This window comes from Alosa alosa, chromosome 20 (assembly GCF_017589495.1).
Source record: "Alosa alosa isolate M-15738 ecotype Scorff River chromosome 20, AALO_Geno_1.1, whole genome shotgun sequence".
In the NCBI taxonomy this organism is placed as follows: domain Eukaryota; kingdom Metazoa; phylum Chordata; class Actinopteri; order Clupeiformes; family Clupeidae; genus Alosa; species Alosa alosa.
Genome location: NC_063208.1, coordinates 14,959,062 through 15,030,038, shown reverse-complemented (window position 1 = coordinate 15,030,038; position 70,977 = coordinate 14,959,062). Strand labels below are relative to the sequence as shown.

General features: G+C 44.4%; 4 protein-coding genes and 1 long non-coding RNA gene across 7 annotated transcripts in view; 2 read left to right on the top strand and 3 right to left on the bottom strand.

The window, feature by feature from the left end:
• Nucleotides 1-2,174: 2,174 nt before the first annotated feature.
• Nucleotides 2,175-7,634, bottom strand: LOC125285391. The gene is made up of 3 exons (XM_048229816.1): nucleotides 7,521-7,634; nucleotides 7,009-7,116; nucleotides 2,175-3,928 (listed from the first exon to the last, which is right to left on the bottom strand). Exons 1-3 carry the CDS (start codon nucleotides 7,546-7,548, stop codon nucleotides 3,072-3,074), a joined length of 993 nt encoding a protein of 330 aa, XP_048085773.1. The 5' UTR covers nucleotides 7,549-7,634; the 3' UTR covers nucleotides 2,175-3,071.
• Nucleotides 7,635-7,699: 65 nt separating this feature from the next.
• On the top strand, nucleotides 7,700-8,406 carry LOC125285392. Its single transcript, XR_007192024.1, has 2 exons — nucleotides 7,700-7,778; nucleotides 7,993-8,406. It is a non-coding gene; the product is annotated as an uncharacterized LOC125285392 (long non-coding RNA).
• A 1,449-nt stretch (nucleotides 8,407-9,855) lies between these two features.
• On the bottom strand, nucleotides 9,856-25,796 carry galnt12 (UDP-N-acetyl-alpha-D-galactosamine:polypeptide N-acetylgalactosaminyltransferase 12). The gene is made up of 10 exons (XM_048229936.1): nucleotides 24,874-25,796; nucleotides 24,159-24,328; nucleotides 23,221-23,410; nucleotides 21,720-21,905; nucleotides 21,181-21,298; nucleotides 20,224-20,400; nucleotides 16,514-16,645; nucleotides 15,823-15,936; nucleotides 14,554-14,709; nucleotides 9,856-12,890 (listed from the first exon to the last, which is right to left on the bottom strand). The coding sequence occupies exons 1-10, from the start codon at nucleotides 25,230-25,232 to the stop codon at nucleotides 12,753-12,755; spliced, it is 1,740 nt and encodes a 579-aa protein (XP_048085893.1). The 5' UTR covers nucleotides 25,233-25,796; the 3' UTR covers nucleotides 9,856-12,752.
• Nucleotides 25,797-27,601: 1,805 nt separating this feature from the next.
• On the bottom strand, nucleotides 27,602-49,012 carry poc1bl (POC1 centriolar protein homolog B (Chlamydomonas), like). Of its 2 annotated transcripts, none has more exons than XM_048230096.1 (11): nucleotides 48,680-49,012; nucleotides 42,977-43,459; nucleotides 39,371-39,540; nucleotides 36,162-36,351; nucleotides 35,611-35,796; nucleotides 35,299-35,416; nucleotides 33,594-33,770; nucleotides 32,125-32,256; nucleotides 31,538-31,648; nucleotides 30,123-30,275; nucleotides 27,602-29,693 (listed from the first exon to the last, which is right to left on the bottom strand). In XM_048230096.1, exons 2-11 carry the CDS (start codon nucleotides 43,372-43,374, stop codon nucleotides 29,565-29,567), a joined length of 1,764 nt encoding a protein of 587 aa, XP_048086053.1. In that variant the 5' UTR covers nucleotides 43,375-43,459; nucleotides 48,680-49,012; the 3' UTR covers nucleotides 27,602-29,564. The 2 variants fall into 2 exon arrangements, with proteins under 2 accessions (XP_048086053.1, XP_048086052.1); XM_048230095.1 differs by lacking the exon at nucleotides 48,680-49,012 and adding an exon at nucleotides 47,574-47,896.
• A 16,803-nt stretch (nucleotides 49,013-65,815) lies between these two features.
• The window catches only part of c20h18orf21 (chromosome 20 C18orf21 homolog), a 19,558-nt gene continuing 14,396 nt past the window's right edge, over nucleotides 65,816-70,977 (top strand). The window contains exon 1 of one of the 2 annotated variants that reach the window (XM_048229628.1): nucleotides 65,816-65,834. Coding sequence is in view for 1 of the 2 variants with exons in the window: in XM_048229627.1 (XP_048085584.1) it covers nucleotides 66,812-66,888 (77 nt within the window). In the remaining variant the exon portion in view is untranslated. Of the gene's footprint in view, nucleotides 65,835-66,508; nucleotides 66,889-70,977 lie in introns of those variants that run through there. The other variant, XM_048229627.1, reaches the window with a different exon arrangement.

Genomic DNA, 70,977 nt, shown 5'->3' with positions numbered 1-70,977 from the left:
TCATGCAAGATAGATGAGAGAAATCGCAGCTTCATTCATATTTGATGGCCTGGCTTAAGATGCATTACCCGACAACAAAAACAAACAACCCGCAGGGAGACAGAACGAGGAAGAAATAATTAGTCTTCTTTCATTCACCTGCAAGACGTGTACCATGAAAACAAACTATACCTTTATATAGGACTCTCACGCCTTCCTCGCTGCGGATGTCTGCGCATCCATAACAAACTAAGAGACACATTTAAAGCCGCATTGATACACACAGAGAGAGAGAAAGAGCATTGTGGCATATTACAGAGAGTGTTTTTGTTTATTTATTTATTTACTCTTAGTCTCAGCATGTGGGCCCATCATCCTATTAAGAGCTGGAGCCACGCATCAGGTGATCGGGTCAATCGATAACGACGCAGTCTTCTCATTAGGGAGAGGAGCCCCACAGCCAGACAAGCTGCCACAGTTACCCTGCCTAACACACACACACACACACACACACACACACACATTCATATCTCCATTACTTACATTACTGTCTTTAAGTGGGCATACACCAGCACAACTTCATGGGCGGAAACACCAACAATCTCAACAAAGCGTCTGTAGCAATTTGCAACTCATCTCACGGGACATACATCAATTAATGTGCTTAGGCGCTGATGAAGTACATTTTTTGTGATGAAAAAATTTCAACACAAAAATGCCAAAAATGTTCAGATATAGTTGGGTGAAGATAAACGATTGTTTCCTTATGAGAATCACCTGCTAGTGAGCAATCACCTTTCATAATCAGCCTTTGCTCAGTAGTTGGATGAAGATCATGTTTATTGTTTATGTTTACTTTTTATTGCTGTGTACAGCCCCAGTGTTCCCATCCCCCCCTCCTTCCTCCTCCCACCACCCTTTCCGTCCCTGGGACGTGGGGGCCAGAAGGGGAGGAAGACCGGATACTCTTATCCACGGGGATGCCGGACAGAGCATCTCTCTCGCCAGTCAGCTGGCAAACCGCACCGGGAGCGCAGCATTCAGGAAGAGGCTCGCAGGTGATTACACCACTCCCGCGGGTCTGACAGGAAGCACTCAGAGAGAACACTGCAAGAGTTTATATCCATACTTGGCCTCACACTGTTTCATATTCATAGATAGATTGATAGCTTGATTAATTGATTGATTGACTGATTGATTGATATAAGTGATATAAGTATAGAAATAAATAAAAATGATGTATATAAAATGTACTGTAATCTGCAAGGAGACAAAATGGCAAAACAGTAGAAACAAAATGGAAGCTTACAACAGAGTACAGCAATATGAATTAAGCTTGATACCAATCTAACACATATTGGACATAATGAAATTCTGCCTTTGGTGTGCATAGATCTCGGTGCAACAATGGTGCCGCACTTTCAACCGACAAGGGTTGAAAATCCCCTCACTGATTGTGATCAGTGTTTAATACGCAAACGCCTCATTACCACTCTCATTGACTGGGGGTGAACAGAGGCCATTTCCATGGCAAAGTGGACCGAGGGGCATTGACGGGAAATCACAAAAGGGAGCATTATAAGAAGGCTTGCGGTGAGGCTTAATTTTTCAACTTAAATAGGGTTCTGTCAGGAATAAGGGGATAAAATCTTTATTGGACCTGCTTGGGTAGGGGCTTATGTTTGTTATGAGGACTATCAAATGTTACAGATTGTTCTTTCAGACAGAGATATTTTGTTGGTGAATCTGTGGGTTCTCGAGGTACATTTTAGAGTTTTGCTGTGACTATGCTCTGATCGAATAGATTGTAACTCAGAGAGACTACTAGAAGCAGGAACCAAACCAGCTGAGCCTCCAGCAATCTCGTGACAATTAGCACATCATGCAGGGTTTTTTTTTAAGTGTTCCCTGATATATCCTGTATCCCACAAGGTTCCGGAGCCCCCAGTGCTATGTTGTATCGACCGACCCTTTTAAAAGGTCGCTACCTTGGCAAGCAGCTGGAACCCCTGCACGATCCACTGTCAGGCCTTTACACACATGCACACACACACGCACACACACGCACACCCATGCACTCACATGCACACACACACACACACGCACACACACACACACACACACACACACACACACACACACACACACACACACACACACACACATGCACACACACACACACTCACATGCACACACACACACCTTCACACACACACACCTTCAGAAACTGAACCTTTTCTTTTCCAGGCCTTATTGTCCCTGCTATTGTTGGGCTGGTCCACTGGTCCAGGGTAATAGTGCTCCAAACTGTCTCAAAACTGCTGGCTCAAAAAGTCTGTTCTCTGGAAAGGTGATGTCCCAAAAACACTGCTGACAAAGTGTGTGCCTGTGTGACCGATGGAAAAAATACCACATCCTGACTTTGAAGGGACCAAGTGATATTTATACCATACTTTCATAAGCAGTTTTAATGCAAGAACAGCTGGCTAATTCCTAATATTTTCCTTACTCAGTGTAAAAAGGCACTAACACCAAGCACCATCTTCTCTTGCATATTGAAACGACTAAAACTGAACAGACTGATAGTCATTGATGTGTAAAACGCATTTCATATTCAATATTATGCGATGCAATTCATCTGGGAATTGCAATATTATTTGCAACATAGTGGCACATTACACATTTGAATACAAATCTTGCTCATTTCTATTACTCTCATCTGTGAGAAAATAAATTAATAGACTAGACGTTCTCCAATCATTAAATGTGAGACAACATTTTGCAACAAGTGCATTACTGTGACTATGTAAATGGGGTGCAATTAAGCAGGCAGCATTTTCAGTGGAGTGGAAGTCAACTAAACGCAGTCATGGGGAATATCAGCATGAGACAGTGCAAATTCTTCTGCACAATTTCACCTGACCACAGCCATCGCCAGTCCATTCAAAGTTTTTTTTTTTGTTTTGTTTCTTTTTTCTTTGTTTTAATAAATAGATATATAAGAAAGTAAAATTGCCAACCTGACTGTGTCAGATTAACTCTCAAATCAAGTGACTGATTCCTCTTTAAGAAATAGAAAATTAAGTGCTAGTTCATCTAGGTCTAGGACAAGGAGAGGGTGCAAGTTTTTTCTCTGCTGAAAGAGAAAGGTCTGTGTCCTTGTCACTGATGGACGTTTTTATGTTGGTAGTTTTTTTCGTGAGCGCCGCGGTGGGCTGCTCAATCTCCATCAGCCACTTGTGCACAGCACTCGTCCTCTGCACGGACTTCACCAGGTCCAGGGTCAGCACCTTGCCGTCCTCCTCCTTCTCCTTCCGCTTCTCCCTATCCCGCTCCCGCTCGGCCTCCAGCCCACTCTGGGCACCTCCCCTCAGGCGGGTCAGAGGTGCGTCCCAGCTCTCCCGGCGGGCCAGGATAGTCTTGGGTATGCTGACGGTGAGGTGACCCCTGCGCTTACCGGAGCCGGCCACCCTCCAGGCCTGACTGCTTCTAACCCCACCAGCAGCACCTCCGCCTCCATATCCACCTAAGCCGTAGGCGGAGCGCTGGTGCATCTCGCGCAGCTTGCGGTAGTAGACGCGGCAGCTGAAGCCGTCCATCCAGCTGAGGGCCACATGGCTCTGCAGCACCGCCAGGCTCGGGTAGCGCCACAGGCAGCTGGCGCAGCGGTACATCAGCTGCCCGTTCTGGTGCTCCAGTGCCGACGTCTGGTGCAGGAAGTTGAAGTCCAGTAGGTCCTCCTTTCGGGGCTCCACTGAGCATGTGCGGCCCCGGGGCTCCTGTGGATGCCGCTGCTTGTGGTAGTGGGGGGACTGGTGGTGGTGGCGGTCTTCAGGCATCGTCGGGAGGCGCTTCAGGGCTGGGTTTGGGGGGTATAGGGGGATGGCGGTGGTGGTGGCATGTTCTACCCACTTCACTGGAGGAATGGCGACAGAGCTTCGGACCACATCTGATAAAGGAGTAGAGAAAAAATATATATATATAAAAAAAAGAACATAAATAAAACGTTAATAATAATAATATATAAATAAACAACCCCGGTCATCACCGTCAGTGTCAGCAACACCATTATCATCATCTTGGTATAAAATTCAAAAGCTGGAAGAACTGCTGTAAGCCAACAGAATACACAATACATGGGGCTCTGTGTTCTTATGTCTAAATTCAGAATTTCATCTTGGCAGTGGAGGCCGGGTGAATTTGTAGTTCAATTGTACTCTCTACCCATTAAAATGTAATGTGGCATTTCAGCCGATATCGATGGATTTCAGGGTCCAGAGGGGTCCAAGTTGCAAAACTATTTTAACCTCTTTTCCGATTTAGAAAAAGCACACAAAGGCCCACATGTTGCATTAGTTGCATCACCTTCCAGACTTCACCTTAGGCTACGTGAACATCGGGCTTTCAGTAGAATTAGTAACATATGCCTCCTAGTTGAAACAGAGTGGAGCTGGAGTGGAGTATAGTCTATAATAAGGCTACAGCTGGAAAGTTAGGCTACGGTGCACAACTGTCTAAAAACACGCCAGAAGCAGGAACTGAAGAATTCATTCCACAAATCATAAGAAAATATGCATGATAGTAATAACAATCTCATTCTTAGAATATGCATTATCTGAGCTGTGCTGCAACAGTTTTTAAAGCAATTTTTAAATCCAGCCTTAAATCAACACTACATTTTTCCTTTATGTGTGATTTATAGTGTTTGCCTATGCATGTGCAGATAATTTTAGTTTAAAACAACAGGCTGTTATCAGCGTTCACCCTCCAAATGTGAGTGTTTCTGATCTGTCGACTAGAATTTCGCCCCTCGGAAAATGGAACATACTTGTTTTGACAGGATCTGCCAGAAACATTCGTTTTGGGACATTAAGACGAACGGACTCCATACTCCGCAGAGCAAGTGTGATATCTGTTCTGACTGTGCTCATTCCTCTATCACCATGGAGATTATTTTTGTCCTTCTTCTAGAAGATTCCTGCTGACAGTACAGTAAGGCCACAGATCCTTGTTCCAAAAGCAATGTAGTTCATTGTTATATTGTGAAGGGAATTGAAAAAGCTATGCAAATTAATCCACATAATAGCTCAATAATTCAAGCTGTTTTTGTTTTTCTAAAAAAAATATACCAAGAAGTGATCCAAGCAAATCCAAAATACACCAAGAATTGATTCAAGCAAATCTAATATACACCAAGTATTGATCCAAGGAAATCATCCTGATTTTGATCATTGTCCTTTTTTGCATTTTCGATTTTTGCATCACTGTTGCTTCATGACAGTTGGTACACAAAAATCCAAGTTCCGACCCATCCCAAAAAGAAAAGAGCTGAAAATAAGCAATACAGAGCAAGAAGTGTCATCATTCTGGTTACTTTTTATACTTATTTATTTATATTTTTGTGTTTTTGTTTTTTTTTAGTTGTTTTTTTACTGGGGCATCATGACAGACTTCTCAAGCCACTCATGAACCCTCTCCATCTTCTTTTCTTTGACTGTCTGGCTCTTGGCGCCTTCTGTTGCCATAGCAGCCGGAGTGGTGCTGGTGGTGGTGATGGTGCTCGGCTGCGGTGTGCACCCGGAGATCGTCATGGTGCTCGGGACACCGTTAGCAGCACCTGGACCGGCGCCAGCACTGGTGGCGACCCGACGGTCCCGCATGGCCTTGAGCTTGCGGTAGAAGACGCGGCAGCTGAAGCCATTTCGCCAGCCCTCCCTGATGTGCTGCACCAGTGGAGTCAGCCCGGGGTAGTAGTGCAGGCAGGCCGAGCACTTGTACATGCGCTCCCCGCACACCATCTCCACGGCGGTCACCGCCCGGATGAAGAGGGGGTCCACGTCCCCACCCAGGACCTCGGGGCTGGGAGGAGTGATGCTCGAACCTTGGAGGTTCATCTGGTGGCCCTGAGCGTGGAGGGGGACTTGGGAGAAGGCTGGCTTGGGCTGAATTGAAGTGCTGAGGTGCTTTGAGTGGCTCAGGCCACGTTCAGTCGTCCGCAGGAAGTTGTGGACCATCTCCTCCATCGGGGGTTCTGCAGGCTGGTTGGGTGGAGGTGGAGGGCCAAAGGGAGAGGTGCCCTGGCTCTGGCAGGTGAACGCCTTACAGGAAGTAGAGGCCAGCAGGGGGTTTGGAGTGGTCTTGGGTTGCACGCTTAAACAGTCAGAAAGGCTCCTGCACCCTAGAAAGGAATAAAAACAAGATTTTCACTCTGGCTTAACAGAGCTCTACATTCAATCATTTCTGTTTCTGAGAGGAAAATATTGATAGATAACTAAAAGACTGATCATATTCTTTGGAGCCTATTTTACCAAGAAAAGGTGTATTTAATTAGCTTTGACCTTTAAAATGTCATAAAATTCCAACTGGTCAATCCATCAAATGACCATGGTCAGTTTTTACACTGAGATTAATATCCTGTTGGCGTCTTTTGATTAATTACATAATATTCTCACAATATGTTGGTATTACATAGTAATAAATAACAAAAGGGCAACCACAGAATAGCGTCATGTAATGACCTACCTGATTTGTCAGGGGCATTCGCCTTTCGTTTCTTGGTCTTCCGTCCATGGTTATTGACGCTTATACATCGGCTCATTGTATTAAAAGGCTGGCTATGGGTTTATTGGCATGGCAAAATTCTGTGGAGCATCTATGCAGTCCTGCCATTAGGGGTTTTGTAACATCACTGATGAGGACAGTGATGTCACAAAAGAAGACCCTAGAATATGTCATGTCACTGTTGTGGACAAGGTGCTGTGTTTTTTAAAATATATTTTTTTAGAGATTGTAAGACTCTTTATTTTCTGTGAGTGTGTACTGTTTTATTTGCCATAAATCCATCTGTTCTATTTTGAATAAATGTGTGTGTGTGTGTGTTTGTTTGTGTGTGTTTGTGTGTGTGTGTGTGTGTGTGTGTGTGTGTGTGTGTGTGTGTGTGTTTGTATGAAGAAGGCCTTTCCTTTGTGCTGCCAGGTGTGACGGACTGTACCGGTGTGATTAGTGTTATCTCTGGCCGCAGCACAATACCTGCTTTTGGCTGCCTGATTTTTGCGAGCTTCTCGGGCCCCTCTGGGGTGGACAGGCTCAGCCTCCCACTCCGACTCCTCGACTGGCGCTTGGGGGAGAGGCCAAACTCTGAGATGAAAGAGACAACACATGAATAGCAAATGGCAGACTTTGGCTTTGACAAGAAATCACAGATTGGTATGGGGGTGGCAAGGAGAGGAAGAAAAAAAGACTGCAATTAGTGCAAAGATGGATAGAAAACACTCAAAGCAGCAGAGGGAGAAGGAGTGGAGGCAAGAAAACGTCGAAATGGAAGCCCGATAATGCTGTCAAGGGAATGGGGAGTGGATGGGATTAGAGCTAATGATGCTGCCTAAAAGCAATCTCCAGACCATTCGGTAAATGGCCTGATCTAAATATACAGGCTTGGCAGCATCCTTTAGGAAACAATCATTGTAAACCTTTGTACAAAGAACACACTGGGTTACAGTCTGAATAGTTCTCTCTCACACTGACCACTGGTGTTTGCCTACCTTGTGTTTTCCGTATGACAAATTCCATCGGGTGGAGATGAGGACAGAATTTTGCTGGGGATCTCAGTGTAAAACAGAGCTCACAGAAGCCTCTGTTGCTCTTTAAATACTTTGTTTCTGTGTCACCTAGGAGACAAGAATTCTTCTCAGATGAGAATTCTGAAGCAATTACTTTGGATCACTGATAAAAAAAATCACAATCTGGCGAAAAAATGACCTCACACAAGAGTGGAAATCTTTGTTTATGCCGTGATACATGTAGGTACAAATTGTGGTATTGCAATGCACTACTGTACACTAGTCAGTAAGTATTCATGTAATAGAGATTTCCAAAAAATTGTATTTAGACTCTGAGAGGCTAATTATCTATTCCACACTGAAATCGGGTTTGCTCAATGAGAATTTTTCTCTTTATTTTCCTTTGGTTGCGCTAACATTTCAGACAATAATCTTTTCTCCTGTTCAAAATAAGAAGCAAAAATAAGTAAACACAAACAACAACAACAACAGAAAACAAACAGAAGCTAGGATCAAAGAGCCTCCGGCTCGCAGGCAAGTAAAATGTGAAATGGATTATTATTATTATTACTATTCATTTATTTTTTAAAGCAAATCACCACCACTGCTTTGGTGCTTGATGAGTGAGGAATGAGCTTATTGTGTTGCTTTTTCTTTCCCTTGCTCTCTCTCTCTCTCTTTCTCTCTCTCTGTCTGTAATCCATTGGTCAGAGCGCCACCGTCTTTCTCGCCACCAGACAGGATGGTACAAAGCAAGCGGATCCAGAGCCACTCAGGCGGCCAGCACATGGGACGTGGGCGATCGAGGCCTGCTTCAATATTAAAGAGGCCAAATGCAAACCTACGTTTGTGGAGCCTCTCTTTCTGTCTGCCTCTCTCTGTCTTTTCATTCTTTTTCTTCATGATGAATAAATCATTTAATTCCTTTCCAGGTTTACTCCTGAAATTCATGATGTCGTTTCCAGTTTTTTTTCTCTTTTTCTTTTTTTTTCCTAATCTAAATCGGATTTAGACTTTAGTTAAGAAGCGTCATAGACACTCTCCTCTGATGTTAAGAAAAGACCATGAGTGTGTGTGCATGATGGTAAGGCGTAAAAACCTTCTAGGCCTGTGTTGGTGTGGTGAGTCGTCCTTTCTGGCATTAAACACTGGCAAAATCTGAAGGCTTCCAGTGAACTTCTAGAAATGCCACGATTTATTTTATTTTCTATTTCTTAGGGGAGGGTTTTTTTTTTTTCATTTAGGCTCTCCTCCGCCAACGACAGGTCCCCCCTTGTAAAAACCCTCTGTGTGTCTTTCCATGTGTGTGTATGATGTGTGTGTGTGTGTATGTTGTGTGTGTGAGTGAGTATTAGCTATGAGGGTCGCTAATCCCCTCCTGCCACCAGAGAGGGAGGCAGATGACACGAAACAAAGAAAGCCCACGCATGGTATGAAATATCAAACAGACGGGCATCATGAATGAGTAATTCAGAATGACTGCAGGGCACAGAGAGAGGGAAAGAGAGAGGGAGAGGGAAAGAGGGATAGAGAAAGAGAACTTGGCATGAGCTCCTCCATATACCCTGATCCACATGTTCAAACTAATCAACTAGTCCTGCAAATAAGGAGTCTTTCTTCTCTCTCTCTCTCCAGGGAAGAGAAGGATAAGGGAAGCGCAGAGCTCTGGATTTGTTCTTAAGAGACGGGGAGATGTGGTTTAGGTGTGAAGTCAAATCCAGATGCCACAGTGGCATTTGGTCTCTTGCATGCCTGCAGTAAGGGAGCCAAAGGTTAAATGTCAAATTTGAAAATCGATAAACTAGAGAGAATGGAAATTTGATGAATGGAAACAGTAGTAATCTTATCCTACAATCAATAAAGATGGATGGGTGAGTAGGAGAGATCGAAATGATGACAGGAATAGTCAGATAGTGATGCCATATAAGTAAGTAAGTATAGTAAGTATGTACTCTTTTGATCCCGTGAGGGAAATTTGGTCTCTGCATTTATCCCAATTCGTGAATTAGTGAAACATACACAGCACACAGTGAACACACAGTGAGGTGAAGCACACACTAACACAGACCAGTGAGCTGCCTGCTACAGCGGCGCTCAGGGAGCAGTGAGGGGTTAGGTGCCTTGCTCAAGGGCACTTCAGCCATGGATGTGGGCATGAGAAAGCAGTGCTCAACTACCTCCCCCGCCCACATTTTTCCTACTGGATCGGGGATCGAACCGGCAACCCTTCAGTTAAAAGCCCGAAGCCCTAACTAGTAGGTCACGGCTACCCCATCTGTCACCACGTCATATCTAAAATGAGACCAATTACCAGTAGTTCTTGAAATAATGTATTTATTTACCTTTATGTTAACTGTTGAAAACCGTTATTGCAACTTATGTACATTTAAAATACAGAGCTAGAAAAAACATGTACAGTAAATTTATGTAAGTGATTAAACAAAATATTACATTATTGCAAAAGTGCACAAAAAGGCTAAATCAATTCCTATGGTGTGTTAAGGGCACTTATGGAAGAACAGCAACATACTTCAGCAGAATTTCAGCATAGTGATTTTTCCTACACAGAAACATGAAACACATGTTTTTTTTTTACACTGCTGGACCTGAACATGGAGTTGTGATTGATCTACAAAATTCCCCAGCTGGTAGAAGAATTCAACACACCATAAACCAATGGAGAGGAGTGTAAATCTCCACTCTGCATAGAAGTGCATGTATACCTGGACTATGCTGATTGTAAAGTCGATATAGAGCATGCAACACGTCACTTGATCATAATAAATCAAAGGCTAGAAACATGTTTTCACATTACGACATCCAGCAAATTCATTACGGGTTGCATCTGCATCTCTGCGCAGACTTAAAAGTGCATATTCAACTGTTGGCAAAGAGCAATCCTTTTGCCAGTACAAGCAATACTGCATCCAGCTCTCATCAATCTCATCTTCGCTTTGCTAAGGGAAAATAACAACAGCAGAACAAATTGAGAAAACAAAAACCCCTTGCATAAACAAGCTTAATTGTATGTTTTCCACTTCCTATTTACTTCAGTTTTGCTTTGCTTTGTCTTTAGAGGACACCACTGATTTGTGTATCTTTAAGATTCTCCAAACAGATGCCCTTTTCCCTAGCCACTAATTAAGTCGTTAATCAAGACTCGTTTACACCAATTCGCTCGTTAACCCTCCAGTCTCAGACTCCAGCCTTTCCAGCTTGCCCTCAGATTCCCACAGTGCAATAGCAATGGTAGATGTATCTATGAACGGCGTCGGGTTCCTCCACATGGAAAATGGGCTGTTCTACTCGGGTCAGGCTCACAGCACTGTGGTTGTGTGCAGATAGGACTAGAAACATCTGTCCATTGTGGAGCCCTTTGGTCTCTAATTGGTGGTTGTCACAGCCTTTAAGACTCACAGTGTGTGGGGGATGTCTAGCTGTTAGACTCCTATACCCCCCTCCCCAACAACCTCTGTCAATAGCATATGTACTGTAACACACACACTGCATGCTACTCTACGTGAAAAAACTGAGGAGAGGGGAGGGGAAGGTGGTGTGTGTGTGTGTGGGAGGTGGGGTGGGGTGGGCGGCGATTCCTATGGAAAGCAGATGTGTGTGGAGTGATGGCATGTTATCACTGCATACATCCAGTCAGGCACTTGAGATGTCTTTCCTGTGAGCGGATCCCATTACGACTGCTCTAAGCTCCATGCTTCCTTCCTGTTTCCACTCCTAAATGCATAAATCCCAAATTAATCTCTTCATTCCTGTCTGTATACCTTCATTTCATGAAAATAAAAATAAAAAAACACTAACAAGACCTGTGCTCACCACAAAAGTAGTGATACATATTCTACAGTCATGAAGAAAACAGAAATAAAACAATAATTGATTGAGGATTGAAAATTAAGAACAAAAAAAAAAAAAAAGAGAAAAAGCACCAGCATCAACATTACATGAAACAGCACTGTGGCAGGTTCAGGAACCAGCCTGCGGTCAAGTCACTCAGGCTGCATGCTGAGATCTCTCCAGCTTTTTTGTAAGACCTACTCATGTCCTACCCAGTAGTTAGAGAAGGAGAGGTATCTGTAGCAGGGTAATAATGGAAAGGCTCTACAGACTCTGTGGAGGAATGGAGTTAGCACTTGTGAGTGAATAAATATACACCCAGCAATATGATACAGCATAGCTTCAGATGGACGTGGCCAAATGACAGCTAATGGTGAGAACATGGAGGATTCTAGATGTAAACAGGAGTCAAATGGAGGCACTGGCACCATCTAGAGGTATTTGTCTGGGAAGACAAGCTGACATCAGCTCCACTGACCGTCACTACTCGGCTTTTCTTCAGTGCACTGCCTGAAATACCCAGAACAGCCGTGCGACCTCCACCTGTGCTCCAGGAGAGACTAAAGCTAAAGATCTAACAATGCTGAACAGCAATCAGCAGGTCAAGGGAAAAGGCAGAGCCTGTGTTCAGAACATCTAATCATTCACAGAGTGTACAATATAGTAAATAACCATATGTTGGTTAGTCACTACGTACTGCACTAGTGAATGGGTGGACGTTCTTTGAACGCAAAGATGGAGCCTTCTACATGATGGAGTGTGGACGACAGACTCTTGAGCCTCTGCAGTAGTTGCAGCAGAGAATATTGACTTCCTGCTTTATGAAATATATTATATCCACATGAATAGGCTACTGTTTTAGCGATTGTTGCTCCTCCACGGAGAGACCTTTTCAAGAGGTATAAGGTGTAAATTATCCAGCCTATCACTGCCCATGTCATAGGGAAGATGACATGACACAAGTCACTGTACTGCGGTAAAAGACATTTGTTTAAAACGTACATAAATATATGTTGATTCTTATGTCATAAAAAGTGTCATTAAAAAAAATCACAATGATAAATTACCACAAAATAACAATCTTCTGCAGTCTGAAACTCTCAAAAATTGATAACTGTTTAACTTATTTTTGAAGCTGTATCCTTTGTGTGAATGTTGCTACCTATGGCAGGTGTTACTGCTAAGCTGTGTCTAGTGTCCCTGAACCACTCAGGGACTGAGATCCAGAACATACAGCCCTAAAGGTAAGAGAGGGCTCATGTGTTCCTCTTCGTCCTCAGCCTCAATGCCCTGGATGGTGTGGATCTTGAGTGGTTCGGTCCAGCCTGAGATGGACTCCACTCCGGCCTGGTCCACTTCACACCTCTACGACCGCTCCTCGAAGAACCACTTCTGGTGGGGCACGTTGGAGCAGGGTCTGAGGGCGGGCCCTGGGCCGCCGTTATCGATCTTGGCCACAGCCTGGACACACTTCTGAGACTGCACGTGGTACAGGCTTCCGTCCTGCCATTGAGAAAACACACATCACGCACTAGCCACATGACTGCACCCAGTAGGCACCCGCCAGTGGGGGTCGATTGAGGCATTGCACAACGGCCAGTCATAAATAAACCCAGAGCTTCCCCATATTTGAAATGCTAATGTTAAGCCGTTTGTGAATGATCCTAAACCTCTATACATAGGCCTACACACCCATTTACATTTAGATGGAATGGTCCAGCGATGGATATTAAAGTGAATGTGAGTGTCGATACCAGTATTTACGCAACTTCCCCCCCATAGACCTTTATGCGCTCTCTGGCTGTGAGGCTCATGTTTGTCAATAGTCTGCATGAGTCCTTGGGGTTATGTTTATTGACTTGAGACTTGTGCGGCCTGTCCATCCCAAAATGACAAGCCTTTGTTCTCTGTGTAAGTCTGTGTGTCTGTCTATGTAACAGTGTCCGTGTGTGTGTGTGTGTGTGTGTGTGTGTGTGTGTGTGTGTGTGTATGGAGTAAATACCCACTGGAGTTGGCTTTTGGAGAGATTTAGACAAAGAGGTAAATAAAAGATAGAAGAGGAGAAAGGGAAGAAAAAGCAAAGCAAGAGAAGTTAACCAAGAAGGAGCAGACAATAGAGTAGGAGGGTGTGTGTGTGTGTGTGTGTGTGTGTGTGTGTGTGTGTGGGGGGGGGCGAGAGCTTAGAGGGCCTTCCACCATCTCACCACTGCGCAGTCGAGAGGTTCAGTCGACCTGAGCTTGAACACCTTGCCGTGCCAAGCTGTGGCAGCCTGGGCCATGACAGCTCACCAAGTGCTTCAGGGAAGGATAAGGTTTAAGATGGAGGGAGCAAAGTATGAAGAAAAAGACAAAAAAAATAACCAGACAACTGCCAGGGCACTTTTTTTTCTCATTCTGTTCTAATAGGGAATTTCCAGAGAGCTCAAACTTCTCCATTTCAGGCACTCCTCTTCTGTTCTCTCTCTCTCTCCCTCCCTCCCCCTCTCTACTTTCTGTGTCACTAGTTTGTGCCTCTTCATTTCTCCCCTTTGCACTGGACGTTTCCACACTCCCCTCCCGTCTGTAACAGCTTCTGATCCCTCTCTCTCTAGCTGGTTAGTAATGTCATTTGTTCTGAGTGAAAAACTCTGCCGCATGAATAAATCTGTCTCTCCTCACTGTGCCACTGGTCTCTTCTCAGAGTCTGTATGTCTATGTTTCTGTCTGTCTGTTTCTGTCTGTCTGTCTATGTTTCTGTCTGTCTGTCTGTCTGTCTATGTTTCTGTCTGTCTGTCTGTCTGTCTATGTTTCTATGTTTCTGTCTGTCTGTCTGTCTATTTTCTGTCTGTCTGTCTGTCTGTCTGTCTATGTTTCTGTCTGTCTGTCTATGTGTCTGTCTGTCTGTCTATGTGTCTGTCTGTCTATGTTTCTGTCTGTCTATGTTTCTGTCTGTCTATGTTTCTGTCTGTCTATGTTTCTGTCTGTCTGTCTGTCTGCATTCTTCCAGGCCCTCTCTTCTTCCTACTTGACACCTTTTCTCACACTCTTTTGTCTTCATACTTCACATATCTTTTTGTCTGTTCCCCTCCCCTGCTTTTGTTCTGTGTCTGTGTCTGTGTGTGTGTGTGTGTGTGTGTGTGTGTGTGTGTGTGTGTGTGTGTGTGTGTGTGTGTGTGTGTGTTCTCACCTCTCTGAACACAAATTGCTGCTCCTGTGGAACGGGTTGCCGGGGTTTCCTGCACAGGTGCACCGTCAGGAAGGTGGAGACAGAATCAGCCACAGCGCACCCTGCTGGTTCCCGTGTGTTATAGCGGATTTCATGGTCCGTCGAGTACTCGAAGAACTAAACACACACACACACACACACACACAAAATAAAATATCATGGAATGGTATAATCCTCCTATGTGACATATCTCTTAGTTTAGCACGTCTCAGAGAAAAGCTACATGTAAATTGGGTAAAAACATCACATTACAGTTTCAGCAATAGGCCTGTTGGGACCATCAACGCACATAGAACTGTTTTACATGCAAATAGCCCAATTACATTATAGGACAACATCCACAACGGGCATTCTCCAATGGCCGCTGCTGTGGCTACCACTCCTCCCTCCGTCTGTTAGCTGGTGGGAACACAAAGCCGGCAAGTTACAATCGACAACGGCCACTCCCTTGACAGGCTCAATGCCATTTTAATAGCATGGGCAGTGATTAATGGCCCAGATTAGGATTATCTGTACGGGTAAGTGTGTGTGGATAGGGCAGGGTGGCTCGGTTTTGTTGGAGGTGGCACCAAGCATCGGGTCAGGGAATGGTGAGGTGAGTCAGAATCAGAGTGCGGACACAGGTCAGGTCAGGGCAGCGAGGCGAGGGAACGCAGAAAGGCCCAGAATACCAGAGGGCAAGCGAAGGGCTCCTTATATGGAATGCTCCAGGGCTCACGGTATTGACCACGAGCCACTGGAGGGAAAAGCGATGATGTATTGTTTTCAACGTAAACAATAAACAACCCTGCTCTCATGTGGGGGCAGGGCTTGCTTGCCAACAGAGTATATATTTACACACAGCCAAGGGAAACAACGCATGAATGTGAATGGTGTGCTGATTTACAGTTGCATGCTGGTTTCAGCATGTCATATGTTAGTAAACGACACCCATAATAACAGATAGCTTACAAGACAGAGGATCAAGTGAAACTAATACCAGAAGTCTGCAGTCCAAATAATACTTCCTTTCAACTAGTCAAGCCTTTTAAGAGCAGTGGAACAACACATTTGAAAAAGGACAACTAGGTCGTCTTAATATTAAATATAGCACAAATGACAGCCTTTCTTCCTACTTGTTTCAAGAGAGTGATGAAGCGGATTACTAATTCCTTTCATGCCCACAGTCAAAAGCGTATCCTGGCCTCAGGTAGCAGGTGTTTAGGTCTGGATGAGGTGTCTGAGGCCTACCTGGTTTTGGCCCATGCCATGGCAAGGGTAGAGGATGATGCGGTGGCCCACCACGTTGTGATCATCAGGTGGGTTGTAATCAAAGCAGTAGTTGGCCATGCCTTGATTCTTCAGCTAGAGACCAAACAAAGACCTTGGTTAAAGGAGAATTCCGGTGTGATATTGACCTAAAGTGTATTGAAACATGATACAGAGTGTGAACGTATGTCTCATAGCCCATCTCGGCTTGTCCCCTGCACTCCAAAATCTGGCGCTAGTTAGCCGATGCTACCAACAGCTTTTTCAATAGTGGTGCTTCGGCATCACGGGACAAGCCGAGATGGGCTATGAGACATACGTTCACACTCGGTATCATGTTTCAATACACTTTAGGTCAATATCACACCGGAATTCTCCTTTAATGTCGCTATAATCCTGTTATAGTTTTAATATAATCTCAGCAGGAATCTTTCATTTACAGTTTAAAGATAAGATTATCTTCTTATACCTATATAGGTAGGTATACCTTATACCTTCTACTTGGGTACAGTCCGATGACTTAAACTGACAGCTTACAGTGTGTTCAAGGCAAAGAGATGATTGCGCCAAAGAACAAAGCCTTATTGAGGGGAATTTTCCCAATGCAGTGGTTTAGTGTAGTATAAAGTTGACATCAACATAATTTAACATGACCACTGTCCATATGTCTCACCATTCCGAAAAATCCTTCTCGATCCTCCGGAACATGAATGTCCGGGTAGATGTTCTCCAGGAACCACCTGAAGTCCTTGCATCCCAGCTGCTCCCGCAGTTTCCTTCTGTCCGTCACGTCGCCGTATGCCTCCTGGACACAAAGACACAACCGACCAATGATGTGACAGCATAACACTACAGTACACTCACTGATGAAGGACACGCTGGGTTCACTTCCACCAAAGACCTTGTCAGAGCCAATGTGAGAATGAGAGAGAGAGAGAGAGAAAGATAGAGAGAGAGAGTGTCTGTGTGTGAGAGAAAGAGGGAGAAAGAAAGAGAGAGAGAGAAAATGAGGCAATAAACTGCCAAACTCATTAGGAGGGTAATTGTGTTAAGCGATATTGCAGCTGCCATGCCAATTCACTGCGTGTCTGAGAGGACAATAAGAATGATATGCTAATCTAATGATGGATGAATATGCTGGCGTTATTTAGCCGTGAGCCTAGCAGATGAGCACGTCCGTCCACAAAGCCAGCACCGGTCAGTCAGTCCCCTAGACAAAAGAACATACTGAAGAGATGGATCTGTTTAAACATTAGGCGGTCAGACATTGTCCCTTGACTCTGCCATTTCAGCAAAAGGTCTATTTTCTGATGATATGATTTGTTTTACACATGTTCTATCCCCCCAACCCCACCCTAAAGTTTAGACGCCATGGATGGCCTTGGTCCCAGAGGTGCTCACTACCTCGTAAAAATGACCTCCTGTTTCGACAGGCGTCCATACCACAAAACGACGTCACCACAGCTCTGCTACTGCGTGGAGAGTTATTTCCGCTATCTTAGGGGCCTAGTGTTGTTTACGTAAACACTGCAAAGAGGTAAACTGCAGCTGCCCCGGCCTATAAAATGACCCCCACCTTCCACTAGACCCAGTTGCTTTCTACTCCTGGTAGCTTTACCATTACTCACACACAAATACACAGACATTTGGGGAGAGGACACACACACACACACACACACACACACACACACACAGGTTGATATGTGTGTCAGGAAAGGTTTAGAGATCTCTGATTGGCTATAAGCAAGACAGAGGGTGGTGGTGGGTGGTGTGGGGGGTTGTTGGTCGTTACCGATGAGCTATAGGCCCACAAAGGGCTGCTGCAGATGGGGCTGTCTGCGTCCAACATCTGCTCAGAACAGCACCCAAACGGGCCAGCCCTGGCTGGAAGATGGATGTGGTGGAGCTTGTAAACTGCGCTCTAATTGGCCGATCAGATGTTTTGTTGGAGGGTAGGGGGGTTGAGAGCCCTAGACGCTAGTGTCTGGTTTGAAATTGATCCATCACAGAGGGAAAGGTGGAGGTCACTAGGTGAGGCAGAAAAGCACCACTAGGGTCTTGTTTCGAGGAGCTGTGCAATGGAGCTATTAATAGCATTAGCCTGCACACGCTCACATGTCTATTGTCACATGTCACATGTCGGCTCTATTGCAATTCCCAATTTAAATGAAAAAAATCATCATTCTCTAGAACAGTGTTTCCCAAACTTTTTTTCAGGGGACCCACTTTTTAAAAATTACAGACCATCGCGACCCATTTCACTTCAGTTCAGTTAATGTTCGTGCTGATTCATGTCCCTTGCATTTTGCAACTGCGAGGTCCATAGCAGGCGCCTCACAGTTTTGCGAGTGAGATGCACGCTGTCCCCTCTGCAACACGTTCGCCCCCATTTTCAGAGCTATTCTAGGGCCTTGACTGTGGTAAACAAACTATATCCTAATAGAAAACTGATAGCTTTCCTGGTTAAATGGTATAAGCTAGGCCTATTACACAACATAAATTGTGCTGGCGACCCAAATAAAATCCCCTGCGACCCACCCGTGGGTCACGACCCAGTCTTTGGGAACCAATGCACTAGAAGACACACACACATACAATCCCTTAGCCAAAGATATATGCTCCAATTTGATTCCACAAGTTTTGTGAGTATGAGCATAGACACACACACATATACAACCCCTTAGCCAAAGATATATGCTCCAATTTGCACACACACACACACACACACACTCTGAGAGAGCTGCATACTGTGAGAGGTCCTATGGCGTCCACATAAAGCAGAGGGCAGTTCAGTCGAGGGCCTACAGGTGTGCCAGAGGAGCTCTCCAGACAACCTAAATAATACATCACAGCTCAGGGGAGATCTTCTCACAAAGACGCCCGCTCACAGGAGGACAAAAATGAGGAGGAAGAAGAGGAGGCTGGAGGCCCATCTGAGTACACCACCATCGCTGCCGTTGACACACACTCACACTCAGAGGCGCCTGCCACTGGTGGCAAACTCAGGAGAGGGGAGAGTGAGTAAGACTGAGTGAGCAGAGATGAGTGTGTGTGTTTTTGTGTGTGTGTGTGTGTGTGTGTGTGTGTGTGTGTGTGTGTGTGAATGAGCAAGCAGAAGAGAGAGCGGGTAAGGGAAGGAGGGAGAGATAGATTTTTAAAAATGTCTTTTCATTTTTTTTTCTTGATACAATTCATTGTATTGTATTATATTACATACATATAATTTCACTTTGCCAATATTTTACAGTCATGCTCATTAAATTTGAATTTGAAGAAAGAAAGAAAGAAAGAAAGAAAGAAAGAAAGAAAGAAAGAAAGAAAGAGATTTTGTTTTGTCCAGCTCCATCATGTGGGTCTGAGGTGAAGAGGTGTGGTGGAACAGCGGGTGCTAGATAACACATGGACACTCCCTAGAGATGGCACATCTCACTAACACATGGACACTCCCTAGAGATGGCACATCTCACTAACACATGGACACTCCCTAGAGATGGCACATCTCACTACCACATGGACTCTCCCTAGAGATGGCACATCTCACTAACACATGGACACTCCCTAGAGATGGCGCATCTCACTAACACATGGACACTCCCTAGAGATGGCACATCTCACTCACACATTCCCTCCCCTCTCACACACTCTCTTGTGCTTTTTTAGCTTTAAGTTCAACTCCAACTCTCTTTGATTCTTTCTGTCTTTGTCTCTGTTGTTTTTTCCTCAGCAACCTCTTTTCCCTCTATCTATCTATCCCCTCTCCATCTACTCATCTCTCTCTTTTGCTCTCTCCTTTCTCTTCACTACTCTCTCCTCTCTCTCTCTTTTGCTATCTCTCCTCTCTTTCTCTCCCTCTCCCCCTCTCCCTGGTAATCTTACACTACTTGCAGTGTCACCTTGAGTGCTCTCACCCTGCACATCAACCAGAGAGTGTCACTCAATCAGAGGAGGCTTTACAGTGCACTGACACCAAGGCTTACCTCTCTGTGTGAAAGACAGAGAGAGTGAGAGAGTGTGTGTGTGTGTGTGTGTGTGTGTGTGTGTGTGTGTGTGCTGTGTGCTGTGTGCTGTGTGCTGGGAGAGAAAGACGATATGCTGTGTTGTCGTGTTTGTCCAGCGGGGGGTGAGGGAACACATGTAGACGGCAAAGAAATAAAGCTCGAGCCTGAAAAAAACAAAAACCACAAACAACAAAGGAGAGACAGGAAAACACACACAGCAACAGCACTATTGTTGCCTGACAGTGTAGGATTACCTTGTTGCAAGCCTGGTAAGCCAGGCGCAATATCTGGGCTTATGCTCCTGGTACGAATGCGTGTGTGTCTATATTAGTATGTGTGTGTGTGTGTGTCTGTGTGTGTCTCTGTGTGTGTCTCTTTGTCTTACCAGGCGAGCGTGGGGGTTCCTGTGGTAGTACAGGTCCTTGTAGGAGTCCATCCAGACCTCAGCGGCCCGCACACTGTTGGCCAGGGCCTTGCTGCGCGAGTAGGGGGCCTTTTTGGGGAAGACGTGGCCCACGTGAGAGCAGGGGTGGATCTCCAGCGAGCCTCCACACTGCCAGATCTGCCAGGGGACAGGCCGGGGAAACACACACACACACATATATATGACCATGAGGAGAGCGTTAGCCACGCAAACTGATCTAATCAAGGGCAGAGACAATGCGGGGGCCTGTGCTGCACCCCCGTGGGAAAGGAAGCAATGGCGCGTGCCAATAACAGCGGCGTGTCCTTATAATGAAAATATGTTTGGATGTTTCAGGAAAGACCTTTCTGGCAATTCCTCGGAAATGGAAAAGTGTGTGTGTATGCGTGTGTCTATGTCTTGTTTATCCCAGTTGGTGGGTGTTTTTTCTTAAAGTTAATTAAAATGGTTCCATTCCTGAGCTTCGGTCGAAATTCCGTCATGCGTCATGTTAACCACTTACTGACCTCGTCACGCTGTGTGAACTGGTCATATGTCACATAGAGTTGGCAAACCCATATCTCCAGAAAGGGAGAGAGTGAAAGAAAGAGTGACAGAAAGAAAGCAAGAAAGAAAGAAAGAAAGAAAGAAAGAAAGAAAGAAAGAAAGAGAGAGAGGGGATAGAGAGATGAGAGGGAGAGAAAGAAAGAAAAAGAAAGAAAGAAAGAAAGAAAGAAAGAAAGAGAGAGATAGAGAGGGGATAGAGAGGGAGGAGAGAAAGAAAGAAAGAAAGAAAGAAAGAAAGAAAGAAAGAAAGAAAGAAAGAAAGAAAGAAAGAGAGAAAGAAAGAGATAGAACGACCACACTGAGATTCCATCGGTGAAGGCGTGTGTGTGCAGGCAACCTGAGAGGTGTGTAGGCCGTAGAACTCGAACTCACCCTGAAGGAGAACTCCAGGTTCTCTCCACCCCACACCTCCATGCCGGTGTCATATGTACCCAGGTAGTGGAAGTAGCTCTTACTGACTGCAAACAGACCTCCAGCCATAGTAGGAGACCTAAGGAGGACACAGGAGAGTATGGTAGAGAAATAGAACAACTACACAGAGATTCATATACAAGACAGTGCTACATGATTGACAAAGCATGTGTGTGGGAGTGTGTGTGTGCATAGATTGGCACTCTATTCCTGCTACATTTCAAGGACACTTTGGCTGCTGATTGCATTGAAATGGAGTGTGGCGTATTGCACTTGTGACCTTAGGAGTTTTGGTGTACATGTAATAATGAGTGTGTGTGTATGTGTGTGAGCGCTCATGTTTGTGTTCAGATCCAGTGTAATTCTTCATAAATATGCATAAGCATATGTGTATTTGCATATGTATGCCCAGCTAATGTCTATGGAAGATTAAGTACATGTGTGGTGTATATGGATGTCATTGAGCCTGGCGTGTGTGTGTGTGTGTGTGTGTCACACACCTGATGACATCTGTCGGGGAGCTGCGTCGTTTCTGCTCATATTCCGGCACTGGGTGCCAGGTGAACACCAGCCGCCAATCAAACCCGCCGATCTGAGGCTCGCCAGGGTTGCCTAGATACTGGAAGGTGTTCCAGTCAATAACGTCGATGACCGGACACACGACTGCCGTAGGCTCCACCGTGATCCTATCAAGACAGGGAGGAGGGATACTGACTCACTCAGTAGAGAGATGAAGCTGAAGCACTATTTTATAGCTACGTATACAGGCAGTATTACATTTCCCACTTGCACAGAACATGAACAAACAAAAGATGTTGTTAAACAGCTACTGATAGTGACGAATAAAATATCATACAACTAAGAACAAAATAAAAACAAAGGAGCTTAAAGGAGAATTCCGGTGTGATATTGACCTAAAGTGTATTGAAACATGATCCGAGGTGTGAACGTATGTCTCATAGCCCATCTCGGCTTGTCCCCTGCACTCCAAAATCTGGCGCTAGTTAGCCGATGCTACCAACAGCTTTTTCAATAGTGGTGCCAGGCGTCCCATCGGGCTAGCCATGCAAATAAATCACTGTTTTACACCCATTTACGGGCTCAATGTATCTCCACACTTCATTGGTAGACTTCGAGGGCCCTGACATTTAAAGCGAGACATTGAGAACTTTGAAAAGCACTGGTAGTTTACTTACAAGACGAAATAACAAAAATAATTCCAGTTTCTTCCAGTAGCAGCAACTGGAATCCATGCATTTCCACTGAATTATTTTTGGAATCTGATCCCTTATCATACCTGTTCATTCTTACTTTCGTTGCTCTAAATTTATCGGTGACTAAATTCAAGATGGCTGCAAACGCTAAACTTACGTGGAAGATACTGTCTGTATAAATCGCCTTTGTAAGTAAACTACCAGTGCTTTTTCAAAGTTCTCAATGTCTCGTTTTAAATGTCAGGGCCCTCGGAAGTCTACCAATGAAGTGTGGAGATACATTGAGCCTCGTAAATGGGTGTAAAACAGTGATTTATTTGCATGGCTAGTCTTCGATGCCGGGCACCACTATTGAAAAAAGCTGTTGGTAGCATCGGGCTAACTAGCAGATTTTGGAGTGCAGGGGACAAGCCGAGATGGGCTATGAGACATACGTTCACACTCGGTATCATGTTTCAATACACTTTAGGTCAATATCCCACTGGAATTCTCCTTTAATAAGATGGTAAGTGAACCACTGTTTGACTAAAAAGACTGATAGAATGACTGAATAACAATGACTGTACAGAGGGCAGTCATTCTATCAGTCTTGAGCTACATGTTCAGACCAAGCTTAAACAAACACTCTCAAGATAGTTATGAACTCTCCCACAAGCATTCTTGACTAGTGGCCAATATCGCAACGCCCTGTCTACACAGTAACATAAAAGCACACACCATGGCAAACAACAGGTGGTTGCTGAGATGAGGGGTCTAGAATGTTCTATGAGTTTTTTGTGTCTCTTACCTGTGCAAGAGGGGCTCCAGCCAGCCATCATGGCACTCGCAGTGGCAGTCCAGGAAGGTGAGCACGTCGCCCGTCGCGATGGAGGCCCCCAGGAGCCGAGCGCGGACCAGGCCCTCGCGCTTGCGGGCGCGGACCAGCCGCACCTTACGCAGGTCTGACAAGTACTGCTCCAGGGGCTCCTTCAAATGTTCTGTAGCAACAGCAATACACACACATACACACACACACAATTATGCACTGGATAAGTACTGGAGTTTTAAAACAGACAAACTCAACACTTCCAGGTTGTGGAAAATCTTTTGACCACATTGTACTCAGTCATCACATACCATCTGCAGTTCCAGCAGTGCCGCTCTTCCACCACAGAGTGGTGCTAACAGGCGCTGCATCTCTGTTTACAAGTCTTTCATTCTCTCATTCATTCCCATGAACCCACTCAGGAGGGAGCAGTCAGTGGCATACTGCCATGTTTGATAGCTTTCAGAAAACCTCCATCCCTCATGACCCCAGAAGGTCACTAGGACAGTAATGGGCAGCACCCAGTGCCAGGTTGGCCAGCGAGCCCATATCTCACGGTCCGTTTACTCCACTGAAACACCGCCTGCTCTATTTGACCTCAGACTCATACAGCAATGCCAGTCTGGCACTAAAATGCTATGCAATGCTGCAGCAGTTCTTTGGCATGCTGATGATCTCCAGGATCCACGCGTCTGTCCACATGAGCCACATCTCAGCATTCAACTGTCCTTTCTGACCATTCACTCAAAATGTTCACCTTACATGCATGAGGGAATGCATGTACTGTATGTATACATGTTTATCAGTACATGTGGCATCTGAGAACTGAGCCTCAAGCATCCAGTTCCATTTGAACCCAACCCCATCACTAACCCTAACCCTAAAATCTGCCCCATACCAGAGTGACCTCTGGACCATACCTCGGTCACTGTAGTCGTCCACCAAGATGACCTCTTGCAGAAGCAGGTCAGGTGAGGTCTCCAGCACGCTGTGCACAGTGCGCAGCAGAGTGGACCACGCCTCATTGTAGAAGGCGATCACCACCGACGTCGAGGGCAAGGAGCGGTAGTCATACTTCAGGTCCTTACAGCTGGTATGGGGAAGAGATGGAGTTGAGTGTGAACAAGAGATGAAAAACCAGTCCTACTTAAATACCCTGCATTTTGTGTTGGTTACGGTCACCATAGGAATGCAATGGCTTGCATCTTCTACTCTGATGTTGATAATGCACCACACATTTTCAGTTGACTGATACTCAGTCTGGATGATCTTTGTGATATGCACACTGGTATTCACTATATCCTATTAATTCAGTTACCAATATAGTGTAGATAAACTAAAATGTAAATAAATACAATTTTGTATACTGTTTTGGACATGTTTATTCGATCATAAAACTGTAGCCTACTGTGATTGAGTGATGCGACACCAACTAAATAGGCCAACTTTGACTTTCAAATTAAGATATCATTAAAAACTTTTTGGACAGATATAGGCCTACATAACCAAATCGATAGCGCTATACGGTGCATTTCACTTCATCAACAAATGAAGCCGCTTAACTGTTCCCGTTAAATTTAAGATAGACTATATTGAAATGGTTGTCTCGAGTGCAGTTGGCTATATAGGACTTACAGTGGATTCCATCTCTCGGGCAGTCTTCGATGGAGGGATATTTTGTCGCTCACGTAGGTATTAATCTGATGTTTGCTGATACTCTCTTCTTCTTTCTTCTTCTCTTCTCCAGTCAAGTCTAACTTTACAGCTCGTCCCATCTCACCCAGTACACTCATATCCAATGGTGGTTTCTCGTAAACTGGGCTCTTTAACTTTTCGTATTCCGTGTCTTCTTGTCCATTGGTAGACACCCCACGTCGACTTGCCACCCCGACATCGTTTCCGTTGCGTTTCAGAAATACGAAATATCCAACTACAGAGACACAAAGGATGCCAACAATAACTTTTGACCGATTTCTTCGCCCGCAAAGTGCCATGGTCTGATGGGTATCAAGATCCTGAGTTAATGTTGCCTCTTAATTCAAGGTGTTGGTCCTTGATTGTCGTCGACACGTTTGCATTGCAAAACAGATTATTAGAAAACGGAGCCACAACCAACCATGTCGTTGATTAGGCTACAGTTTGCCACTTTAGATCATATTGAACACTTGTTGAACGCATTACTAGGTAGAGTTACAATGTATCTAGACAATAGAAACACCGGATACATTCGTGATTTATGAGCAGGAATTCTATGAGAAACTAAAGAATAAAATTGTTTGAAGTTTCTGAATCGAACCCCTTCTTCGATGAATCCTAGTGAAAAGTTTAAAAATGATAGGTATGACTGTCAATAAGCAGAATTTCTCCGATTAAGTTAGCAAATTGGCTAACTACAGTAGCACTTGGAGGAAAAATCCAGGTCAGATCACCAAGTCTCTTCAGGGTTACACGGTGACAGTGCTAATCCTAATCCAGTTAGCGTTCGCCCACTGTTCCACCGTCTCTCTTCTCGCCACGGTAAAAACATGTCAAGTCAGTGAAAGTGTCCACCACTGTTACATTCAAAGTCATTTGTGTGTGTGTGTTTCACTGTTCAGGATATCCAGGAAGTTGGTAAAGGGGGAGGAGGCTGTGCACCAAGGCTGTAGGCTAACTTTAAACTATTTGCAATTATTTGGAAAATTTGAGAAAGTTGTCCTTCATTACCTAAGCAAAAAATATATGATTTTATCCTCAAACCTAGCTATTTTAGATCATCAATGACACAACTGCATTGACAATGAATGTCTTCATTGTTAATTTTCACTTCACTTTTTGTATTTGTATTGCTGTAGGCCTACTCATTACATAAAACTTCCGGGGTTTTACACAAAATTAACGCGTTTGTAAACCCCATGATTATAGTTGCATTAACCTCCACCCACCCACCTACATTTCAGCATTCAAAATAAAAGGTAGGCAATGAACTCAATTAAGTCGCCAAGCCCTGGATATAAAGTATAGACAACTCAAAACTCACAGCACTTATGTAGGCTATTAATTCCTGAGATGTGAAAAGTATCTGATATTGATTCAGAACTTGTATTACATTTTCTAGAACTGTGAAATGTCAACAATCAGGCTAAAGAAAAAGCACCTGGTGAATTTACAGGTATAATCTTCGTGATCCCATAGATGTCACGTTTCATTGGACTACAGCATCTTGAAAACAAAATCTAGGTCTTCTTAAAATAATTAATTTAACAGCCTGACATCCTCCACCAAGAATGACCATTCCACATTTAAATTTGGCATCAGGGGAGAGATTATTTTGCTTAATTTAGATCATTAAATAACAATCTAGGCCAAGACTATTCAAATCACCTCTACACAATGGCAAAGTAGCCTATCACCTCAACCCAATACTATCTCCTGGTTCTCAACTTCATAACTTTGCACAAACCTATACTATCAACTTATGTATTTATTATTACTTTAATGTTCATCAAATGCCTCAAAGGGACAGGGATAATAATTGTGTTCACTGATTAATGAAACTGAAGAACAACATGAAACCTGAAGCAAAATTCATGTTATTCCAATTAAACATATTAATATTTCATCTATGTCTGGGGTGAGAAGGTAATTTGAGTGCCTCACAGCTTGATTAAGTAATGTTACTCTTGTAAAATGTACAGAGAGACAAGGCAACTAGAGTGTAATAATCTATGCTACACTGCCCACAATATTGAGCAGTCTCACCACAGGCTGTAATTTGTGTTGCAATGCACTGCAGGAAACCAGAAGGCAATATGAGCAGGAAGTGCAAATTTACTCTGATGTTTAGATAATTTGGCAACTGAAAGATCTTTGCCAAGATCTTCGCCATATACACAAATTTGTTGATAAAAAAAACATTTGTAAATGCAGGTATCACATAGGCTATGACACAAGTTTCGAAGGATTCAAACAAGCCCCCAATGTCAGTGTACTGACTTGACAAAGTTGTAATATTTATTCAGGAATCCGAAGAACATCCTTAATGTACAGCTTGTATGCTATGCCTTCAGTGACCTCTAGGAATTTCTTGAGTGCACGTCGATTTCTGGCCACTAGATGACACCAAATATGCTCTTTTTACACAAAATGAGGTCATTGGACACTACAGAAGCTTATTTTCTGTAGGACCATCTGAAAGAGCAGTTTTATAATTAATATGGCAACATTTGAGAAAAACAGATTTACAGTTTTAAAATTGATACAGATACTGCAAATCATATAAAACATCATTATATTCATTAATAGGCCTACATCTTGGCAATAGCTCCCCCAGACTCATCTACAGGCATCTATGGCAGAATTAAAATAAAACACACACACTAGGCCCATTTATTAGAATCAACTTTAATCACCATTTGGCCTCAATCACATAAGAACATATTATTTTAAAAATATAGATTTTTTTGCACAGTCCCACTTAGGTCCCTTTACAAATTGAGAATAATTTTCAGACACAGATATTAATGCACTAGACTGATAGACTTGGGGTGGGGGTGGGGGTGGGGGTAAGAAAAAACAAGGTTAAAGGTCACTTTCCAGATAAGGACGTGTCACTTCTGAGTCAAGCCATAGTGCAAATAAGCACAGAAGATGATGCGTGATGAGTCCATTCAGAAACATCTTCAGAGTTACAGCTGGCTACTGAATGAGTGCAAACAGTGACACTGCACATGATATTGTGTTAAAAAAGCTCACAAATGCAATAATCAGTGATTAAAACAGAGGCCGTTGGGAGAATTAACATATTAACATAAAAAGCTTTGACTCAGCATGTATTAAGGACAATTAAAAAAAACTTTGGTCAACACTCAAGCTGTCCCTAAGTGCTATGCAATACATATAAGGTCTGCATAGAACAGGTCATGTGTATGCACCTGTCAAAACAGACCAGTAATGCCAAATGACACAACAGTTGTAAACCACACTCAATCCATATTGGCAGATTGAAATGGATAGAACAGTCAAACACACGCATAGGATTTAAAGCATCTCTGACATGAAAGCCTCCTCTAACACTCTAAGTTGGACAAGCATGGCATCAGCGGCGTGAAAACTGGAATGGCCAACAATCAAGATAATGTACACAGTATCTATGAGGTCAAAAGAAGATACCTACGGTAGTTCTCTATATTAAGGCCAGCATATGATCAGTCTGCTCAGGCACAGTAGAAAACACAGAGGCACAGTGAGTTCCCATGGTCCCATCTGGAGTGTAAGCAAACCACATCCTCTCCCTCTCTCTCTCCTCTTCTATGAGCAATCTGAGCAGTCAAGTTTAATCTAATCCCAAAAAGACACCAGCTCTCCTCACCCCACTCTCCACCCCACACACACACACACACTCACACACACACACACACACATCTCCCAAATCCCCAAAATAGAAAAAGGCATCACAGATGGGAGATTATTTTAATTGGCTCCTCATTGGTTGGGAATCCCTCCAGCACTGGACGGAGGGTAAAACCCCAAACTAGCTGAGGGAACTGACACGGTATTAACACACCTCCCTGGCGTTGGGGTTTATCTCGGGCATGCCAATCTCTTCAATGCAACCGCTGACACACACAGACAATAAAAAAAACGACAACACATAAGACCCACGGTGGAGAGGCATTGATGTGTAAACAATATCAAAACAAGAGAAAAAAGGATAAGAAAATTAACAACAAAACACCCAATCAAAAAAATCCCATTGCGACACCGTTCTTTTGTAATGTGAATAAAATAAAAAGAAGGCTTCTATGACAATTGCATTCACCAAGCTGCGTAGTGTAATGGTGTTGGCACGAATCAAGCCCTCCAGCAGGACTGGGCTTAATTAGACTGCCTCGTATTGCTCTTGCAGTACTTCAGTCGTGGTCAGAATTCGCCAACATGGTCCTAGTTTCAATTCAAATTCAAATTTAAATGAAATTACACAGCCTTCTATTGCTCTTGCAGTCCTTCAATCCTGGCCTGAAGCAGCCAGAAATGGTCTGCTACACATCTCTTGGACGTCCCTTTTGAAAGAAGACAACGACAGAGGACTGACAAAAATAAACACAAATAATAAAGATATTGGCACTTTACTTCTGGGATCCCCTTTGATGCCCAAAGGCATATGGGCACAGATCAGTCTGATCTGCAGCATTCCAGAAGGCACAGCAGGGGCACTTCCCACTTACTCCTAAGCCTTGTATCAAAGTCCATTATGGTAATTGCACTTAGGTCTCACAGAGCTACAGCCCTCCTACACACACACACACACACACACACACACACACACACACACATTCCCTAATCCTTTATTCAAACTTCCATCGCTGGTTTTTGTCTCCAGGAGTACACTTCCTCATCTGGATGTCTGCGCGGCCCTCCGCTGTGCGGTAAGAGGTGACGCACATTCCCGAGTGAGGATGGTAGATGCTCCCGTCCTGCAGAGAGAGGGTCGTCAGGCACACACACACACACACACACAGACGCACGAGAGGAACGTGAGAAATCGTATTAGCAGTTTCATTAGAAATCAGGCGGGCCAACAAGAGCCTACAAAGAATCTACAAATCTCATGCAAGTTCCTAAGGCGATACAGCCAGGCAATGCCCCTGCTGGTGGCATGGCCACAAATCCCAAGTAGTCCAAGCATAAAGAAAGCTTGCCTTTCATAATACCCTGCATATACAGTATACAAATATCATGTATTGAATGACAAAATGTAAATCTACACTTGTGGCATGATTTTTATTTCCATGTCAACGTTTTAGAATGTATGTGCTAAGGAGTTTATGCAGAAAGACAGGGTCAAATGGTGTTGAGTGAAATGTTGAACAGGAGAGGGATGGGGGTTGGGGGGTTAGACTCACATCTCTGAACTCCCAGACGATGCCGGGAGGCACAGCAGTTCCATCCGGCGGGCAGTGCTTCATTCCAATGTAGTTCTGCCCATTCGGCACCTCCGCACACAGCTCCGTCACCGAGTTGAAGCGGATCTCCTTCTTGGACGTGTACTCAAAGTACTGCAGGTGAAGAGGATGTTTGCCAGTGAGTCATCACAAATAAGAGTACAACCGACATACTGGCAGATCATTCAGTGGAACTCACATGCAAATAACCATGAGTTAGGAGAGAATAGTCACAGTCTAGTCTAGCAAAACTCTACCTGCCATCAAAAACCACTTCATTCAATGAACGGTTCAATAATTGACCACACATTAGAGTTCGACTTAATATTTAATGGTGACTGCATGGGGCAGGACATTTAGGGCAGATGGCGAGACGGGAGGCTGAAGATCTCTGAACTAGGAAGCCTTTCTCTTAATCTGACAGCTAGGGTGTCTACACAGTGAGATTTGAGATCTTTGGTTTTGGTGAGACACGGCTGTCACGACAACAACATACCTTAAAGGGTATTATCCTCCTCGTTGCCGTGTCCGCTAATGACCTTAACTACATTACGGTGCGGTCACCATTATGGAAAGACATCAGAAGCCTGTCCATCTTCACGCCAGCGGAGCACAAAACAGGTAATCAATCTCCACGGTCCAAAGGGTTCTCGTCAGGTCTCATTCATCATTCACGCGGGCCAATCGACGGCTCTATTAAAAGGGCAGGTCCTGTCCCGACTCAAACTTATTTACTCGGTCCCCATCGCTCCGTCTTACCGGACCTCATTTATCTTTCGACGGGGGTTGGGGTGTGGTGGGGTCGGGCGGGGAAGAGCCCTCATGGTCAGGCTTTTGTCAGACGAAGGCTAAAGTTTCCCTCTCTCAAGCATGTTGGTGGAAACCTTGATTTTCGTCACGTAGCAACTTATAGATTTTTTTCTTTTTTGAGGGACATCCGATGCGCGACATCAATGAGTAATAGGTGGCGATATCAAGACCAAGGAGACACACAGACACTGGGACACATGACATTAGACTCCCTCCTAACATGCGCCATTCAAAATGAACCAGATGCCTCTGTAAAACTACAAGGTGAACCAAACACAAGGTGAAATACAGGCACAGGGTGTGACTTGAAGTGACTGATTGCCATATTAAGGTGATGTGCGGTTCAGTGCGTAAGCTATGATGATGCCCTGTCATCCCACCAGGACAGTCGAGAGGATAAGCCTGTCTGACATCTATACATTATATTGGACGTAACTCAATATAGATGACCTTTACAGATGCCCCCCTCCCCCCCTCCTTTTCTAAATGACTAAGGTAGCTGTTTGTCCTGAAGGGCTAGTGTGATAACAGAGAGATCAAGTTGGGGCACTGCATGGGTGCCATACCTGGTTGCCGCCCTGGCCGTGGCAACCAAACACGCCCAGGTGTGCACCTGTAGGGCTGTGCTCTGGGGCGTTGTAGTCCAGGCACTCCGAGCGGATCCCTGCACTATGGACCTGAGAAAGAGAGAGAGAGAGAGAGAGAGAGAGAGAGAGAGAGAGAGAGAGAGATAGAAAGAGAACAAGCGAAGCAAACGCCATGATCATATTAAAAGGCCTCTTATCTCAACACCCGCACAACTCCACACAAATTACTGTAGTCAGAATGAAGAACATAAATGTGGTAGAACTACTTTTGTGTTTGCTATGCTTTCAGGCGGTGTTCCTCTAAGTTTCCCCATGAGTGTGTGCTATGCAGATTTATTATGAGCTGTGCAGAGAGGACAACAGAAAGGCCCCTAGGGTGTCCTTCCTCTGCAGTTTTTAATTTTTCTCCAAAACAATTGAACATGTATCGACACTAAGCATGTGTGTGTGGTGTGTGAGACCGAGTGTGTGTGTGTGTGTGTGTGTGTGTGGCATGAGTGAGGACAGGGGCCGGCGATGGCAACGTCGCTCTGAGGAATGTGTGGGCGAGATGTGGGGGCGCTCACCGCTCCGTGCCAACCCTCCCTGTCTTCAGGCACATGGAGCTCTGGGTAAATATTCCTCAGATACCAGTCGAAGCTGTGGCACTTCAGTCGCTGCCTCAGAACAATCCTCTCCGAAATGTCCCCATACGACTCCTAACAAACAAGAAAAGACAAACTTCAAGCACACCATAAAAAGGACACGCTACACTATATACGTTGATATCATATTTATGTCCGACCGGCTTATGCAATTGTCTGCTTGAAGCATCCTCAAAGGAGCTCTCATGTGTGACCTCTTGGAGGTGGCCGGCCATTCTGAAACGTCTGAATGAGTAATAAAGAGCGATAATGAGATCTCCTTAAATGGCAGCAATGTGCTATTTATCTGATGTAAACTAACGATTGGCAGAATGGCCCTGTATCAGGTGTCGCCCCTCATCTTTGGTCTCTGGCGCTGGCAGCCGAGCGTGCCAGAAACTGGCACAGCATTTTTTCTCATTAGTTTGCCTTGTCCAACTTGGCACTTTTTCCGCACCTGCTTTTCACCAGGTAATTTATTGTTTGATCAAAGATCCCTGACGGTATGAATGAATAATGTAATTTTTTTGTTCAGGCGAGCAATATTGAGTTGCATGCATCTTTCTGCTTACACTAGCAACTGGAGACGGCTGGTACTTGCCCCACTTACCGTATCTCCATTCGACAGTCTTTCAAAAACAGCAAACAAAATCGGTAAGCGGAGGCCGAACATAAACTACCAGCTAAATTTGTTGTAAAACTGTATTCCACCCTTTTTTTCTGCTCGGAATACGATATTGCCCCAGATTGTGTAAAAACACAAAGGGCCTTTTCTGACGTTCAAGCGTCTCAAACCATCTTCCCAGGGTAACTATATCTCCTTGACAAGGCCAGGGGACACAAAGTACTCCTGTGTCCTGTGAGCTATCTTGGCAGTAGTTTTGCTATGGAGACAGTTGATCTTATCGAGCCATATTACTAACCGTTCGGTTTAAAGCAATGTCTACATAACAGGAGATTACTGCGTAATTACACTTACATAAAAAGGCTGCGGTTTTAGAGCACTTTGTTGTGTGTCAATCAGCGCGTGTCAACATAAAGTCAGTCTCACTTAGCGCTCCTTTCAACAGGCCGGGATTGGTGCCAAGAAGAAGACACGAAATAAGGTTTCAGTACTAGTCTGAACTAGTGTCTAGCTAGCAACTCCCGTGCAATAATGTCATGGTCTTTTAAAGCTCATTCATTCAAACTTATTTTGATGCCACACTCTGACTAACAATATCAAGAATGGAGACTCAGACATTACTGATGCGCACCTGAAACACCTGGTACACTATGTAACGTTGCAGCGGGTAGGAGCATGAACCCTCTCGTTTATAGACAACTGGGTATCCCCTCGGTGCAAAATGGGTAACCAGAGAGCATGCATCTGCCTGCTCTTGAACGCTTCCTATGTAAAAAACATGAAATACCTTGCGGGCCGGCGGGTTTCGTTTGTAGAAGTGGTGCTTGTAGGAGTCCATCCAGACTTCCGCGGCTCGGACAGTGTTCTGTAGGAAGTTGGGCCGGGCATAAGGGGCCTTCTTGGGGAAGACGTGGCCCACGTGGGAGCAGGGGTGGATCTCCAGCGAGCCTCCACACTGCCACACCTGTGGGTGAGCCGCCATACCAGAGTGCTTGTAAATCAGGCCTAGAAGTCACTAATAATGATCACAACTCAACATGTCAGTAGTACATGATGTATGATCCCAACATCACATATCGCTGTTACTGGAATAACAGCCAACCATGTAAGTTGAAATGCTTTGGCAACAAACACCCCATCACAGGGTTCTCTCTAAGACAGAAAAAAATTTAGAAATCAAATTTGAATCCACCCAGGATGGCAAAAGGGGCTCAATGAAGCAGTTTGTAAAGGGAATGACCTCTGCCTTCTTTCTTATAAACAATCACTTCTTCCTTGTTGCACAACAGTGAAATCAAGAATCAGATGACTGGATAACAATGACACAGACCCAGAACCCAGAGCCATAAACAATATAGCACTAAAGAAATGCAAATAAATAACATTTCATTTCTAAATTAATTAATTCCTACATTCTAGACAGAAAGATTAATTCATACTAACAGTTAATGAATATCCCCATCAAAACTACACTTATTATAGCCAAACCACATAATTACATATACATTGATGATGTACACTGAGAGAGAATTTATCCTCAGACTGCCACTTCCCTTATTGCAAATACTGTATCTGTTGGCATTCAGACAGTGCCATAAATCACTAACTAGTAATATCTAAGCATTAAAAGCCAAAGACATTAATCATAATGCAGCGATGACAAGCACTCACAATATACAGTATACACCATCAGGCACTGGTCATTCTGGCTGTTGTGTTATGATGGTATTGTTGTGATACCTTTAGCCGCTAGACATGTATAATTTCAGTGAAGAGGGAATATTTTCTTAAGAAATTCAATTTCATAAGGTATTAATTAACAGTAACACTAATTTGCTACTGGTGTCATTAGTAGCTTAGAAGTAATACATATAAAAGACCATTTAAATTAGAGAAATGATACACTTTATTCCTATATTTTCCAAAATCCCTCTTAACCACATTACTGATCTGAGGAATTAAGAAGGGCAAACCACATAAAGGCTGGGGAAAGGCAAGTTAATTGTCCTGTTCATTTTTTCTTCCGCTTTTTCATTCTTATTCTCATATACAGTTGTAAACCAATTCACACAGCATCAATTATGCATGCTAGTGTTGCAGCTCAGAGTGAGGTATTATATTGCTGTATGCATAAAAAATGGCCCAAAGGTATGCACCATCTGTCTTCAGTTTTACATTCGGACACGCACGGACGCATACGTGTACATACACACATCATACACACACACACACAAACACACGCAGATGTACACACCCCACAGACACGGAATCTGTCGTTCCCTGATTAATGGACACCTGTGGATGAAAGGAGACTCCCCATCCCCTATTTGCAGAGGGATTTCCCAGTTCCTCTCTGCATCTCTCACTCTCTATAACATTTCCCACAGAGAGCATCTATAGCACCTCCTCAGTTACTGTATGTGGCAGAGTTCCTAGTATGAAATCCTAGCCAAGAGAATGGAACACACATAGAACCTAGAACGCATACTCACTCTGAAAGAAAGTTCCAGGTTCTCTCCTCCCCACACATCCATGCCCATATCGTAAGTGCCCAAGTACTCAAAGTAGGCCTTACTGACTGCAAACAGACCTCCAGCCATAGTAGGAGACCTGTAGAGTGAATAAAAAGGATAAAAGTGATAATTTAATGTATTAATGTAATGTGAGGTATCTTTTTTATCAAGGGAGTTCCTATTATTCAATGGAGGAAGAGAGGACCAATGACTGGCTAGCCAGTCAGCGTTCAGACTGAGGGGGACTCAGCTGGTTTTAGGGAGACCATGGAGCAGGATCTTGGATCTGACCTGATGGGGTCGATGCGAGACTTGCGTCTCCTCCGCTCTGGCAGGGGCACGGCGTGCCACTGGAAGGTCAGGCGCCAGTCGAATCCCCCGATCATGGGCTCGTCCGTCTGCATGTAGAACTCAAAGGTGTTCCAGTCGATGGTGTCAATCACCGGGCACACGATGGTGCTCTGGTTCTCACCAATCCTGAAAGGGACGAGAGAGACGGGTACTGACACAACTCTTCCTTCACCACCCTGAAATGCATTGACCTAATCCAGCCATCTGCAAAATGACATGAGATCTGATCTGAAAAGTAACATTTTTGAACATTTTTGAAAAGGATTTTGCGATTTTCCTGTTAGGTGAGCTTCACTGTCTGTCACACAAGGAGGGTGACATGAATATAAAAATCATAGATGTGGCAAGATTAAACACTGGGAAAAAGTTGGCGAGCTGCATGATTAATTGCAGCCTTTTGCGATTCACTAATTGCATGCGTTCAAATTGTGGTTTCGGTTCAAAATGGATTCATGGTGCAGCCCTGCTGATGTTAGTAGTGTGTTGCGCACCTCTCCAGCAGTGGCTCGATCCAGCCGGGCACACACTCGCAGTGGCAGTCCAGGAAGGTCAGCACGTCACCTGTGGCGTAGGTGGCGCCGATGAGCCGCGCCCGCACCAGGCCCTCGCGCTTGTTGGTGCGGATGAGGCGCACGCGCTCCAGGTTGCTGATGTAATCCGCCAGCTGTGTCTTCAGATAGCCTGTGAAATTTGCGACGACGGTGACAACAGTTAGGAGGGGACACATGTCTACCATGATGCCTATCTGTCTGGGTAAACCTTATTTAGTGTTATCTCCAGCAGTCAGACTGGGACAGTCAGACAAGTGACCCAATAAAAAACGGTGAAACAAATAACATAAATTAATTGGTGGCATCATTAGTGGCTAACGAAGGGAACTGGCAGACCCAGTGCTGTATGCCCAAGAGAGCCACGCTTGGACAAAACCCTCCATGGACCTGATTACTACCAATCTCTCCAAATTAAATGCTTTTTTCATTACTGTCCCGGAACAATGGAGGTACAACCCACAATACACTCGCTGACAGGCTGGATGAAAAGTCCCGCTCTGGGATCTTTGTGTCTGACAAGGTCTTGTGTTTCTCTTTCTCCTCCCCAGAGGGCAATTAAACGGGCCTTCATTGCAGTGTTTGAGTCAAAACGCAGCCTGCTGAGAGCAGTTACTCATTTGGAAAAGCACAGATGATGGCATGTCAGCCTCAGAGTATCTGTTGGAGGACAGACAGAGGAACTGAATGTGCGAGTATCCGTCTTTTCGCTATCATAACACATCTGCACTGAAAAGCATTACATCCACAAGGAAAGAATTTCAGGGGGTGATTAGAATTAGGGTGAGTGATTGGAATTATAATTGATGTCATACCCACACAACGAGTGAGCTCTAAATAGGAAGGAAACCTGTGACGCACAGCTAGCCTATAAATCACATTAAACTCCTCATTAAAAATGTCAGATGTCAAAAAAAGGAGCCTGTCGTCTGAGTTACTGTGAACCCAGGGCTTTACAGAGTACTATACTACGTGCATGATACTGTGTAGGGGTCTGTGAGTGCATCTCTGCAGCACTGGCTAAGGTGTTTTCTGAGCTGTCACCGGGGTGTGTGTGACTTTGGAGAGGCCTCAGCCTTCTGAGATTCCTCCAGATTAGGGGAGGGAGGCAGACAGGAAATGGTTTGGTGTGAGGTCATCATGAGGCGTAGCATCTGCGAGCAGCTCAGCGCTGGAGGAGACGGGGTTCTGGCTGAGAAGGATGAATATCTGCACTAGCGTGATACCCCACCACTACTCTCTCTCTCTCTCTCTCTCTCTCTCTCTCTCTCTCTCTTGCATTCTTTCTTTCCCTCTCTCTTCATTTAGCTCTTGCCTAGCTTTCGTTTTCTCTTACTGCACTCCCTTTCGGTCTTCCTGAATCTGCCTCTTATTGTTCACTTCCCCTGAGTCTTCAGCTCATACCCTCATTTTCATTGCACTATTGACCATTTTCACACTTCCGTATTTTCTCAACGCAGTGTAGCGGAACTTCCGGTTACCATAACGGCAGATGATAGGATGTGAGCTGGCAGTTTTCATAACCTTTATCGATTACACTTTACTTCACAGTATTGTGACATGACACTGTCATGACACAAGTCATAAACGTTTATGACATAACGCTTTTATCATTAAGTGTCATTCGTTTTTTGTCATAACAAATTAGGATTAGGATTAGGTTAGGTTTAGGGTTAGAGTTAGGGTTAAGGTTAGGGTTGGGGGTAAGGGTTAGGACTAGGGTTAGAGGTTAGGATTAGGGTTAGGGTTAGGGTTCATGTGTCATGACAATGTCATGTGTTCATGAAAGTCATGTCACTCTTATGTCGATACTGTCAAGTAAAGTGTTACCCATGTATCTGCTTTTTCTAATGGATTTCTATATCTGTATATATCTTGTACAAAAATCTAGTTTATAATTAAAGTGACATGGATTCTGTCAAAATTTGCCAGCATTAGTTTGAACACATTTTCTAAATAATGTTTTTTCGGATGAATAGGAGCCGCAAATCTCACTAGCGGTGAGCAAGTAATATTTTGCTGGATTGTATGAAATCAATACTTTGGTAAGGTAACCAAATTCACAGTAAAAGTCTAAATTTAGCTGCCATTTCTCCATCAACAAAGCATACGGAACTGGGTTTACCCATCCTTGACGGATTTCCATTTTTTGAGCAAAAGGTCTATTGAGGCATCCTTTTCTTTGTTCCCTCTCTCTCCACTCTCTCTCTGTCTCTTTTAATCTCTTTCTGTGAAAATGAGGCCGATCACAATTATTACATAATCACCTGATCACAATTATTTGAGAAGAGTCGTGCATCATTTTGCATAATCATCATAATCGTTTCCATTCATCTGTATAAAAACAGCTGGACAAAATGAACTGAAATGTCATATTTCACTTTGTCAATTTTTGCAGAACAGGGAAACAGCTATGTCATTTTTATTTCAATGTTCAGTGCTCACACATTAGCTCTCCTAAGATGTATGTACATTATTAAACTATGTTGAGACTTAATAATACAACCATAAAATGAACAGAGACAATAAAATTGTTAATTGCAATTATTTGTATGACAATTAATCGTCCACTAGAATGTGTGCTTATTTCCAATTAAACACTCGAAAAGTTTACTAATATGGAATGTTTCTAAGGGGCCGTTTATACGAGAACGATTGCGGAGGAAGACGACAAAATATTTTATCATAAGTGCCTTTCGTTTACACGGCGACCCCGCCATCAGGGCTTGAAGACGCATAAAAAAATCTGAAGACTCCTTCCAGAGTGTAGAGTTTTGAAGACGCGACCCGGTTATGCGTCTCCGTCTAAAACAGCTAAACCAAAGATCCTTGATTACCTCTCTGGCTAAACTGTCAAATTAGAATGTCTACTGCGCTGGACGTACCGGGTTCTATCACACCACCACCCAGCGGTCTGGAATGCATATCCAATCGAATATCACATACTCTTAGCGTCTTCATATAAACAAAGATTTCCCCCTGAGAATGCTCGTCTAAACGCGAATAAAAAAATGAAGACGAGACGCCACTTCTGCGTCTTCTCTTTTCATCGTCACCGTATAAACGTAGCCTAAGTTAAGTTTTTAAAAGTTTTACCCACCCTGCCCCTCTCCCTCTCTGCATTGTGACATCACTCCCCATCTGGTACTCACTGCGGTCGCTGAAGTCGTCGATGAGGATAATCTCACGCAGCAGGATGGCGGGCGTGGTCTCCAGAACGCTGTGGATGGTCCTCAGCAGTGTGGACCAGGCCTCATTGTAGAAGGCAATGATCACCGATGTAGTGGGTAGATGCCGCACGTCAAACACCTTCGTCCGACACCTGACAATGGCAAACATGACATAAGAAACACATGAGATTAAAAAAAAGATATAAAAATATTGAAATACTAATAAATACTAATCCAAAACACTAATACACTTAATAAGTGAGTAAACAAACATACAATCACATAACTAAAGAAAAAAAGAAAGAGATAGATTGATTGATTGATAGATAGATCAAGAAAGAAAGAAAACCTTTATTTATCAATTAATAACTAAATCCAGCTGAATGAAAGACCCGGAGGCCATGAGCAGCTGGACATCAATCATGACCATAAATAATGACGTCAGCTGAGGAACAGGTGAGAAACCTGCTACAGCAGTGTGAGTGGAACAGGGGCACTTTGGCCAATCACACCGCACCGCAAACCCGTCGGTTATTATGTGCAGCAGAGATACGGTTCTGAGACTCCAGAGCCTTTGGCAGCCTCTGGGGATAATGGCACAGAATTAAAAAGGACAAAAAAAAACATCACACTGAGGCAACACATGCCAGAGAGGATTTCACAGATGCCTGGGGAACAGAGAAAAAGACAGCGAAGGAAAGAGAGAGATAGAGATAGAGAGAGAAGGAAAGAGGGAGATAGAAAGAGACGAAAAGAGAGATAGAGAGAAAAGGAAAGAGGGAGAGATAGAGAGGGAAGGAAAGAGAGATAGAGAGAAGGAAAGAGGGAGAGGGATATGGCACTCTTGAGGATGTGTAGCACCCTGCAAATAAATAGACAGGGACAGCTTGTGCAAATGGTTCAGGCATCACTCGAACTGTTGCACATTAAATAACAGACAGCTGATTTATAGCAAAATGGTAAACTGCAAGTAGGGCTGCACAATTAATCGAATTTTAATCACGATCACGATCACGATTTTGGCTTCCCACGATCAAATTTGCGTGATCGAGCGATATTTCAAATGCGTGCTCTATCCATAGAACCAACCTGGCAACCCGTAGAACGCTCCGCTACAAAACAAATCAAGCGCTCCTTAAACCTGTCTGACCATGTGCCTGCATACAGCCTACCAATGACAGCTGCTCCCTGCACTGTTCAGCCTGATGCACTGTGGACTAGTGACATTATGTTAACTATTAGTAGGCTAGTTAGACTATACAATAAACGACGATCAAAAATCAAATGTGTGGCACAGCAGAAGGCCAAGAGCTTGTCCCTCGAAGCGGATCATCCATTGTTCGAAAATATTTCTGATTTCAGGCAAGTTAAGTTAACCAAAAATATAAGCAAAGCAGGGCTCTCAACTCATACCGTGAAACACATCACATGACGTAAACCACACATGCCTTTTTGTATCACATTAACTTTTAGTCCTTGTTTGCTTCCGCCGATAGCCTATAGCCTACTGTAATAAGAGTTGAGCTAACGACGGGATCCGTGAATTTTATTCATGTATTTTATAAGCTTCATGTGCAACCTACAATGCATATGCGTTTCAAGACACAGCCTACTCAAAACGAGTGAACAATAATGAAAATGTAGCCTACACGTCAGTGTTTTACATATCAACGAATGACTAAACCAGGGGTGTCCAAACTGCGGCCAGCCATGCACTTTAATCCGGCCCGCCGAGCATTTATTAGTTTATCATAGGCCGCTCGCTATTTTTTCCCAGCGATAGACGACGTTGTGGTTAACTTTAGGCTACTACAAACTGCTTTACACTCTTCTTAGAGAACGTTTACAATGTCAATGTCAAAACAGCTCGTCACATCGAGATAGTATCTCCATTGCAGCAGATCTAACTACGTTATGCTAGTCCATTTAATTGGGGACGCATTTGAGCGTGGGAGAGAGGGCGATGGCAACAGTAGTTCCCACTACTGACCATTTATAAACTGTGAGAGGGCACAGCCATAGGCACAGCACTAGCCATAGGCTATTTGAGTGGAGCTGGCAAAGAGTCAAAAGTGACAGTGCACCATTTATAAATTAATTAAACAGCATCAAATTAACAGTATTTCTTAAGAAATTATTTTTCTACAACAAAATTATTTTGTCATTTAAATAATACAAAACATTATTATTATTATTATTATTTGTGTGTGGCCCGCTGGCCAATTTTCAAAACCCAATGTGGCCCTTCAGTCAAAAAGTTTGGACACCCCTGGACTAAACGATTACAGTAAACTCATGAACAAGAAGCAGAGCTTAAGTGGCTAATGGAGAGCGTGGAGGATTCCCGGTGGGCTGTTAACGTTTTCCCAAATATTAACAAAGTAGCACGCACAAAACATTTGTTTGGAAGTTTGGAAGTCGCAGTCAAATCTATATTTGCAGTAATTTAGGGGAGTAAATGTGAGGGGAAGAATTTGGGTGAGCCAGATAGCAAGTCCAATATGTTTAGGGAAAAAATATTTTTCTCACTAAAATTAATTAATAATCGTGATAAATAATCGTGATCTCAATATTGATCAAAATAATCGTGATTATCATTTTGGCCATAATCGTGCAGCCCTAACTGCAAGGGGCCATTTTACTAACATCTAAATGAAGTTTTGGGAGAAACACAAGCAGGTCAGGGGGCTGGTTGCAGAAGTTGCTTCAAAAGGCTCACTAGAACTCGTTAGGAGCTGTTAAAACGAGTGAACTATGAATCAGAAAAACTCCCAAATCTTCAGCACTTTATCAACACCTCAAAGCTCCCAGCAAGCACAGCAAGCCCTATGATGTTCCAACTGAACCACTCTTTAAAGGGCTCCTGTTTTTTTTTTTTTTTGCAAAGCTCAGAAACATTCACAAAAAAAGATCTTGTTCATCTCAGCAGGGAAATTCAAAAAACATTTCTGATGCTTTTGCGGAAAGCTGACGTAAAATCCAGCTCATTATTTCAGTCCAGGGCTTATTATACACCGAGAAAAAGGAGTAATTACTCTTCATACCAACAACAGGGACCCACACGGGTCAGGGGATGAAGGGAAAGGGCAGGTGGTGGAGAGAGGAGGGTAGAGCTTTCTAGAACAAAGCCAAAAAAGAAATGGACGAGTGTATCATTCTTTAGAGGTAAGGCAAGCTTTGCTTTGCTTTATACTATTATTACTTCATAAGGGAATTGTTCAGGAATGAAAAAGAGCATTGTGATATACCATAGTGGATCGCCAAAGCAAAACCACAGGAAACATAAATAATCGACTCTGTCGCTAAACATATGGCAACTTGACAGGCCAAGCTGACACCATCTGGATTGAAAAACAGAGGAAAAATGCACATTCCAAAAAATGCACATAGGCCAGTCCAGCTTTCACTCCAGTCCAGGAACACACCCTGCAAGTAACCAACACAATACAAACATGCACCCAAACCCCCCACAAAAACAGCCATGACGCAGGGTAGGGAATGAGAAAGTGACAAGAGAGGAACTATGCCAATCATGCCCAGTGTGCCCGCCCAGCCCACCCGCCTGCACCCCCGCCCGCCTGCACTCACTCGTACATCCGGTTATCCTGGATGTGACGGTGTAGCGAGATGTGGTCAGACACGAAGATGTTGATGGCGTAGCGCTCGATGGTCTCCTCCTGCAGCTTCTTCTCGTCGTCCGTCAGCGTGAGCCGCGTGGCCTTGCCCCACTCGCCCGGCGCGTTGCTGTCCGCCGGCGGCTTCTGGTACACGGGTTGCCGCAGGGCCTCCGCGTCCTCCGCCTCCACCGCCCGCTCCACCCGGCCACCTACCGCCAGGCCCGTCTCGTCTTTGGACCCGACGGAGTCCGCGGAGGGGGGGGGGATGAAGGCGGCGCGGGAGACGAGCAGGTAGGTGACCCACACGAGCCACAGCACCATGCCCGCCTTGGCCAGCAGGCCCAGCTTGCGTGACAAGCGCACCCTCATGACGGGGCAGTTGGTGACCACCCAACGCTGACCTCTGCCCGACCGCCTCGCCTCGTCTTACTTGTCTCTGACTGCTGTCAGCTCACTGTGGAGAGAGAGAGAGAGAAAGAGAAAGAGAGAGAAATAAAGAGAATATGGAGAGAGAAAGATAGAGAGGGCCACAGAAAGAGTGACAGACAAAGAGTGAGAGCTTTTTAAAAACATACCAATTCACACCCACAATTCTTTCAGAGTTGACACAAATGCCTTAATGTTGTCAGTTCATGTTGTCATGTTGCCACTGAGCATGTGAACCACCAATGTTCGCACACATTCATGCCCATACAGAAACACACACACCCACACACACAAACACATGTGATGTAGATGTTAATGTTCTAATAAGGGTCTGTTTACAATAATGTTCTATTAAATAATACTTTTTGTCATGGTATTGGTATTTAAGAGCAGTTAAAACTGTCGCGAACAGTAAATTAAGGGGGGTAGCAACGAACAGTGTTTAAAGGTTAAACAAGGAAGAAGGGAGGGAGAGAGAAAAATCTGCCTCTGAAAACAATCGGAGTAAAAGTAACAGAGTTAAAGTGTTGCATGCGATGATCCGTTAGGAGCACTTGGGAAATTCCAGCCCATTCAGGTGAACTGATGCTTCAAAATGCCAATGAATGGAATGCAAGTGATGGCGACAGCAAAATACCCAACTTGTCTGTACACAAAACCCCTGCTGGTCCTCAAATCTCTGTGCGATCTCACCTGCCCCATCACCAGTAGTGTACTCCTCCCCATCCCCCAAAAAGCTCTCGGTTGCTCTGACAACTCCATTGCCCTCACCCAATGGGCAACAGGGCTTTCAGTGGGGCATAAACACTGAAACATTCTGTCACACCCACGTCTTCCACTCTCACAGATCCCATAGCCGAATGAGCATTTGTTTACATTCCAAATGAGCCTCTGTTATGCTCTAGTGCTGTCTTTACAGTTACCCTTGCTACCTATTTACAAGTACCTACGCAGTTGTGTGATTTTGATTAATTATCGCTCAGGTGTTGGGTTTTCTGTCTCATTCTACGCTGTTCCTAGCTGTCATGAGAAGCACTTAATAACGAACAACTCTATGGTTATCATTACACTGCTCTCAGGTATCCTCCTCCTACAGTGTCGCCTGACTCCTTGTTAATAAAGTATGGCGTGGATGAGATTTCGATCGGAGACTCTCAAGGTTTCTCCAGCCCGGGAGGCAATCATAGCAGTGTCTGAGCCCCAATCCATCGGCACGTCTGCAGCCTCCTGTGTAATCACATAATTGGGCGGCATTAATATTTCAGTGTGCAGGGATTTGCCCTGAGAAAGCCACCGCTGACAAAGTGAGAATCTGACACTTTGAACTGCTGCCATTTCTTTCTTTATTTGCACGGGAATCCTGAGTGTTTTCTGTACCTTTCCAGTTACTAAACCGGCAGCCTCTCATTTTCTCTTGCTCTCTCTCTCTCTCTCTCTCTCTCTCTCTCTCTCACATACACACACACACACTCACACAAACTCACACACACACAAACAGCATGCACAGACACCTGACATTTTCTGCTTTAGTCTTGTGCCATACCGTACTAATGCTGCAGTTAAAGCCAATGATTTGTGTTTTTATAAGAGCAGCTGATAGGAGATGGCAATAGAAGGAACTTAAAACTTTAAACTTCCCTTCACATAAGCGACTTGGCTATCCTTGCCAGTTCTTGTGGCAGCTTTCATTATTTTGGTTTATGTCAGTCAATAACTGCTGAGTCTTTGTTATCATGCTATCATATTAAACAAAATGTGGAATTTGTCAGTAAAATCAGAATGCCCTGCACAAGATTAGCTAGGTTAGAGACAGAGTGTACAAGTGAGGCACCGACACACCACTCTTATCTTGTGAGCCTGACCTTTAACAATTCAGTGACTCAGGGCCTAACAATACTCCACTCCCGCAACACACAACCGGTTCAGAGCCAGTTCTGGTGAGCTCCAGAAACAGGAGACGCCGGGGTTGGCCTAGAGCAGGCTGACCACTACCCCACGCCTGAACTGGCCTGCCGGTCACACCTTTCCCCTCTGCCACCTGATACGGTCTTGGCAGCACCAAGCACGCAAAGGGGCACTGGCTCTCACACACACACACACAAGAGCCCTTAAGGGGACCACTGGCCTGTAGCCGGTGCCCGCTCCGCTCTGCTTCGCCGGACAAGGCGGGAGATGCCACCGGTGGCTCAGGATAGGCAGCCGGTCAGCGGTGAGGAGGCAGCAGTGCCAACCGCTGCTAACAGGTGTGTGTGACTTCACCACTGATGCCACATAGCAAAGATGAGGCAAAAAGGGCAGAGCCTCTAGAAGAGGCCTACTTTTGTGAGGTGGGGCTCACTGCCAGTCCACAGACTGGTGGTGTTTACCTTTGAGCTCCTCGCTGGATGTGGCATCAGAAAGAAACAGAGACAGAAAGAGAGAGAGAGGCAGAGGGAAATTAGTGAGAGAAAGGTCGAAAGAGAGAATTTGAAGTAGGAAAAAACAGCAGTGGCAGTCCTGGCTCACTACTCTGTGCCCTGGGACAGCAAGCTCACAAACGTTGTGGCCCACCCCTTTATTTAAACAGCACCATTCCATTGAGTTTGCGGGCGACATATGAAATTATATGTGTGTCACGTGCACTGTGAAGAAAGGAACAAAAGACAGCTGTGTAAAAGACAAAAAAGAACAAAAACACACAAAGCAGGGGGTAGCAAATCATGCGTCTTTGGCCATCTCGACAAGTATTACACAGTGTTATTACTATGTGTTTACATTTGGACTGATGTTGTTGGCTCTTGATGTGGCAGAGAAAGAACAGCAGTTAGCCCAACCAGTGGTAAACGCAGTGGTGGCTGTACAGAAACATTGCAATGAGCTTGCTTCACTCAAGCAGGGGGTAAAAAACATATGGCCATAGGTTATACTCTCTATGTCTATTTAATATAATACAGTATTTGCTATTTAGTCCAAGCTGCATGATAGCTTCAGCTTTGTTATAGCACCTATGTTAACCATACTCTAATGTAGTCCAATAATTATGTAAATGCGGCCAGGTAGGCGTCACGTTACATTCTCTTGTATAGTTACAATGTCAATACATTGTATCCGCTACATAACAAAGTGGGATGCCAAAGTGACTTAACCCTCAAGCTAGCAGGGGGAACTATTTGCTACTCTAAAAATGTGATGACTATCCTGAACATCTAGTCTGACAAGATGCGTGTGCCTAGTGGGCCCATTTGAGTCTTTAAGACTTTCATCTCATCATCAAATAACGTCAAGTAAATACTGACCCACATGATGCGCATACTACAATGTTATTCCGTTTACGCTCTATAAACAAATCGACCTACACAGCTCTTCACTCGGCTAACAGCTCTTGACTACTCACAGCTGTGCACATCTCAACATGAGTAAGAAAATCAGTGACGTACAGTGAAGTAGTTTTCGCGTAACACACAAACAAGTGCGCAAGCACGCGCATAGAAGAAGCTGTATACCTCTGTGCAACAGGCGTGCACTGATTTATTTTACCTACCTGTCCTTTTCTATTGCCTTAAAGAAGAGTAAAAAGGTGAGGATTGCCTTTGTAGTAGACTACAGCCTACTATATTTTTTAAAATGAAAAAGAACCTGAGTAGTTAAACTACATCGCCTTTCGAAACCGAATTCCATCACATTAAACGATGGACAATTCAGTGGCAGTCAAATGTGCGCAAAGTCTAAAGTCTGTAACTAAGTTACAGTGAGTGACAGGCACGCACGGCCAGATCTGTGTAAGTGTACTGCTACCCGTCTGTGGTCCTCATCGACGTGTAATCGAGTCAAACGAGTTTCTTTGGCAAGATGACGTGTGCGAAATGTATAAATTCAATAACCGGAGTGACCAGTTAAACAATGAATTGAACATTTGTTCACATCGCTTTTACAGTTTACAACGGTATTGCACTTGAGTTAAGCTAATGACATTTGAGTTGGTTTGCAATGTTCAGCATCACTTCGGCAAATATGAGTTTGATCAATGAACTTCAGTGAGAGCTCTGCAAAAGAACGCCAACTAGTAGCCAAACTAATCGTAGGATATCACAATGTGAACCATTGGAACATTACGATTTACAAATGCTGTTACATTGTATAAAGGTTCAGCAAGCAGCTCTTACCTTCCACACTACATTCCGTGCTGTTTCAGACTCTACTGCTTCGCTGGACTCGTAATCAACGTTTATATCTTTCAACAATTGCTAGTCGGCTAGCTAGCTTGTTGCAATGAATAGCATTTAAACCACATCCTCCTCAGTCGACCTTAGCTTTAGCTGTTTTTTTTTTATTTTATTTATTTCATTAGAACTGACAACTTTGGAAAAAAAACTAGTTCAATCCAAACTGACTATCAAATAGAATAAATATATTATTAATGCCTCAAATCAGGTCACAGGACTACTCCGAGGTGTTAGACGGTAGCCACTGACGCTTTTCCTTTGCCTGTTCCTCTGTTCCTCAGGAAGTTTGACAGGCTTGTCTAGTCGCTATAACACGTGACTCTATACATTCTGGCCACTCTGTAGCCGAATGTCAGGTTCTATAGTCGACGTGGTCACTTTGTCATTTCATATTCTGTATCGAGACTTCAAAAAGAATGTAGGTCTACATTATCTTCAAAGTTTATAAGCTGTTCCATTTAATCTTTTTTATCTAACAACTATCTATCTTCCTTTGACATTTCCTAATCAAAGTAATGACAATACCAATAATAGCCTTTTTGTAGGCTATTTTACCAGCTGTCAGACTTCAGTTTGTTTATTTATTTTGCACAACCATGCTTGTAGCTTCTAGGTTGAACCCTCCAAACCACAACCATTACATTCTTCCTTTTCAACTGTTATGTTGAATAGGTAACATGTTGTGGCAAGTACAACTTGTTAGTGCTTAACAATCACTGATACAAAATCCTGTATTTACATTCACATATGGAAGTGTATATACGATCTTACTTCTCTATTATCTCAATTTCAACATTTATTATTACTGTCTTGTAATTCAACCCACTGAAAGACGATGCTTGAAATATGTTTCCCTTTCCCGGAACAGCAACCAAAAATGCAAATGGCTGGCTTTATCAGTTTTCCATGCAAATTCAGTAGACCCATACCGTATGACGCTGTCCCCCACAGGCACACCTAATGACAACAGCTGCTTTAGAACTATGTGTTTGTGGGCTCAAGCGTCTTATTAAACAGCTGTTGTTGGAGAGAGGCTGACTCCTCACCCTTGAACCTGAAGGGTGCCGTGGTATGAAACTCGCAGAGAACAGGAACAGACAGCAGAGGCCCAAGTTGCTCCGGCTGGTTTCCATGGATGTAATATAAACCTGGAAATCCTGTCACTGAGAGAAAGAAACAAAGCAACACTTTTGAACTCATATTTGCGGATACTCATGGCTTTGCGATGCAGCTCAGCTAGTAAAGCCATGCCCCTGCATTTTAATAGCCGGACCTGCAGTAAAAGCACACTGAACTTCGACCTTTTCACAATACAGCAACCGAGATATTTGGATGAATGTATGCTTATGTATTAACCTAATGGTTAAAATTTAACTAATCATTCAAGTCTAATAACAGAAGGCTGCTTCTGCCACAGGGAAACAAAAGGAGGAGGTTTTGCAAGAAACAATCCTATTTAAAGACTCGCAGAGTTCAAGCACATCTTTAGGGTCTGTATGCATACTCTGTTATAGTTGTCTTAATGATAAGAACTCTTTGGCCTCTTGCCAAATAGTGCAGTTGCAGTATGAGTTGCAGTATGATTATCGTTTTATAATGAAGACCATACTTTGCTCTCATGCAATAGGGAAGGACATTAACATTATGGGTGTGACGATAAAATAAAATCTGTCTTAATGTACAGTATAGCATAACACGATGTCACTCGTTAAATATTTGACACTGGATCGTGGCCAAGGCAAAGCGATATGGAAGGATAGGAGGAGATTTAACAGTAAATCTAGCATAAAACTGCAAGTGAGAACATGAGAGAGGATGAAACATTTTTTTAGTTTAGATCAACACAAAGTGGCATGTTTGTCTTTGCAGTGTTCTTGTTTAGAGAATGTGTCACACAGGGGCTTTTGTCACAGAGTGCTTTGGACAGTGTTTTTTTCCCCTCAAAGCTTCCTCTTTTGGCTAGAGCAGGCAGCTTGGCCTGTATGAAGAGGCTGTCAAGGCCTGGCTTATCTCACTGTGGTGTGAAAAGGCTTTTGTAAGACATAAACAAAGCCCCGCAAGGCTAACATGAATTTAGGCGCTCCAGACAATTATTGATGCATTTCAGTTGATTTATTTCTGTTTTTATTTCTGTTCTGTCAAAATGCCAAAATATTATCGGATATTATAGGATGTGTTAGATATTATCAGGTGTAGTGATATGTGGGTTAGCAAATGGTTCTTTTATAATGTTCCATCAAAGGGTGTCTATGTAGTATCACCCTGTGTGAAAGGAAAATTGTGTGTGTGTGGGGGGGGTCTCTCCTCAAGCAAACCTTCAGGATTTGGAGGGGTACTTCTTATCTTATCTTATGATTATGATGTTGTCTTACTGTAGTACATTCACTATGAAAAGAGTGCCCACGACAGAGCAATTGTGTGTGTGTGTGTGTCTGTGTGTTTGTATGTATGTGTGTGTGTGTGTGTGTGTGTGTGTGTGTGTGTGTGTGTGTGTGTGTGTGTGTGTGTGTGTGTGTGTGTGTGTGTGTGTGTGTGTGTGTGTGTGTGTGTGCACATACACCTAGTGTGTTTACCTGGAAGGGATTGGCACAACATCCATTTTAAAGCCATATCCTGCTCGTGCAGGACATTGTCAGGCAGTCTGTGTGTGTGTATAGCATCGGTTTGCCATTGTTTACCAGACACCTGTGAGACTTGACACGCCGCCAGACACACCTCCTTTCCTCCCTCTCTCCTTACCTCTCTCCATACCCCAACACCTCCACCCCATCCCCCTCTCCTGCTACTTACTTATCCTCACATTCTATCCCTTTAGCTTTCAGTGTCAGTCCTCTCCTTTATCAGTGCTGCTTGTTGTCCGAGAGCCGCCGGAAGGTGGGATTTGATTTCTCCCCCCGATAACCCAAAATGGCGGCCTGTATCCGGTAAAGAGGTGCTCTTATCTTTCACCGGTGGAGGTGCCGGTGGTGTACTTCCCAGTGTTGCTTTGGGGACACAGTCGGTGTACAATGTTATTGGCTCTCAGTGGCCACGTTGGCCTTTTCCCCCCGGGCTCCTCAACTCAATTTACCAAAATGTCCTTCAAAGACAATACAAAAGGTGTAGTATGCATGGAATTTTAATTACTCTAAGGGTTCAGATGGATGGGGTGGCAGATGGCATAGAGAGGTCAGAGGTGGTCTGCCATCACTTACAGACACTAAGTTAAAAGGTTAAAGGGTCATCGTGGTTGAAGGGTCATCGTGGCTATTGAGCGCTGCCTATCCATGTCCACATCCACGGCTGAAGTGCCCTTGAGCAAGGCACCTAACCCCTCACTGCTCCCCAAGCGCTGCTGTAGCAGGCAGCTCACTGGTCCGGGTTAGTGCTTCACCTCACTGTGTGTTCACTGTGTGCTGTTTGTGTTTCACTAATTCACAGATTGGGATAAATGCAGAGACCAAATTTCCCTCACAGGATCAAATGAGTATATACTTATACTTACTTATTCACTCTTACCATGAGTAGGGATTGATTGCCTTTTTCTGAACAGCCTGCTTTTTTGTCAGTATAGGATTTAGCAATATTGCCACAGACATGTCTTTCAGATTGAGGAACTTATAACCCTTATGGCTGTGGACTGGTAACGCTATCTGCACTCTGTGTTGACTTTGTCTCTCTTTCTTAAATCACTGTTAGCCCTTTGAGATTAAATCATGCCATGATTTACTCTTTAGTAGTCAGTCAATTCCTTAATGGACCAAATGAACCACTTGAGGATAGCATGGTATTTGCCCACAGATCTGTTCTCACACTTCAGTGGCTGTTCAAAGAGGAAATGACGAAACAAAGCACTTTATCAAGGACAGGGTGTCATCTAGTGGACATTCTCTGAAGCTCATCTGACCAATCAATTCTTAAAGGGCCTAGTTGTCTCAAAGCATCAATATAACGTAACTAAAGGGTCCAAGAGTAATGCTGCTATAACAATCTACTATACAGTTTGAGGCCAAATAGGCCTTGAGTGTCTGGGTACCATCATTGATAAAAAAAGATTAAATATTTCAACTTCATAGCAATACCTATGTTATTTTGATCAATAAAAATGATAGACTTCAGGACTATATGAAGTAGTTTGCTCTCAATTTGAATTAAGAAAAGAGATATTTAACAAGTATGTGCACAAAAGTCTTTAATGGTTTATTGTGATTTGTGACTGGGTTATGAGGAACAGCATATAAGGACAAACACATCCACCAAGACACCACAAAGGTTCAATGTCACTGAGCCATTTTGTTCATTATAGCTTTCTGTTAACAAGCCTGATGAACTTGTTCAAGGCTTAATTACATTATTGTCTTTGTAGCCTGTTCATTTACTGCAACACTATCATACATCAAGCTGACACAAGTGCTGCTTTGGGTGCATGGAGGTCAGGCTATCTTAATTGAAATGGATTCTGGGCTTTGAAGTCCTCTAATTACGGGTATAGCACAGGGAACGGTACGCTCAATAGAGCTGAATGTGTTTAGCTTTCACTGTATAAGGCTGTCAGGATTGGTAGCCATGATGTTCAACCATAGGGCAATTCCACGCAACTGTCATAGTCATAACGCCAACTAAATACAATGGCATTGTGTTGGCGTTATGGATGTGACAGTTTTGTGTGGAATTGCCCCATACTTAATGAAATGGTAGTTTGATGTTACGGACTTGTATACAGTATATCAAGTAAGATGAGTCACAATATTTTGTATGTGTGTGCTAGTCAAATATCTGTTCCACAATCAGTTGTAATAAAATACTTTATTCCAAATGAATAGGAATTCAGGGGTAAACAGGAGACCAGAATAGTATTATCATAATTGTATTATGAGAGTGTGCATGTGTACTACGTGTGCATGGTGGGATGGTGAGTCATACTTCACAATCTCTTACTGAGAGGAGAGGTTACAGAGGACACCACGCCCGTCTGACATCCAGCCAGCCCTGCTGCTACCTATGCCTATGCTCTCCACTCGCTTTGGTGCTGCCAAGGTCACCACACCAAAGGTGAGTGGATGTGGATGTGTGAGTGTGTGTGTGTGTGTGGGTGTATGTGTGTGTGTCTGATTTTGAATGAGAGAGAGAGAGCGAATGCATGCAAGAAAGGAAGGAGAGGATGGAGGTTGGCAATGTGATGACAGTCTTTGCCAAAAACCCACGCCAGCAGCATCCCTGGAACACCTTGTGCATCGTTACAGAGATGCCTCGTTTAAATGGCACACAACAGGGGGTGTTTTCACTCCTGGCTGGGACCAGTCCCATTCCCCCTTACCGTCACCAATCACTATCTCACTTACCCACAGCATTATGCACACTCCAGAGTTTTCCTCACGTTGCCCCGGCAACACATTCAGCGCCTGAGCTGGTTGTTTGTGTGGCTACAGACCAACAAAGAGAGAGAGGGAGAGAGAGAGAGAGAGAGAGAGAAGAAAGTGCATTGTGTGTAAGAGTGTGTGTGTGTGTGTGTGTTGATAAGGTTACTTTGTGTATGGGTCGAGCAAACTCATGCAATAACTAACCAAAATGTATGCAGAGGTCTATTGGGAGCTGTGGGGGTGAATCAGGCAAGGGGCCAGCTCCTTCTATTGAGGTGAAAATCAGTGTGAAGTTGCTGGAGCTCTGCAATGCACTTGGCTTGTGTTCAGCTGTCTTTGATAAATTCAGTTGGTCGGCGACGGGTGGACACTTTCCCCCCTCCCTTCTCTCTTTCATCCGTGGAGAATGCGCCGGGCTTCACTGGTGTGAAGCAGAGTACCATCACGGATACCTACGTCCCGATGGCTGACTACACGCTCCACTGAGCCTCTAACGCAGTGACAAAACTGTGCAGGTGTTTGAGTTGTTAGAGCATGAGAGAGAGAGAAAGAGAGAGAGAGTGTGTGTGTGTGTGTATAGTAATCAAATATCATTCTGTCACAAGAAAATGACAGGCTAGATACCAGCTTATTTCTTTCAGACTGACTGAATGTGGGCAGCGAGGAGTTCAAAAACATGTGTGCTGTACAACATTCTTTGGAAAAGAAGGAGGATGCTGACGCTTGCTTCAACTCCCAGCTCAAACAGAATTTCCTATTTTCTCTAAACTGATTCCTCACGGTCTGTAGCCAAACCTCAGGCTTGTGTTCTCTTAAAACACGGCTGTCTGGAGAAAGGGCAGAGGATACGGACACAGAGTCCATAAACAGTGCGGGTTAGACAGACAGACATTGGCGAGTGACAGCGACACAGCAAAGCAGAATTAGTGGCATCATTAAAGGGCTTGAAATCTCTCAAGCTGCAAAGGAGGTGAGGAGATGACAGGGCTCATATGCCCCCCCCCCCCACCCTTTCTCATGTCTGGGTGAAATGAGTCACAGCTGGTTGGTGGTGACTATGAGGAGTGAAAGAGAGAGAGAAAGAAAGTGAGTAGAGACAAGGAGGGAGACAGATACAATACAAGGAGACAAGGAGAGAGAGAGAGGAGAGAATGAAAGTGAGAAAGTGGAGAAAGTGAGAGACAAATAGAGAGTGAGAGAGGGACAAAAAGAGGAGGGAGAGAGAGAAAGAGATGGAGAGAGAAGAAGAGAGAGTTAGAAAGACAGAGAAAGAGTAAGAGAGAGAGAGAGAGAGAGAGAGCAGTGCTGCGCTAAGATCTGGGTCTTGCAGATGGGGCCGCGGTGCCTCGGCCTGTTTGGTCCTGATAACACTGCTGGAATTGTTCCTCTCGCCTCCCCCCGCTGCGCATTTATCAAACGACAGGCACAACGAGATCCTTCAGAGTCAGCCCGCGCTTCGCCGAGGTGCTTTCATGGCAGCTGGCCATGAAATGCACTATCGCACAACCCCTATCACCCCCCTCCCCAAACAAACCACTGCCCCGCTCAACAGCCCCCTTCATCACTCGTCCCACTCACCAAATATCAATCGTCTGCGCTCTTTCACGAGGGGCGAGAGCCTGTCAGACAGAGAGAAAAAAGGCTCTTTACGTCTCTCTTCTGTTCCTCTCCTCACAGCCGCCACGGCTGGGTGAGAGCGTGAGTGTCTGTCTGCAGGCAGAGTGCTCGCCATATGAAGGCCGTCGCATCATGTGTTACATTAAGCTACTTCCCCCTGTCTCGCTCTCCTCATCTGGGAGATGGAATGTGTCATCATCGCCAGGAAGACTTTGAAAGCAGAGCTCCTGTCTAAGGGAATTTGTTTTTTTAATATCCTTTAAACATTTTTAAAAAAAGACCTCAGAACTTCTAGTCTTCACGGGATGTTGAGAAGAAAATACAATTATATTTTGACAGTTAAGCCAACTTGAATATGATTCCCCCTTCCGTAATCCTTGAGCGAGGGAGAAAAATAAAGTAGCCCATTAATTTCACAACCCACTGACTTATTAACTGAACTACATTCATCTTCCTCTCTGTCACTCTGTCACCGGCTTTTAAAAAATGCATTTTCACCCCCACCCCCACCCTCACACCACACCACACACCACCAACAAAAAACCCCAACTGCGGGGCAGGGTGCGGTGGCAAGCCAAATACTGGACTTTTTCGACAGCCGTCCTCCAGTATTCTGTCCAAAGATGAATAAACCATGGAGTACAAGGAGAAAGAGCAGAGAGCAGCCCAGCAGAGAGAGAATGACCGAGTCAGGCCGGGGTCACCTTCACTGCCACTTCTCCTCAGAGACTGGCCTCACTGTCAGCCTGCTCCACAGACTACTCATTTTGAGACTGTGTCCCAATTGAACATTCCTAAGCCACCTTTGCATTCAGCGCTCACACAAAGCCTGCAGAGAAGGACTGAATGATTCACAAAAACACTATTAGATCTGTGGAGCATCTGTCTGCTTTCCTTTTCCCTGCCGGGAAGAGGTACCATGTGTGTGCAGACCCATGAGGTCCTGGTGTCTTGTCACATGTGCTGAAAAAATTCCAGATGTTGCTGCATCTCACACACCTCTGTTAGCTTTTCAGAATAGTAATTTAGCCCTCGACTGCAGGCACGAGCCCTGTGGAGGGCGGCAGATGGTGATGTGGGCACTGCTGGAGTCCACCTGGCCCACTCTAGCCTGGCATCCAGAGGGCCACTGGGAGAGGGAGGGGGAGGGAAAAAGAAAACCTCTGACCGCAAAAATTCCTGGCTACCGCTGGGCAGTTTCAATGCACACACCACCACCCCCCCCCACACACACACACACACACACACACACACACACCCCTGCCTCGCGCTCTGTTGTGAAAACTCCTAAAGGATAGCCTGTCAAAGACCATTTTTAATTTCTCTCATCTGCCCCATTGATTTATGTCCTGTGTATGTGTGTGTGTGTGTGTGTGTGTGTGTGTGTGTGTGTGTGTGTGTGTGTCTGTGTGTGTGTGTGTGTGTGTGTGTGTGTGTGTTTGCATGCTTTTTTGTATGCATGTGTAAAAGTGAGAGATAGGAAGGAGAGAGAGAGAGAAAACAAGAGATGAAGAGAAAGATAGAGGAGGACTGGAGATAACAACACAACAGCAGAGAGAGAGAGAGAGAGAGAGGGGGCATATGAAAGTGAACAAGTTTGTGAGAGGGAGTAGGGGAGGAGAAGAGAAAAACAACCCAGTAGAAAGAGAAAGCAGAGAGAGAGAGTGCGAGAGAGAGAGGGGGGGCATGAGAGCAAATGTGTATCTGATAGCAGCATACACAGCATTTGCATGCTCTTCTCTTTTCCACCCCCACCCTCCGTCTCCCTATCCTTGTTCCCCTTCCCCGTCGAGAGATGGGGGCTCGGCAGGCGATGTACCACGTACCATCTGCAGATCTCTATTGACAAGTCACAGCTGTCAGCCAATGCCCACACCGGGCTTGCTTCTGATGAGTCACATTACTGTAGGTTGAGTCTCTCCTATCTGTTTCGCAAAGGGCCTTAGCACAGGAAGGGAGAGAGGGGGGGGGGGGGGGGGGCGGCGTGTTCCTGGGGGGCCCCCTAGGGAACGCCGGTAAATTAAGCGTGAGGGCCCGGGTCCTTGGGCAACCGAGACAAGGGGAGACGACGACGCGGTGCTCTCTCAGGTGAGGTGAAGTGAGCCTCTTTCAGCACTGAGGAAAAAAAGATTCTAAAGCCAGGTAATGAGCAACTGAAGGGGAGAAAAAAGAAATAGAAAGAGAAAGAAAAAAAGAAAGAAAAGAAATAAGAGACTTTTCTGTGTTTTTTTTCTATTGGTCTAGCACTCATTTTGCCCTCACTTGTACCTCGCTCTCTCTCTCTCTCTCTCTCTCTCTCTCTCTCCACGTCTCTCATTCTGACACTCCACCTTGCCCAGACACAGTGACAGTGGAGCTGACTGCGTGCAATGACCTTGCCTTGTGTAACTGAATACTGCTGATAAAGGACTCTGATTAATGTTCTGCTGAAGTGCCAATTGTGATCCAACCCCCAACCCAACCCATCCACTCACACACACACACACACACACACACACACACACACACACACACACACACACACACACACACACAGTTCTCACATTCGTTGGCTTATTTATGTCACGCGCTACATACTCTTGCCTGGAGGTGGCACGTGGCGCATGCGGTGGTGGTTGCGGTGGCAGGGGCGTTGAATGCGGTTGTGATGGCTTAAGCCCTCCCCACTAAAGGGCATGGCACCGAGCCAAGCAGGAGGGATTTCCAGCCAGACACCGGCAACAATCTAAACATTTGGTAATCAAAGCAGTCGGCCATTAAAGGTTAATCTGAGAGCTGAAGCTGACGAGAGAGCTAACCCTTCAAGTGCACAGCGAGTGCCTGCCTTCACATTATTCAAATCTCCACTTTGAAAAGAAAGTAAGAAAGTGAAAATGGAGGACAGGAGAGAGAGAGAGAAAGAGAGAGTGAGTGAGAGTGAAAGAGGGAGAGAGAGAGGGAGAGACGTGTTTCCTCTCTACTTAACAACAGGAGAGGGTTTGATTGCTCCCATCACAGAACATTTCAAACGGCTCTCACCCCACATAATTCTTCCTTAAGAGAAGCAATTCATTTACACCGAACGAGAAACATCATTACAAATGGGGTGGGGGGCATCCTTGATGGAGGAAATGGCTTTTCGAAATGGACAGAGTTATAGGCAAGCTCAAATGAACCTCACTCTGATCCGTGATTGGGCCGACGGACATTAAGTGTTCTGGCACAGGAGAAAGCGCAGCATGGAATTTTTGCCAGTGCTCCGAAACGAGGCACTCAAACGAAGCTGTCAGCTCCACCATGTCCTCTGTCCTTGGCAGCTTTTCGCTTCAAAGCCAGAGAATGACTTGCCTACCAGTGTGTGTCTTAGAAGTTATTTGTGTACTGCTGTGGGTGCTTGATGCACTGTAAACAAAGATAAAAGAGACTAATGACAGCATATATGTGTATTTCAAAGGGCTTCATGCTGAGTTGTTTGGACCCTTAGCAAAGATACAGTAAAATGTGTAGTACTGTGTTTATAACGGCATAATCATTTTATGAAAATGTTTTTCTTAGATGTTTGGATTAAAAACCATAAGGGTGCCTTGTGATGTTTTCCATCAACACCCAACTGTACAAATTACATAATAACACATTTATATCCTAATTTGATTTATCATCACAAATATCAGAGCCCCAATCTGACCTGTGAGTTATGTTATGTAACATACTGTCAATTTCATATGATTTACACACATTTAGCTTTGGACAAGGCTGTGCTACATTCACATCCCCAGATATCTTCTCTAAAATAAGATCTCCAAAAGCACTATCACATTCTGTACATTGTGATACGTTGTGGAGTTTCCGACAACTAAATGGTATGTAAGTTGTGAGCCAGCAGACTTAGGCTAAATAGCGGTCAAGCTACCATGTTGATATGGGAAGCCAGCCTTCTTCCTTGGAAAACAAATCTATCAAATCAGGCCATAACACGACGGCGAGTCAAGCAATTCGATTTTACATTGCATTCGAGTGGTTCCTTCAAAAGGAAATGGTTTCATTTTAGGAGTTTAAATAATGTCTCGACCCCTGTCTTGTTGATGGCTGCAAAGCTTTCATCTCAGTGATGTTTGAACAGACAATCCAGTGTGCATATTTACATCTGCAAGACGATGACCTGTCTGAGTGCCTTGATCTTTATGTGTGACTGTGTGAGTGTGAAATATGTGTGTGTGTTCGTGTGTGTGTGTGTGTGTGTGTGTGTGTGTGTGTGTGTGTGTGTGTGTGTGTGTTTCTGTGTGTTTGTTTATGCATGGCTGCCAGCAAGAATGAGTGTGGCTATGTAGCTATGTATGTGTACATGTGTGTGTGTGTGTGTGTGTGTGTATGTATATATGTGTGTGCTTGCATGTATGCGCGTGTATGAGACAGACAGAGATGTTAGGAAGCGTAGGCATTCTTGTGCCTCTTCATCTGCACCCTTCATCCGTAACCTTGAGGGAGATACAGGACCATTAATACTGGACCAGACAGTGCCAACGTGTCTGCCAAACGCTCCCCTCACACACCCAGGTGCATTACTGTTGACCTTGTCTCACTCTATTGCGCTATGATAATGTTTGCCTTGCTGCTGGTGAGAAAGAACAGCTTCTTCTTTTTCAGAGTGTGTGTGTGTGTGTGTGTGTGTGTGTGTGTGTGTGTGCGCACCTGTCATTAAAATAAACCTGCCACCATGCACCACGCCACGTCCCTTTAAAGAACACAAAATACTTTTTTTCCCCTTTGCATATCAGAACAGAACAGTAACTCTTTTAAAAATAGATGCCTGCTCATTTTTACTTGGGCTCTTTTTCAAGCGATTTTTTAACTATAAGATTTACAGCATCTCTTCATGTAAGAATTAGAGCATCAGAAATGTTACACGTACAGTTGGCACTTGATCCCTCTAAGCAAGGATACAGCTCTTTACCAGAGGCCCTTATTCAGGCGAACACAACATCGTTTTTAAATCCCTCGAGAGAAAAGAAAGACTCAGAATCCTAAATCACCCTGGAGGGACAAAAAAGGATCTGCTTTAAGACATAACTAGAAAGAAAATTGAATATTAATGTAAAGTTAGAAATAAATCGACATCACCGCCATTGATGTTGCCAGAGCAAGACAGCGCCCATGCCGTGTGATGTCGCTTCGCTGCTTGATGTGGGGCAGGGAGTGGGAAGCAGAGCCTCTCTCTCTCTTTCCCTCTCTCTCCCTCGCTCTCCTTCTATCCATCGCTCCGGCTGATGCTGGTGCTGGGAGAGTGGCCAGTCCACTGGCTGCAACACAAGACACGAGCGGGAGGCAGAGGCAGCTCCCATGTCCTGTGTTGCAGCCCCTGGCCAAGCCACAGGTCACCTTCAGCTGGCTGCCTCGCCCGCTCCATCAGATGCTCCCTGTGAAAGCGAGAGAGAGAGAGAGAGAGAGAGAGAGAGAGAGATGGGGAATATGAGAGAGAGAAAGTGAGAGCAAGAGAGAGGGAGAGAAGGAGAGAGGAAATATGAGAGTGAGGTGGTAGGGAAAGGTGTCGATAGAGGAAGGAATGAAGGGAGGGCGGATGAAGGTGAGAGGAGAGGAAGAGGAGGAGGAGAGAATGATGAGAACAGAGTGTGAGTGAAAGAGAAAGAGGGTGGAGGGAGGGAGTGAGTGAAATGGAGACAGGAAGTGGAGAGACAGAGAGGGAGAAAAAAAAGAGATAAGAAACAGAGCAAGCAAGAAATAGCAAGGGAGAAATGAAGATAGACAGAAAGAGAGAGAGAGAGAGAGAGAGAGAGAGAGAGAGAGAGAGAGAGGGAGAGAGAGAGAGCAAGGTAATGTGTTTTTTCCATGTCATGGACACCACATTCATCACACACACTGAAAATAGCCTCCCCTCTTCTCGTTCACCTTGCGTCCACATGAGGCAAGCCCACCCAGCTCTCTTCAGCCCCCCCTCCCCTCCCTCCCGAGGAGGCACTGGTGTGGCCCAAAATTGCACACGAGCAGAGCAAGGTTAATGACAGGAATCTGTGTCACGCACACTCTTAAAAATTCCCACTGTTACCTTGGCTGAAATATTTATACTGTTGAGGAGGTGGGGAGACAAAAATAAAATGATGTTTGTTTCCCGGGGGAGTTTTGGAACAATTCCAGAACAATTTGCGACAGCAATGTAGAAATGTATCCAGAACCGCCACAGCTGCGATTCCATTTCCTTGCTATCAATCCATTCCAGACTGTAGATTGCCATTATTTCCATTTTCTTTCGTCTCCAACCCTTGATCATTGCACACGTCCCTTATCCTTTCAAGGTAATAGGAATGATAAAGCCAACCCCATCTAAACTCTCCATCATCCTTCCCTACTTAATCTCTTTTCTGGGAGGTGAGAGAATAATAATCTATCCTTCTTTCTCTCTTTATTTCCTTTTTGCCTCCCTTTTTTCTCTCTCTCTCTCTCTTTCGTTCTCAGCATCCTCTGAGGTGTGACCGACAGCAATCATCAGCTGCATGTCTCCCAGCTCTACTCTCTTACTTTCTCTCTCTTCTCTCTCTTTCTCGCTCTTTCTCTCTGTGGGAAAATGGGTCCAACCTACTTCCAAAACTGCTGGGACAAGCGCTGTGTGGCGCCAGACGTTTCCAAGGACGCCCTGGCAAGGTGAACTGAAAGAGGAGAAGATGGGAAACTTCCGTGCAGACAGGAGAGAGCAGAGAGAGAACGAGAGTGAAAGAGACAGTGAGAGAGAGAAAGAGAAATGCTGCAGAGGCCAAACCTGGCCAGATGGGAGAGATGGGAGAGATGGGATGTGATCTAGCAGATGGGAGAGATGGGATGTGTTTGTGAGAGGTTGTACATGACAGAGGAAGTGGAGAGAGAGAGAGATGGAAAGAGAGGAAAAAGCACAGAATTATACTGTCATGAAGTTTGGAAATGCTTAATAACTACAGGCTATGGTGGGAGAAAACAAAAAAGGTTTAAATTTAAAAGGAGTTCAAAGTGACTCCAGTTGGTAGGCGAGAGCTCTGTCTATGTTAATATATCACAGCAAAAAAACCCAATAGCTTTAAAAATGAATATTAGCTAGTCACAATGAGGAATGACTTTTACAAAGAAAAGTAAAACTCACTGAACTACATTTTTTTTCTTTGCCACTTCGGGGGCAAAAGCTCATAATGGGAGAGAAATAGGCCACCTATTATGCATTTATATTGCAATCATTAGTCAGAATTGCTTTTTTATTATTAGTGCAACAACGGAATTGATTTCAAATGTGTTTCAAGTGGCTGCCGGCAATTAATAAGAGTTGTAATTAAAGTATTGACTTAGCCTATAATAAGTACCATTTACGCAATCAGGACAATGACAACTGGCAGCGAAACAGATGCGTGTGCAGAATTGCTAATCAAATGTTTAAATGCCCCTTTCTTCTAGAAATGGTTCTCCCCTCGATTAGTTGATGTTGCAGAGAGATGTCAGAATGGGCTGCCACGCATTCACTGCAGGCTCTGGCCAAATGAAAAGTGATGCATCACCACAGTCAGTGAGAGGCAATGATGATTCATGACCTGCAGAAGAACGGCATTTAATGACGAGGAATAAATCAAAACAAATAAACAACAACAGCAGCAAACAAACCAAAGTCCTTGTCCGGGTGCCAGCACGCAGCCTGGGGGCTTAGGGCCACAAAGTAGGCCGGCCGTGTGACCTGATGTTCGGACTGTGCAACGGCTCCCTTTTGTTCTCTGTTCTCTACAAAAGAGCCCACCAGAAAAAAACAGGCCCACGGTTCCACGTGCCACCGAACAATAGCGGCCCAGTGTCCCCGGAACGAGCTTGGGATGTTTCTCCCAAGCAGGGAGCCCCCTCGCCCACAATCCCTCATTCCTCACTCGAGCCGTTTCCTCCTATGGTACCAGGAGCACTTATTGTGGATTATTGTGTGGTGACTGGACCTGCCTGTGCCTCTGTAGTGGTCAGAGGCGTCGAGGAACAATCGAGCATTTGGCCCGTCGCTTGACTAGGATATGTGTGTTGGTTCAACCGTATACAATATCTAATTGTGGGTGGCTGGCTTTACTTGTTTATCAATAAGCTTTTTGTGGTGAGATATGTGCAAGTCAAATGCCCCCAGGCCCTCTGTCTCTCTCATTTCCTCACAGCATTCTTACAAACATTTCACATCTCCTTGGGAAACCCTTGATTTCATTCGCCCATGTAGTCAATCAACTATATGGCAGCTCTTCAACAAATATTTAATAAACCTTACATAAACAGTCAGTCTAACTCAACTTCCTTTCAAGTAAGTCTATGGACCCTTTCAAGAGAGTTCCATTATCAGCATCATAGTTGGCCCCACAAGACTTCCTTTTTAACATTCCATATGTTATCTTAATGCAGAGGAAGTAGATTGGGGCCCAAATAGAACGTTCAAGCATTGTTTTTGTTTTTATTGATGAAAGGGTCTATAGCAAATCTAGATATTCCTTATTGTATTCCATGTTGCCAGTGTCACAATGTCAATGGCAAAAAATCATCTCCATCTCAGAATAAGAATCTTTTGGTGTCAGCTTTTGGTGTCATTCTGACATACAATAAATAGACAGTGACAATACAGTGTATAATACACAGACATATTACAGTTCTACCCTATAACATAATCTTCCAATTTTGTCCAGTCATTTTCCCAAGTTTAAGATATTCTCTACTGGGCTGCACTCTCTGCTCTGTTGGACTCTTTCTCTTATTTCAGAGTCTTGCAGGCTGGGCAGCATAATAATTAGCTGTGGAAAGGGCCCGATTTCTGTCTAGGCTCGGGACCACATTGAACCTTTTGTAGAGCTGACATGTTTTGTTCTCTTTAAACCTGATTTTGCATGGCAGTGCAGGGCATCCTGCACCATGGTGTCTAGAGCGGTATGGGAAAGAAAAAAAAAAATCAGGGAGAGATAGAGCTTTGCATCAACACTTTGATGCTGAGTCTAACAGACTTTTTTAACCGCAGGAAAGATAAACAGAGGAACCCGTGTGTGTGTGAAAGAGAGGAGGCTGGCACGCCTAATTAGATGGGGTCCCAAAAAAAATGGCACTCAAAGATAAAAAAAAAACCCAACAACAATCACGCCACTCTTTTGGCCAAGTGTTAGACTCATCCAAAAATCCATCTGCCACCAAATGAAAGCACCCAACCAAGGTAGACAGATCCTCCTTTTGGAGAGTAATTGCAGTTCCCCAAAGACACACACACACACACACATACACAGCCTGGAAGTCTATCTCCATCCCTGCAGATACTAAATGTAAGACGTTTAAATGCGTTTCTATTAAGTCTTGCCAAGCATCAGACAGGTCTGACAGTAAAGATGATAGATCTGGTCAATGCTGCAGAATAGGTTGAATAGTCTAATAAAAAATAACTCATTTCCAAAGGCCAGGGCCTCTTTTGTGACTGTGAAGGGAGGATAAATGTTTTTGTATTCTGGGTTTGAGAACTTGTTTTGAATAAAGATTGGACTTCCATCTAGCCAGCCCTCTAATCATTTAAAGCCAGACTGTATCATCTTTACGTGACATGAACAGCAGGGAAACAAAAACAAATGTGAGAACAGTAAAGCCAACCACAATTCAAACGTCCCATTGCAGGATATCTTCCTATGATCATTCGCCTGTGATGTGAGAGGTGTTAGAAAACTAATTAAGATGTGTCTTGCAGTAAAGAAGTGGTTTGACAAGTTAACAGTAACGAATTGTAAGTGGCAGTTTCAGTAGCCCCCTTTCTCCACCTCACATCACTGGAGACGGGGCTGCGTTCGCCGGCTCAGCACAATCTGAGTTGGTGTTGCGTTACATATTTGTTGGATAGCACCCTCTGCCCGCGTGCTGCAAGGGCAGCGTTACTTTGTCCGTCTCCTGTCAGTCCTGAGACAGGGTGAGAGGCGCCTCTTGGTAGGCTATGGTGAATCCTATTCCCTACAGGCTGCGAAATGTTTATTAGGCCTAATGGGTTATGGGTAATGAAGGTCATTTCTTTGCTTTTTACAAGTTGTGTGATATGAACGTCTCCCGTTCTCATCTCTGAACAGTCACAGCTCTGATGTGCTGGGAAGCCATGGAAGGGGAAACATACATTTATGACCTCAATCTGCCTCAACTTTGATGTTCATTACAATGTGATATGCTGACAGTTAATCACATAGCCCATAGCTAAATTAAATTATTTACAATGCCCCCGACATGATCTTACTTGCGGATTTGTTTCGAATTGTCAGCAAGGGCTGGACAGCAACTCACACCCACACTCACACGCCTTAGTTCCGAGGTAAGTGATGCCAGACCTGTTCAGACTTCTTAACAAGAGAAAACGTCAAAAAAAAGCCTGAAACATTCTAAATGTATATCTCTATAGTATATGCTCTTACGTTGAATACTTGACACATGACACGACAATTGAAACAATAGAAACAATACATTTGCATGAGGGTGTTAAAATGTTATTCAAATAAATCAAATTAAGGGACACAAATTGATCCACTTACCTGTGGGCCATAGTCTAGGCTACTTGAGTTCCATGCGGGCTACGTGAGAGTGATCCATTCGCTCGCTTCCCTCAGCCGTGCTTAAGCACTGACTGGGGATACTGATACGGGGGGATACCGGCTTTGGGGAGCGCGTATCAGAGAGACACTGCAGGTGTCTCGTATGGGGCTCTCATCATCTGTGTCCTGACGAATCTTCAGTCATGTTCAGCCAAACGCCTAGTCTATTATCGGTAACTTATTTCTTGTCAAGTCACGATCACCCCGCAAGCCGAAGCATTGTCAAGGTGCGTTCCCGATTCTGTTGCTCTCTCGGATGTCCTCACTCAGCCAGAGTCAGCGCAGAGAATTGCGGCTAGCGGCTCCGCGTCGCCTTTAAATATCCAATTTCATAGACGCGGCACCTCCGGGGATTTTTTTCCAGGAGTCAATGTGATTATTTTCCTGCTGGATCTATGAGGAGGCGCAAGACACTTCTAGGGGGAGGTCTGCCCCATGGTGCGATCAGAAATGGGGCGGTGAACGTATAATTGCTGCCCAGTGTCGGGCAACGTCAGACATTTCTAGGGAACAAACAGTGCATAACCTTAAGCCTCAGTTTGTTTCACCATATAAGCAACTTTTCATTTTTTTCTGTCAAATTAATATATCATATCACCAAGGCTAAAACTCTTGACTAGCCTACCCCTCCTCTTGAGATTTAGGAACGTTGAGCATAAAGGCTAGAACAGGTCAAGGTGAGTTGTCCTGATTTCACACTGGTGAGAAGCTATTTGTAACCAATTTGTTTTTGGCTCATATGAACTAAATTGTGAAAAAAAAGAATATAATAGTCTTAACCCTTTCAGACACAGATTTATTGCAAAGCTGATAGCCCTATGACATGGTCAGTAATAATGAAATGACACCTCAGGTAAGCTATATATAGGCCAGGTCAGGTAGGCTATAAGGTCAGCCAGGTCAGGTAGGCCTAGGTCTGGCTAGATGTGGGTCCTGGTCAAAAAACAGTCTAATTGGCGATAATGTAGGCCAACCCCATTTTGGGATTGTTGTTCTTATTATTAGGCCTATTAACAAAGTTTGATGTAGCCTAAGCCTATAGGTCAATATGATCAAATGTGTCTATTTACATTGTAGATCCATTTGTAGACACTGGGTAGGCTATGCTTAGATAGGCCTATTGATCAAATTCTAGCTTTATAAGCAATATAGGCCTACATTATGGTTATGGTTATGGGATTTGGCAGACATACGTTATGAGGATGTTTAACTACTAAATACTACAGATCACACTTTGGTACCCTATATTCTAATGTGTTAATTTATATTCTATATATTAATCTATATAAGTGACAATTGTGCCTTGACCAAAACATTCACATTGACCTCTTCGCGTCCTTACGACTACGTATCCCAGAGTGCATTAGTTTTCTTGTGAAGGATTGTGGGCAAGCCGGATACATGTGCTACTGCCTTATGGATGCAAGTGCTCTCGCTCTTGACCAGGATTTCTTTGCCTTAACATTATACTGTGCATGTTATATCGTTGGTAATTGGTTTGTAGGATACGAATATTATGTAATCGATTGTTTTAGAACTGATGTTTAACATTTGCAGTGCAATAAGTCACGTGAACTATAGGAACTATAGTTTTCTAACTAGCCACCCGGCTAACATATGAACATATTTACACACGTCTCCGACCTATCCAAACATGGGAAAAGATTCGTTTTTGACGGAAGCTTCTCTTCTTTATAAAGACACCTGCCCGGAGCTGGCTCGATTTCTCATGTAAGTTAACACGTTGAATATTTAGCTTTGTGAAACATGCATCACTATTATTGTAATATTTCACATATCCCCTAGGGGGCAACAGAGGTTCTCTCCAGAGCTTCAAGAGTATCACTCCTTTCTTTCCTTCGGCTCTGGTACACACTGATTGAGGTTGATTGACATGACTGATTCCATTGAAATTAGAAGTCATATCCTATAAAATAAGTGACATACAAGCTGCAGCTTAACTGAATGGAACCTGATTGTCGAGGGCATCAGCCCTTTTTTGAGTAATGATTACTGCAGGTAATCTATTAGGCCAATCCCTCCTCACAGACGGCGACTAACCTATTTCCCAGAATAACAGTCGACAGGTAGTTGGGGGAGGGGCTATGATTATAAATGGTGGCCTAAATGTTGCTTGAAAACCTTGACCTTGCTCACCCACTGTCCTGATTTAGTTGGGACTGTTGTATACAGAAAAACCTTTATCCAGGTTTGCCAATTAATGTTTTCCTTTTGTGCTTTTAATGCTTGTTGTGCCCATGCGCTAGAAATACCAATTGTTCCCAGATGCTACCTGATATCACATTTAACTCTTCACTTAATGACTCAATTTGATTGCTAATCAGTGTGTACATGGATGGTACATGGGGTGACTATAGGGATAGCAAAGGAATAGGACTGTAAAGTTATAGGGATCCTTCCCTCCTTACTCAACACAACCATACCATGGTTTTTCTTTCGCCCAGCTTTAGCTTAAAGCTGTAAATGATATGAACGTCCGGTTTGCACTTTCCTTAATGCGCGTACCCCTGCAGAGAGAGAGAGGGAATTGGGGGACAGTCGTAAGCCGATCCTCTATTCGGTGAAGGGCCTACGTGCAGCTGTCAAGGTCACTAAGATTTTTCTTTTCTGCTTGTCCCCTCTGCCTTTTCCCATAAAGCCTTTCATGACTCAAATTCGTATTCTGCTCCGGCCTCTCTGAGCCCTCTACTGTATCTTTTTGAGGTTTCTTCCTTTCTTTTTTGGTGTTTGTACTTATTTTCTCCACACTTCGCTGAATAATTTATGGACCCTGCCCTCTGAATGTGAAGAAAAGTACCAGAGTTTTATTTGCACATCCTGCAGAGGTGGGCCATGACTTTCTTAAGTTTAGCTGAGCAAGTTTCATTTCAACTGGACAGACACATAGAGAGAAAGAAAGACAGAGAGAGAACTTTTGGTGTTTGTACTTATTTTCTTCACACTTCGCTGAATAATTTATGGACCCTACCCTCTGAATATAAAGAAAAGCACCAGTTTTATTTGCACATCCTGCATAGGTGGGACTTGACTTTCTTAAGTTTAACTGAGCAAGTTTCATTTCAACTGGACAGACATATAGAGAGAAAGAAAGACAGAGAGACAATGTCTGACCGGCACGTTAGCGTGTCCTTGTGGTTTGCTTTGGCCCAGGCCCAGCCTGTTTCAAACCTGGACAGTTTTCTCTGTCACCAGTCAGCACCTGAGCCAGGAAACTTGCGGCCATGGCTGAATGGAAACCAAAACACCCAGAGCCTTCAAAAAGTCACGGCCGTCAGTCACTATTTCCTTGCGGCACTCGTGTGGATGGCTTCGTGCCTGCTGCGTTTTGTCCAGACGGTCGAGGCGTCTGCACCGCAACTTGCCCTGAAAAAGCCACATTTTGGAGAAAGGTGAGCCTTCTCAGGCACAAACAGTAAGCTATAGGCAACAGCCGTGATTGAGGTGAGGGAAGAATGCTCGAGCTTCTCTGTTTTCTTTGTAGCCGGTAGAACCCGGGGTATGTTTTGGTTGTATTAGGAATCACACCACGGTCCATAGCCATATCCCTTATACTCTTAGACATGCTTATGAATTTCTACTTCGAAATTTGCTCACCATCCGTCATGCTCACAGAACCTGTGTACCTTAATGGGGGGTGGGGGATGTTTTGGGGAATTAGTTCATTTGGTCAGTTATTTGTGTTTATACTGCATAAATATACAGTATGACTATCTGCAGTCTTCAAATAATAAAAATAATAATAATAATAATAATAATAATCTGAACAACAATAGAGGAAGATGGGCAATGAGAAAAGTTGGCCCCGAAGATATTTCTCTGTTTTGAATTTCCCCTTGAGGATCAATAAAGTATCTATCTATCTATCTATCTGTCTGTTGTCCGTATTAGGGTGCGCGCGTGAAATTGGTTGTATGTGTGTATAAAGTCATTGTGGGACATGCTGTACTCTGACTCATTGTTTGTGTACATTATGGTCCTCTGTGTGCATGGGCAGAGTCAAACATGGATGTAGGCTGAGTGCTTCCATTACTCATCCTGGATGTTTTCTCTGCGTACGCATTGTTTTTGTTTTCATTATCCTACATAACTCCAGCCCCACAGCTGCCCACACTTATACAACACACACACACACACACTCTCTCTTGTCTCGTGCGTCTGTGGACTGGCTATGGCCTGAGTCACAGCTGCAGAGTGCGTATCTTACGGGCAGCTGGCCCCTGGAGGAATGACTGCTATGGCAGTGACGCTAGTATCCCCTCCATGATGATTGAGCTGGGGCCATCTCATGTTGCGCACCCCCCCCACTTCCAGCACCTCATCTATCTGCCTGATCGCTTGTCTGCCACACACCCCACTCCCAGTGCCAACCCCAGCTTTATGCCTGTGAGCTAGCTGTTGCTTTCGATTGGAACGTGTTGACCAGACATGATGGCAGCTGTTGGCCAGAGGCCTCGGTGCCACACTTCCACCGCAGGGCTCCCCTTTGCCCGCCTGCACTGCCCTCTTCAGTGACCACAACCACCGCGCGGTGAAGTTGCTGCACAACTGCGGGCTAAATGAGCCAATACGATTTCCCAACCCACCCATCTACACGCGATGGTATGGGGAAGTGGTCCTGGAGAGGGCCAAAAGAAGCCTTTGTTGATAGCATCTAGCTTGACAAACAGGGCTGCGCCTATTAGCTGATTCTAATCTCTCCTAAGTGTGTGCTTAAAAGGAGATGCATGACAAGTATGTTAATTCAATTAGTGCTGTGAAGGGAATGGGGCCCCATGGTATCACATCCTCCATCACATACTCATATGGCGAAACATGCAGAGCCTCCCTGGGTGACTGTTTTTAAGGTCTCATCTTTTCTGGGCCACTCCTGGAGCGTTATGAAAACCGGAGGCCGTAATTGAGCACGTTCTCAAACTGGGCACGATGTTGGCCCCCTCTCTCATTGCTGTGCGTCTCCCTTTTTTCTTTTGCGTGAATATATCATAGGAAACGTCTTTGGCATAATGAGATCTACTTCTCAGAGAAGACGTGCCTGGAATGAAAAGCCAGAATGTCAATTTTGGAGAGCCTCCTCAGGGGGTCAAGTAGCCACAATCATCAAAACTGTGCGTGATCAGTCCAGTGCACATTCACAAAATGAAAAACCTCCTGTCTGAGGCTATTTTTGAAGGGCTACTCTGAGTCTGTGAATACCCCCCACACTCCAAATTAACAGTCCAGTCTTGATTGCCCTCGGGCAAATGCTTGGCCAGTGAGTCAGCTACGCCAGGCTTTGGGATTATGCCTCTTTGGCTTTCTTCTTCCAGTGCCACGGGCATCGTGCCGGGAAGAGGGGAGGGCAGCGTTTTGAGGATGACGGCATCATCGCCAAGCCCCCCAACCCCCTGCGGACAGTTGGCATGCGGTCGGAGGTCATTTGAACCGCCAAGCGCCTCGTTTTTTCCCCCGCAGCTTGACCGCAGCTCGTGCACCTCTCTGCCCTCCCTCTGAGCCCCAATAAACAAAATCTCATGAGTCAGGTTTTAGTGCCGCCTGCTGTGTCATTTTAGCTGAGCATTATGAGGGGTTCGCACAGGCCGGTTCAGACCGCTCTCGTCTCTAGTGCCAGAAGGGGAGCTGGCAACTGGGGTGTTGATGAGGAGAGGATACTCACTTCTCTCATATTTTACTATTGCACTGATGTTTTGACTGTTTTATGTTGGCTAGGCTAAACCAATTCAGTCCCTTTTTAAACAGTTTTCATTTTTGTGTTTGTGTTGTTCAAATAGTGCAGGTATGTAACAACATCTTTAGAGTGTA

Excerpts from the sequence above, each read along its gene's own strand:
- galnt12 (XM_048229936.1), bottom strand. The coding sequence starts at position 25,232 with ATGGCACTTTGCGGGCGAAGAAATCGGTCAAAAGTTATTGTTGGCATC. Across the intron at positions 24,329-24,873 it reads CCCGAGAGATGGAATCCACT|CTGTAAGGACCTGAAGTATG; the intron begins GTAAGTCCTATA and ends TCCCCATACCAG. Across the intron at positions 23,411-24,158 it reads GGACGACTACAGTGACCGAG|AACATTTGAAGGAGCCCCTG; the intron begins GTATGGTCCAGA and ends CTGTTGCTACAG.
- LOC125285391 (XM_048229816.1), bottom strand. The coding sequence starts at position 7,548 with ATGGAATTTGTCATACGGAAAACACAAG. Across the intron at positions 7,117-7,520 it reads TGTCATACGGAAAACACAAG|AGTTTGGCCTCTCCCCCAAG; the intron begins GTAGGCAAACAC and ends CTTTCATCTCAG. Across the intron at positions 3,929-7,008 it reads AATCAGGCAGCCAAAAGCAG|ATGTGGTCCGAAGCTCTGTC; the intron begins GTATTGTGCTGC and ends CTCCTTTATCAG.
- poc1bl (XM_048230096.1), bottom strand. The coding sequence starts at position 43,374 with ATGAGGGTGCGCTTGTCACGCAAGCTGGGCCTGCTGGCCAAGGCGGGC. Across the intron at positions 35,797-36,161 it reads ATCGAGCCACTGCTGGAGAG|GATTGGTGAGAACCAGAGCA; the intron begins GTGCGCAACACA and ends CGTCCCTTTCAG. Across the intron at positions 33,771-35,298 it reads ACCTGGAACTTTCTTTCAGA|GTGTGGCAGTGTGGAGGCTC; the intron begins GTGAGTATGCGT and ends GCTCACCCACAG.